General features: G+C 54.7%; 3 protein-coding genes across 10 annotated transcripts in view; 2 read left to right on the top strand and 1 right to left on the bottom strand.

Annotated features, from left to right (window-relative positions):
* The window catches only part of BEST1 (bestrophin 1), an 11,335-nt gene extending 7,810 nt beyond the window's left edge, over nt 1-3,525 (bottom strand). The window contains exons 1-3 of the mRNA XM_047692750.1: nt 3,012-3,525; nt 1,792-1,979; nt 429-523 (exon numbers count right to left, since the gene is read on the bottom strand). Coding sequence (XP_047548706.1) covers nt 429-523; nt 1,792-1,943 — 247 coding nt within the window. The 5' untranslated portion in view covers nt 1,944-1,979; nt 3,012-3,525. The remainder of the gene's footprint in view (nt 1-428; nt 524-1,791; nt 1,980-3,011) is intronic.
* A 20,930-nt stretch (nt 3,526-24,455) lies between these two features.
* Nucleotides 24,456-48,701, top strand: RAB3IL1 (RAB3A interacting protein like 1). Of its 6 annotated transcripts, none has more exons than XM_047692236.1 (11): nt 24,456-24,556; nt 39,070-39,322; nt 39,709-39,804; nt 39,901-39,978; nt 40,228-40,446; nt 41,368-41,514; nt 42,018-42,146; nt 42,242-42,354; nt 43,894-43,993; nt 46,744-46,810; nt 47,631-48,701. In XM_047692236.1, the coding sequence occupies exons 2-11, from the start codon at nt 39,263-39,265 to the stop codon at nt 47,711-47,713; spliced, it is 1,092 nt and encodes a 363-aa protein (XP_047548192.1). In that variant the 5' UTR covers nt 24,456-24,556; nt 39,070-39,262; the 3' UTR covers nt 47,714-48,701. The 6 variants fall into 6 exon arrangements, with proteins under 6 accessions (XP_047548192.1, XP_047548186.1, XP_047548188.1 ...); XM_047692230.1 differs by lacking the exon at nt 24,456-24,556 and adding an exon at nt 27,702-27,945; XM_047692231.1 differs by lacking the exon at nt 24,456-24,556 and adding an exon at nt 30,464-30,518.
* A 5,048-nt stretch (nt 48,702-53,749) lies between these two features.
* On the top strand, nt 53,750-67,374 carry FADS3 (fatty acid desaturase 3). 3 transcript variants are annotated; one of them, XM_047692646.1, is made up of 12 exons: nt 53,750-54,132; nt 61,785-61,895; nt 62,417-62,614; nt 62,964-63,065; nt 63,200-63,322; nt 63,591-63,651; nt 64,168-64,244; nt 64,631-64,728; nt 65,131-65,227; nt 65,336-65,415; nt 65,621-65,746; nt 67,036-67,374. In XM_047692646.1, exons 1-12 carry the CDS (start codon nt 53,926-53,928, stop codon nt 67,085-67,087), a joined length of 1,332 nt encoding a protein of 443 aa, XP_047548602.1. In that variant the 5' UTR covers nt 53,750-53,925; the 3' UTR covers nt 67,088-67,374. The 3 variants fall into 3 exon arrangements, with proteins under 3 accessions (XP_047548602.1, XP_047548604.1, XP_047548603.1); XM_047692648.1 differs by lacking the exon at nt 62,417-62,614; XM_047692647.1 differs by lacking the exon at nt 67,036-67,374 and having other exon boundaries at nt 65,336-65,450.
* Nucleotides 67,375-67,981: the final 607 nt, after the last annotated feature.

The raw sequence follows: 67,981 nt of genomic DNA, 5'->3' as shown, positions 1-67,981 counted from the left end.
AGCCAAGCGAGGGCGATGCCTCGGTTTCTCCATCTTTCTGATGGGAGCGGGCCCAGCCCCGATCCTCCTGAAAGACGCTCAGGAGGGGAAGACCATCGGAGCCCCGCATGAAGGCGCAGGAGCCTCCAGTTCTCTCTCCTAGGGGCTCCCTGCCAATCCCAAGAACCTGCCAGATCCCCTCCTCCCCCCACTCCTGCTCAGAGGCTCCAGGGACTATGTCAGCAGTGCCCTCAGAAACTGGGATCTTGAGGGCTAACGTCCTTCCTAATGTCTAACTTAAGTCCGTCTGGCTGCAGTCTCCTCATTTCCCTGAACAGCCGAAAGGCACTGTCGCGCCCCTGGCCTTCCCCCTGCTAGTTCCTTGTAGTCCAGCTGTGTGGAGCCTGGAGCAGCCACTGGGATCCCGACACGCCAGAGGGGGAGCTCACCCAGCACGAAGGAAATGGGGATGAGCTGGATGTAGCTGTCGCAATACAGGGTCAGTTTCTCAAACATCACCTGCTGTTCCTCCGTGAGGGCCATCCTGGGGCGGGGCGGAGGGGGTGGTGTGGGATGTGTAGACCCTGGGAAGACACGCTGAGACCCGTACTGGCTCCAGCCAGGCCAAGGTAGGAGTGTGGCTGCCTCTTTTCTACCCCACCACTTCCCAGTCCCTTTCACAGGCCCTGCCTGGGGCCCCTCCTCTGGCCTGAGCCAGGTCCCACTCCTCTGGTGTCCCAAACCCCAAGGAGACCTGGGCTCCATGGCTGGAAGAGGCACCCTCAGGAGGTTTTCTGTGATCTATAGGAAGGAAGGTCCTGCCGAAGGAGTCACTTTTAGGCACCACTGACCCTTTTAAGGGATCCAAAGGATAGCTTGAAAGCAGGTTCAAACAAAGAGGGTATGGTCTTTTAAAAAACACAATGAGGTGAGATGAATGAGTAGGTAAGCGCAGAGGGTTTTTAGGACCGTGAACCTACTCTGGATGACACTGTCATGATAGATAAATGTCATTTGTCCAAACCCATAGAATGTACAACAAGAGTGGACCCTAATGTAAACTGTGGGCTTTGGGTGATGATGGAGTGTCCATGTGGGTTCATCTAGTGTAACAAATGTGCCACTTGGCTGTGGCATGTTGGTAGTGGGGGCGACTGTGTGTGCTTGAGGGGATATACGGACACTCTCTACCTTCTGCTTAATTCTGCTATCAACTTAAAACTCTAAAAAATAAAGTCTATTTTTTTTTTTAAATCAACATATGTTGGTGCCTGCACAACAACCAAAGAAAACCAATGTGCTTTGTTACTGGTATTGTAATTATGAAATTAAGAATTTTCTGTATTTGATAGTTTTTCAGTCCATTTCAGTCATTAATGCTTTTTCCATTCAGAATGCTTTCATATATTCTGTGATCATATCTGCCCTCTATTTTATTTAAGTAAACATTTTTATGGCAGAGGGGGAATACAGTTTGGGCCTGTGAGCTTGTGGAACTCAGGAAAATAGGCTGGCTGGCTGGGACCAGCTAAGGCCTGGGTTTCAGAAGCCTCTCCCTGGGTTGGAGGAAAGACACTCCCAGCCTGCACAGAGCTGCCTCCCAGGCTGCCTCCTTTTACCTCCTCTCCAGACCCCAACCCTCAGCCCCCAATCCCCTTACCCCCTACCCAGGCTTGGCCAGGAGCTCAGGTCAGCCTTCAAGGTCTCTGGTATATTAGCCCACTGACTGGCTGGCTGGTTGTCCCAAGCCCCACTGTGGCCCTCCTGGGCCTCAGCCCTCCCAGGTCCCGGCCCCAGCCTGTCCCTCTGCACCTGTAAATGAAACGAATGGCGTAGTAGCTGAGCAGGAAGATGAGGAACTCGCCATAGAGCAGCTTGTAGATGCTGCCTCGCCAGCACAGAAGCAGGCGGGAGAAGGAGCCTAAGCGGGCATTAGCCACTTGGCTTGAGTAGGTGACGGTCATGGCCGGGCACTGGGCTGCAGCAAGTGGGTTTGGATCCTAGTAGGCAGACAGGGAGGGACACTGACTGGGGTGGGGTGGTGGCTTGGATGGGGCTTGTCTTAGCCTAGACTCTTCCCTGCTCTGGGCCTCACTTTTCCTGTCTGCACACTGGGAGGGGAATGAGGTGGCCTCAAAGGCCCGTTTGGCTCTTCCTGCCTGTGGGACATGGGAAACCAGGGAAGTAAGCCCAGAGCTGCCCACAGACTTGGCAGGGAAGACAGCTCTGTGCCCTCAAGTTGTATCACAGATGCAATGACAGCAGCAATAGCAAAGTCCACATACTGGCCTTGGTCCCCTGAGCCAGGTGGCGTCCTGACCCCACCTTGTTCCTCAGTTCCCCCAAGCACCCGCAATCACCAATCAGAGCAAGACTGGTAAGGGGCCTGGTCGGTCTTGTCCACTGCCCTGTCCCCAGTGCCCAGGACACTGGCTGGTAGGGATGCTCAAATAACGTTTATTGAACAGTGACCCCAAGGCCTTTCCACTTGCTACTCCTTCTGTCTGGAGGATGCTCTTTCTCATCTAACTGTAGGGCTCATCCCCACCTTAGGTCACCTGCCCAGAAAGGGTGTTCCCAACCACTGTCCCCGTAAATAGCATCCCAGTGCCCCTGGTACTCTCTGTCCCCTCATCTTGTCGATTTCTCTACACAGTGTTTATCTTGTCCTACTTGAAATTCTATTTTGCAGGATGTCTGCTTGTTTACTGACCATTCCCTGCTGAGAATGGAGGCTCCTGCTGTGCTCTCATAGGAAGTGCTCAAGTAAAACTTCTGGAAGCAATGTACTGACACTGCTTGTCAATTGCATTGACACCCAGCCTCTCTCCGCTTGCTCTGGCTGTCTGTGTGCCCCCGGCACACCAAGCTCACGCCCACCTCAGAGACTTGGCACACACGCACAGGTGCCCCCACACATGCACACATGCGGCCCATGGGTGTACATCTTACGCACCAGTGCAGGGACTGCCGTTCACCCCATAGGCCCTCCAAGCCCCCCAGCCAGCCTGACTGAGCAGACCCCTACTCACGGGAGGGGGTCCAGTCTTCTCAGACTATCTCACAACAGTTCTGGCCACTGTACCGGTGGGACTCCTGGGGGTCTTATGGCCAGTGCCCCAGCCCACACCTCGGGGCTGGCTCTGCCCATGCGTGAATTAAGCGGTCACTTGACTCCCTAAGGCAGGGCTTCCACAAAGGAGCCTTGTTTGGGTCCCTTTCCATAATCCACACATTAGCCGGATCCCGTACGGCCTGGCCGGGGCCCCTCTAATTCCTGCCAGGGCAGGGGGCTGGGCACTGAGACAAGGGCTAGAATTTGGGGCAGCTCCCCTCTACCATGGGCCCAATCCTGCCATTTTCTCCAGGCCCTTAAATACAGAGATCGAAGGATCTCCTCTGACCACTGAGGTCTTGCAGGGAGAGCTGTGGGGAGACTGGGGTCGCCTCCTGTGCCGGGAAGCTACACGGAGAGAGGAAGCCAAGGGCCAGGCCCTATGGGGCGTTGGTAGCACGAGGGCAGTGGGAAGAACACTGGGAGTCCTGGCTTCTAATCTTGGCTCTGTCACCTGTGTGCGGTGACCCTAGTGGGCCTCTGCTCCTTCCTAGGCCTCAGCGTCCCTTTTCCTAAAGGATGGTATTGCTTTACACCTCATCACCTTTCTAAGAGTGAAGGCGGTCCGCCTATGCTGCCTATGCTGGTGAGGAGCTCTGATTGGCTGATGATGACATCATAAGTGATTCAGGCTGTGATTGGCTGGCAGAATCCAGTTAGTAGGTTGGTTCACTGCGATGGAAGAAGGGGGTGGGGTGCGGGGGCAGGAGGCTGCGGTGTGGGGGCTGGGCCTGGTGCGGGATGACACAGCAACCCGGGTGTTGATGCTGCTGGCGTGTAGCCAGCCCATGCAAAATGGGAGTATGTACCCAGGTCCCCAAGGGCAGCCGGGATCCAAATATTTTAAGACATCAGTCTACACACGAGGGCCTCCTAAGCCACTGGAAGCGATGGGTGTCTAGGACGGGCTCCTCTTGGGGAAGCTCGAAGCCGCAGTGGCTGTTGGTCTTCAGTGAGTGGCCATGAGAATGGTCTGGAATATATATGAAGCGTGCAGCTTGGGATCTTTCTCCAGAGTCTGATTCTGCCACCCGGGGGGAGGGTGAGGGAGGGGTAGTGCATGTCTAATGAGCAGGGCGGGCATTGGGATGCCAGTGGTCTTCAGATCCGACATTCTGAAGCCCTGGTTTACAATATGACCTCGAGCCTTAAAATAAATCCCTTCCTCCTCCTCCCTCCTCTCTCCAATTCCTCCTCCCTTCCTCTTTCTTCCTCTCCCTGGCATACTCTGAAGTGTTAACAATGCTGAGATTGCAGGTGACTATTTTTTTTAAAGATTTTTCACCTATTTATTTGACAGAGAGAGAGAGCACAAGGAGGGGGAGCTGCAGGCTGAGGGAGAGGGAGAAGCAAGCCGCCGGCTGAGCAGGGAACCCAATGAGGGGCTCCATCGCAGGACCCTGGGATCATGACCCGGGTCAAAGGCAGACTCCTGACCTGCTGAGCCACTCAGGCACCCCTGCAGGTGACTTTTGTGCACTCCACTTCTGCCGTTATAATTCACTGCCTGGGGGAAAAGATTATTTCACAACAACCTTGACTACTTTTCTAATCACAGCTAAAATAATGCCATCCCAGTTATGGGGGAATCTTTTCAGAGATCAGCAACAGCCTTTTAGGAGTGTTTGCTACACCCTTGCTGCCTGTGCTGTGGGAAACATCTTTCCCATCGCTTGTCCTTACCTTGAGCCTCAGTCTCCTCATCCAGAGAATGGGACAATAACAAGTACCTCAGTAATGAGGATGGTGGGTAACAATTTAGTCAACTTTCCATACCAGTGGTTCTCATGCCTGGCTGTCTGCCCCTGGCGCCTCTGCCCCACCCCTCCAGATTCCGTTGGGCTAGCCGGTCCCAGAAGTAGATGTTTTCTCAAATTCCCCAGGGAAAGGACAGCCAGCGTGGGTGGATTATCACTGTTGTGAGGGATAATTCCCAACCTTGTATTCCCTTGCCCGCCCCCACCAAATCATAGCAACACTCAAGAGAGAGATTCCCACTTAGCAGATGATCAATATGTTTTTTTTTTAAAGATTTTATTTATTTATTTGAGAGAGAGACAGTGAGAGAGAGCATGAGTGAGGAGAAGGTCAGAGAGAGAAGCAGACTCCCCATGGAGCTGGGAGCCCGATGCGGGACTCGATCCCAGGACTCCGGAATCATGACCTGAGCCGAAGGCAGTCGTCCAACCAACTGAGCCACCCAGGCGTCCCGATCAATATGTTTTTAATTAAAAATGTAACATGTGCCTGGCACCACGCCTGGCACGGGGATGCTGACTCCATGTTAGTTGAAGGAATAGATGAGACGCCCCTTTTGCGCGATCAGGTTCCTGCCTCCCCGATGGTGACCACTGGAGGGCGCCCTTGACTAGCCGGCTCTGGACCTGGAAGTCCTGTTAGCTGGTCCGAATCTGTAGGGACCCCGGAGCGGACACTGGATGTCTCCTTCATCTCCTTGACCCTGACCAGCAGCTGTAGAACCATGAGAGGGAGTTGGAAGACACAGTGGCAACTGAAGTCCTCCCTCTCTTTCCTGAACTGCAGGTTTCTTGTCAATATCCCTAAAGTCCCAGCTGATGGTGCTGTACCAGCCCCCTTCCCCTCCCAGATGCCCCAGGGCACCCCATAAGCAGCTGTTCCTGGCCGCACCCAAGTGCTAAGACTGGTAGACCCCAGGTATAAGCCAGGGTCTCTTCCATTTGGTCCCGGCCATGCACATGTCCCCAGCCAGCCAGGTGCGTCTCAGGCACACAGAAGGGCCGCAGCAGGCACTGACTGACCCGAGCCATGCTTGGACAAAGAGCCCCAGGATTGATCCCTGCAAGGATGGGGTCCAACCCTCCAACCCAGTCAGGGTCACCCTCTTCTGCTTTCCGTTCCACGAAGCAGTCATCCAATAAACCATTTCTGATGCCAGAACTAAGCCTAATCTGATTCCTGTGTCCAAAAATTCCTAGTCAAATAAAAATGAAGGAAACAAACAACTTTAACACAAAATGGCAAGTGTGTGTCAAGGCCACAGAACTCAGAGAAACATTTATAGAGGAGGGAGCATTTGAGCTGGGTCTTGAGGCATGTGTAGGAGTTTGCCTGTGCTGAGAAGGATGGAAGGGTGTTACTTAGAAGGGAAAGCCCACGCAAAGTCACAGAGGCATTCCTGAGGCTCAGCTGAGTAGGGTTTTCTCATCTATATTTCACAGAGGAGGACGCTGAAGCTCAAGGCCTCTCTTGTCCAAGGTCACAGAGCTCTAAAAGGCCAGGCTGGGACTAAAACCTGGGTCTTCTCATTTTAATTCCTGTGACTTTTCCACAACTCACACTATTACCTCTCCGGTGAAGGTCAGTTTCTGGGGGCTGGAGGCTTACCAGTCAGGACAGTGGTTTCTGTTGGGGTTAAAGGGAGGTCCAAGGAATAGGGGGTGCACAGAAGACACATTGCTCTTGAGGCCACCAGTGGAGAGCCATCTCTAGAGACAGGGAAAACAGAGCCGGGAAGACGGGTGGAGGTTCCAGGGACAGAATGCTACGGCCTTCTCATCTGGGATCACCGTGGAAACAGGAGCATCACAGAGGGTGCTACTGTGCCCTTCCAGGTCCTGCCTCAGCTGGGCAGAAAGAAGAGGAGCTGGCTTGGCTGGGGAAGGTGGGCAGGGAGCCCTCTGGTGGGACAACGAGCCCTGGATGTTGTCTCCAGGCTCTGTGTAGGGTACCTGCCAGCCTACAGCCCCCTCTTGGGCCAATCACAGAAAGAACAGGGCAGAAGCCAAGAGAGAAAAGGCAGGGGCTTGGCATATCTGGTCAAGGGAGGGGACACTGCCAGCCGGGGACCTGGAAGCCACACAGACAACAGCACCTCTCCACTGGGGCCAGCGGCCCTGATCCCTAAAAGGCTGGATAGACTCAACATCCCAAGAGATGAACGCATAAACTTTGGCTCCTGCAGAAAGACAACAGGGACTGGGAGGGGCTGGGACACACCGGGTCCAGCTTCACCACGCCCAGTCCTGCCGCTGACAATGGAATAGCATGGACTAAGCCAGAGCCAGCCCAACCAGAGACAGTAGGCAAGAAGATTCACCATAGCCTTGGGGAGGACACTGGCATCTCCGAGCTGCCCTGTCCCCATGGACTCTGCCCTCCCGAGCCCAGCCAGGTGAGGCGCAGACCCTGTCCACAAGCCCCCTACCCCACCAGCTCAGAACTGGGGCTAACGGGCAGGCAAGGAGGGGGAGGAGCTGATCACAGGCCAGACTTCTCCAGGAGAATTGCATTGGGTTTAAGAAGGCCTAAGTGCTGACATACCTTCACTACAAGTTAGAAGCCTAGGGCTTCCTCATCTATGGAATGGGTAGGTTAACAGCCTGACACACTGTGATAGACGATCCAGATGGTTGTTCTCCTCGATGCTTATCTTGCAGACAAAGATATCAGGGCCTAGAGAAAGAAACGGACTTAACCTCAAGTCACAAAGAATTAAGAGCCAGAGGTGGAAGGTGTAAGTAGGTCCCCTATCTCGGTCAGAGCATGTGAGTCTTCACTATTCCAGAATGTTCCTGCTGTTCAACTCCACAAGCACGTGCAGATGTCAGTTGTGCTTAGCACCATGGGAGGGAAAGATAAGGAGCAATGGTTTCCCCAATATCCTGAGCATTTCCTGGGTGCCAAGCAGGGCTCTGAGCACTTTCTTGATAGGATTTCATCTCATCATCAGAACTGAGGAATAGGGGGGCACCTGGGTGGTTCAGTGGGTTAAAGCCTCTGCCTTTGGCTCAGGTCATGATCCCAGCGTCCTGGGATCGAGCCCCGCATCCGGCTCTCTGCTCAGCGGGGAGCCTGCTTCCTCCTCTCTCTCTCTGCCTGCCTCTCTGCCTACTTGTGATCTCTGTCAAATAAATGAATAAAACCTTCAAAAAAGAAAAGAAAAAAAAAAAAGAACTGGGGAATAGGAAGGGTTAGCTACCTGTGACAAGTAGGTTTCTGGGCCCGGAAAGAAGCTAAGTAAACTCACCCAAGCCTCCACTCAAATCTACATCTGCCTGGTGTAAATTCCTTGCAGTCGAGACTTTGCACACTGGCCCCTGGCCCTTAGTTCCTGACCATGGATTGGTCGGCTGGGAAGGCTGCCCGGCAGCCATGTCCTGGAGGGGATTTTTCTGCTCGGTGGGTGAGAGTCACCTTCCCCAGGAGGTGGCCAGGTCAGCGACACAGACCCAAGGGCATTGGGGGAAGCCAGCTGAGGAGTAGGCTGTGTTGGTGACTCTCCTTTAGGTCCACAGGACCACCAAGCCAGCTGCCCTGAGTTGAACCCCTTGGGCACAGGTTGCCGGAACAACCACAGTTCCAACCCTTCCCCACGCCAGGCTGGGGTTTCAGAGTTAGCAAACAGAAATAGAGGGCAGCTTTAAAAAAAAAGGGGGGGGGCTGCCTGGGGGGCTCAGTTGGTTAAAAGACTGCCTTTGGCTCAGGTCATGATCCCGGACTCCTGGGATCGAGTCCCGCATCGGGCTCCCAGCTCCATAGGGAGTCTGCTTCTCCCTCTCTCATGCTCTCTCTCTCTCTCTCTCAAATAAATAAAATCTTTAAAAAAAAAAAATAGCGGGCAGTTAGGGAAATCTGAATTTCAGATAATAAATACTTATTCTAGGGTAAGTCTGCCCTACACTACATAGGTCCCCGGAGGGGGGCAAGGAGAAGCACGTGTCTTCTGTGTTGACCCCACAGATTTGGCGAACTTCATCTGTCCACCACCCTGGGCTGCTAGCTTTCAGAGTTTGGCTGCTCCAAGGGAGATCTGGGGAGGCTTGTAGGCAATGCAGCCTTTCAGGTCCCACCCGGTATCACTCAATCAGAATCGGCGCTTGCACAAGCCCCCGGGGAGATCTGTGTGCACTCGGAGCTTTGAGAGGCTGGCTTCACACGGTGACAAGAGAACTTTCAGTGCATTGTAGATAGGTGGGGAAATACAGAGCCTTGAAAAAATAGCATCACCGGAGGTTATCATTTTGATGTATTTCCTTCCTGTTTTTTATTTTAAATATTAAGGCAAAATTCACATACCGTAAATTTTAACCATTTTGAGTGTACAACTCAGTGACTTTTACTTCATTCAACTATCATCACTCATTCCAGAACTTTCTTGTCTCCCGAGTGGAAACTCAGTACCCACCATGCAGTCGCTCCCTGTTCAACGCTGTCTTCCAGCCCTGGTCATCGTCAGTCTGTTCTTCTATCCCTATGGATCTGCCTTCTCTTGACATTTCTTATAAATGGAATCGTATGATACTGGTCCTTTTACGTCTGGCTGCTTTCACTTGGCATAATCTCGTTTTCAAGGGTCATCCACGTCGTAGCAAGGTGACAGTGCTGCTTTCCTTTCTGGGTTGAATGATATTCCGTTATATGGATAGGCCACAGTTTGTTTATTCATTTCTCCGTTGATGGACATCTGGATTGTTCCCATTTTTAAAAAATCTACTATGTACATATATGGGCAAGGTTATCTTTGAACGGGTCTTCTGTTCTTTCGGGTATATACCTAGCAGTGGAGTTCCTGGGTCATAGGATCATTCTGTGGTTAACTTTTCGGGGACCTACCTGTTTTCCACAGGGGCTGTACAATTTATACTCCCACCAATCTGCATGAGGGATTTGCTCCTCCACTTCCTCTCCAATGCTTGCTATACCCCCACCCCGCAAAAAACCATCCTAGTGTGTGTGTGGTGGTATCCCATGGTGGTTTTGATTTGCATTTCCTCAATGACAAATGATGTTGAACCTGTCATATGCCTGTTGGTTATTTGCATGTCTTCATTGGAGCAATGTCTATCCAAGTCTTTTGCCCATGATCCTTTGCCCATATATTCTTTTTCTTGAGTTATAAGAGTTCTTTATATATTCTGGACCCTAGATGTATTAGAAAGATAGGACTTAAAAATATTTTTTCTCAATCTTTGAGTCATCTTTTCACCTTGAGAATGTCCTTGATGCACAAAAGTTTTTTTTTTCATTTTGATGAAGTTCAGTTTATTTTTTTCTTTTGTTGTTTGTTCTTTGACGTCCTATCTAAGAAATCATTACCACATCCAAGGTCATAAAGATTTACTGTTAAGTATTCTATAGTTTTATAGCTCCAGGTCTTACAGGTAGGTCTTTGACCTATTTTGAATTAATTTTTGTATGTGGTGTGAAGTAAAGGTCCAACTTCGTTCTTTTGCATGAAGATACCTAGTTTTCCAAGCACTATTACTTGAAAAGATGATTCTTTCCCCATTGAATGGTCTTGGCGCTATTGTTGAAAATCAATTGACAATAGATGTATGGGGTTTATTTCTGGACTTTAAATTTTAGTCCCTTAATCTTTATGTCTATACTTGCGCCAGTACCACAGTTTGGATTATGTAGCTTTTTCCAAGTTTTGAAATCAGAAAGTGTTCTCCAATTTTGCTCTTCCCTTTCAAGATTGTTTTGGTTATGTATGCTCCATTACAATTCCATATGAATATGAGGATCAGCTTGCTCCTTTCTGCAGACAAGGCAGTGGGAATTTTGATGGAGATTGCATTGACTCTGTAGATCACTTTGCTTTCTTTACAGTCCATGAACATAGAATGTCTTTTCATTTACTTCGGTCTGTTTAAATTGCTTTCAACAATGTTTTGTAGTTTTCACTGTACAAGTCTTATACATACTGCTCATGCTTGTGATCTCTCTCTCTCTCTCTCTGTTAAATAAATAAATAAATAAATAAATAAAATCTTAAAAAAAAACAAAGGTGACAAGACCAGACATTCTTATGTTGTTTCTGATCTTAGGAGGAAAGCTTTCAGTATTTTGCCATTGACTATGATATCAACAGTGGATTTTCTTTTTCTTTTTTTGAAGATTTTATTTATTTTTCTTTGAAAGAGAGTGAGAGAGCTTGAGCAGGGAGCGGGCAGAAGGAGAGAGGGAAGCAGGTTCCCCACTGAGCAGGGGCCCAACATGAGGCTTGATCTCAGGACTCTGGGATCATGGCAGATGCTTAATCAACTGAGCCACCAGGCGCCCCAACTGTGGACTTTCACAGATCTCCTTTATCAAGCTAAGGAATCTTTAATCATGCAAGGGTGTTAGGTGGGTTTTTTTTTTTTAAAGATTTTCTTTATATGACACAGAGAGAGATATATAACAAGCAGGCAGAGAGGCAGGCAGAGGTGGAGGGGGAAGCAGGCTCCTTGCTGAGCAGAGAGCGCAATGTGGGGCTCGATCCCAGGACGCTGAGATCATGACCTGAGCTTAAGGCAGAAGCTTAACCCACTGAACCACCCAAGCACCCCAGGGTGTTAGGTGGGTTTTTTCCCTAACTTTTTTTACTAGGATAAAATATACATAACATAAAGTTGACCGTTTTGACCATTTCTGAGTAAGTTCAGTGGTATGAAATGTATTCATGATGTACAACTATCACCACCTTCTATCCCCATAACACTTTCATCTTATAAAGTTGAAGCTCTATATACATCAAACAATAACTCTCATCTCCACCTCCTCCAAAATCTTTTTTTTTAAACAGTTCAGTAGTTTCCTTTTCTTTTCTTTCTTTCTTTTTTTTTCTTTTTAAGATTTTACTTCTTTATTTGATAAATAAACAGCAAGAGAGGGAACACAAGCAGGGGCAGTGAGAGAGGGAGAAGCAGGAGGAAGCCTGATACGGGGCTCAATCCCAAGACCCTGGGATCATGACCTGAGCCAAAGGCAAACGCTGAGCCACCTAGGTGCCCCAACAAATAAAATATTTTTAAATAATAAATAAATAAATAAATAAATAAATAAATAAATAAACAAACATTTGAGAGAATTTACCAGTGAAGCAATCTGGTCCTAGCCTTTACTGGAAATTTTTTAGTTATTTAATTTCTTGTTATGGGTCTATTCAGGTTTCTGTTTCTTCTTGACTCACTCTTGGTAATTTGTGTGTTTCTAGGAAATTTTCTTTTCATCTAGGTTGTCTGGTTTGTTGATCTACAATTATTCACCATATTCTCCTATAATTCTCTTTTGTATCTATAAGGTTGGTAGTTATGTCCTTACTTTCATCCTGATTTTAGTAAATTGAGTCTTTTATCTCTTTCTCTCTCTCTTTTGTCATTCTAACTAAAAATTCACCAATTTTGTTACTTTTTTCAAAGAAGCAACTTTTGTTTTCATTGATTCTTTGTTGTTTTTTAATTCTGTATGTCATTTATTTCCACTCTAATCTTTATTAATTTCCTTCCTTCTCACTTTCAGTTTAATTTGTTCTTCTTTTTCTAAGTTCTGTATGTTGAAGTTTAGGGCTGGTCTTGAATGACAGTATGAGGTTGGAGACTGTAACTATCTTGCTACCAAAAGGGAGCGTCAGTCCAAGAATACAGTCAAACCAGGAAGAGAACAAAAGAAACATTGGATCTTGAGGACCGTGCTCAAGCCCCTGAAATAATCCATGTCTACAGCAAGTCCTGCTTCTGGGCATTCAGTTACATGATTCAGTACATTTTCTTTGGGCCCATTAAAAAAAAATTGGAAGTTCAATTATTGATTTGAAATCCTTTTTCTATTTAATACAGGTGTTTACAGCTATAAATTTCCCTCTGTTAATTGCTTTTACTGCATTCTGTAAGTTTTGGTATGCTGAGTTTCTATTTTCATTCATCTCAGCTAATTTTTTAAAGATTTTTTAAAAAGATTTTATTTATTTATCACAAGTAGGCAGAGAGGCAGGCAGAGAGAGAAGGAAGAAGGCTCCCCACTGAGCAGAGAGCCTGATGCGGGGCTGGATCCCAAGACCCTGGGATCATGACCTGAGCCAAAGGCAGAGGCTTTACCCACTGAGCCACCCAGGTGCCCCAAGATTTTTTTTTTTTTAATTTGACAGAGAGAGAGACAGTGAGAGCAGGAACACAAGGAGGGGGACTGGAAGAGGGAGAAGTTGGCTTCCCACCAAGCAGGGAGCCCAAAGTGGGACTCAATCCCAGGACCCTGGGATCATAACCCAGCCAAAGGCAGACGCTTAATGACTCAGCCACCCAGGCGTCCCAACTCACCCAATTTCCCTTGTGAATTCTTTTTAATCCACTGGGCACGTAAAAATCTGTTGTTCAGTTTTCACATATATGCAGAATTTTCAGTTTTCCATCTTTTATTAATTTCTAGTTTCATGTCATTGTGGTCAGAGAAAAGACCTCATATGCATTCAGTATTTTTAAATGTATTGGGACTGGTTTTGCAGTATAAACATGGTCTATCCTGAGGAATATTCCATGCTCCCTTGAGAAGAATGTGTATTCTGTTGTTGAGTGGAGTTAGGGCTAGTTGGTTCATAGTGTCCTTCAGTGCTTCTATTTCTTTGTTTATCTTTTGTGCAGTAATTATCTCCATTACTGAAAGTGAAGGATTAAAGTCCTTATTATTGGGGCACCTGGGTGGCTCAGTGGGTTGAGCCTCTACCTTCAGCTCAGGTCATGATCTCAGGGTCCTGGGATTGAGCCCACATTGGGCTCTCTGCTCGGCAGGAAGCCTGCTTCTCCCTCTCTCTCTGCTTGCCTCTCTGTCTACTTGTGATCTCAATCTCTGTAAAATAAATAAATAAAATCTTTTTTAAAAAGGTCCTTATTATTGTTGAACTGTTTATTTCTCCCTTCAATATATGTTTACTATTGTTATAGCTTCTTGACAAATTGAGCCTTTTATCATTATATAATGTCTTACTTTTTTTTTTTAAATGATTTTTTGCCTTAAAGTCTAATTTTTAAATATTAGTATGGCCACTTTGATCTCTTTTTTATGTTGATTTTTGGCATGGATTATCTTTTCCATCCTTTCATGTTAAACTATTTAACTATTATACTATTTGAGTTTTTGAGCCAAAGAAAGACTCATGTGGACAGCATTGGAATCCTTCTAATGCATTAGGCATCCTTCTTAATCCATTCTATCAATCTCTGTCGTTTTTTTTTTTTTAAAGATTTTATTTATTTATTTATTTGAGAGAGAGATCACAAGTAGGCAGAGAGGCAGGCGCAGAGAGAGGTGGAAGAAGGCTCCCTGCTGAGCAGAGAGCCCAATGCGGGACTCCATCCCAGGACTCTGGGATCATGACCTGAGCCGAAGACAGAGGCTTTAACCCACTGAGCCACCCAGGCACCCCCAATCTCTGTCTTTAAATTAGAGAATTTAACCTATTTATATTTAATTGCAATTACTAATAAGATCTTACTTCTGCCACATTATTTGTTTGCTATATGTCTTGTATCTTTTGTTGTTGTTGTTTCTCAGTTCTTCCTTCTTTTGTGTTAGGTGTTTTCTAATGTGCCATTTTGATTCCCTTCTTATTTCTATTACTGTATATATTTCATTTTTCTTATTTGTTGTCCTGGGGATTACAATTAGCATCTTAATTTATAACAACCTAGTTCAAATTAATATCCATTTAGTTTCAGTAGTATACAAAAACTCTGTTCTTCTATAGCTCCATTCCCTGCCCTTTATGTTTTTAGCTCATAGATTACATCTTTATACATTAGGTTTCCATTAGGTTTCCAACAGTACAGATTTATAATTATTGTAGTTGTCCTTTAAATCATGTAAGAAAAAAAGAATTATGTTCTAAAAAAACATCATTACTGACTTTTAAATTAACCTATATCCATGTTATCAGTGTTCATTTCTTCATGTGGATTTGATTTACTCTCTAATGTCCTTTCATATCAGCCTGATGCCCTCTCTTTAACATTTCCTCTAAGGAAGGTCTCCTAGTGACAAACTTTCTCAGTTTTTGCTAATCTGAAGATGTCTTGATTTCTCCTTAATTCCTGAAGAATAGTTTTACCAGATATACAGCTCCTGGTTGCCTTTTTTTTTTTTTTTAATCTTTCTGAACTTCCATTATATCATCCCACTGCCTTCTGACCCCCAAGGTTTCTGATGAGAAATCAGCTGTTAATCTTATTGAGGTTCTCTTGTACGTGATTAGTCACTTTTCTCTTCCTGCTTTAAGGATTCTTTTTGTTTTTGGCCTACTGCAGTTTGATCATGTTTGAGATGGATCTCTTTGACTTTTCCTTACCTGCTTCCTGGATGTGTAGATTAGTCTTGCATCAAATTTAGAAGTTTTCAGCCATTATATTCAACTATTCTTTTTTTTTTTTAAAGATTTTATTTATTTATTTGACAGACAGAGACCACAAGTAGGCAGAGAGGCAGGCAGAGAGAGAGGAAGGGAAGCAGGCTCCCTGCTGAGCAGAGAGCCCGATGCAGGACTCGATCCCAGGACCCTGAGATCATGACCTGAGCCGAAGGCAGCGGCTTAACCCACTGAGCCACCCAGGCGCCCTCAACTATTCTTTCTTATTTCTCTCCCACCTCTCCTGCTGGGACTTCTACTATACATGTTAGTATTCATGATGGTGTCTTATAAATCCCTTAGGTTCTGTTTATTTTCCTTCATCCTTTTTTTCTTTCTGCTCCATAGACTGGGTAATCTCCATAGACTTATCTTCAGGTGTGCTGATTCTTTCTGTCTCCTCAAACCTGCTGTTGAACTCCTCTAGTGGATTTTTCATTTCATTAAATTCTCTTCAAATCCAGAATTTCTATCTGTTTCTGTGTTATAGCTTCTGCCTCCTAACTGATAGCTTCTGTCTAGTGAGACACGATTATCATGTTTTCCTCTAGTATTTTGTGCATGGTTTCCTTTTGGTCTTTGAGTATATTTTAAATTATGGATTTAAAGTCTTGTCTACTATATCCTATATCTGTGCTTCCTCAAAGACAGTTTTTTCCCCATGTATAAGCCATGCTCCCTTTGTATGCATCATAATTTTTTTCTTTTCTTTTTTTTTAAGATTTTATTTAATTATTTGACAGATAGAGATCACAAGCAGGCAGAGAGGCAGGCAGAAAGAGAGAGGGGAAAGCAGGCTCCCTGCTGAGCAAAGAGCCCGATATACGGCTTGATCCTGGGACCCTGGCATCATGACCCAAGCCAAAGGCAGAGGCTTTAACCCAGTCAGCCACCCAGTGCCCCATAATGTTTTTTTCTAAACTGGACATTTTGGGTATTATAACAACTCTGGAAATAGTATTTTCTACCACGTTTTGACTTGTTGCTGCGTGTAGTAGAAATCGTTTGTCAGTTTAGTGACTTTTCTGGAACTAATCTTATAGTCTATCTTTTTGTAGTCTGTGGTCACTCAAGTCTCTGTTTCCATTTGCTTGGTGGTCAGCTAGTCATTTGACAGAGATTTCATTAAATGCTTAAAACAACAACAACAAAAACCTCCCATTCTTTGCAGATGAGCTCTGTACGTGTGTTGGGAAATTCCTTAAACACTCAGTCACGTAATTGACAACTCTGCTTTAGCCCTCATTTCCTGCTCCCACAGAGCCTGGTGATTAGTAGAGGTAAGATCTTAGCACCTTCTCAGATCTTTTCTGAGCATGTATCCAGCTCTGGGCATGCATGTGGACCTCTATTCCAGGAATATGTGGGAACTTTTCAAAGTCCTTGTTTTCTAAACTGTTTCATTTCCCAGCTTTCCTTCCTAAGCTTTTTTTGTTTGTTGTTTTCTTCAAATGTGATCCCTTGTCCTAGATGGCAGCAGCTAATATAATTGCTTTTATGTGTTTTCAACAAATGTCCCCTAGGTAGCCACCTCATCCTTGGGAGGGTTCTGAATTAGGCAAAATAAAGGCTAGCCCATTGAGCCAGACATTCAGAGAGCCACCAGACAGGTCAAAACAAACAACCACAATGCTTTCAGTAGCAGATGTGTTCTGCTCCCTCCAGTGCTAGGAACTTATACTAAGAACATTGTCTTCAAGGCGGCCACAGAGCTGGACAGTGGGGAATGGCCAAGATAAGGGAGATTATCATGAAGTTTTATTACTGAGATTCAGTGGTTTATTTCTTGATTAAGTGTTCACCTGGTTGATGTAAACTTTGAGTTGTTTCCAGAGTTCTGATATAACTGATTCTGACAGTTTTGCCAGTTTACAAGCTGATTTTGGGATGAGATAGACTCTTGGAGTTCCCTACTCCATTTTCATCTCCAGTGCTTTTTTTTTTTTTTTTTTGGCATAGAATTTTTAATGTAAAAATTATTATTTGATACTTAAATTATTTATTAAAAATTTTTTTAAAGGAGGCTCCACACCCAGCATGGAGCCCAGTGTGGGGCTTGAACCCATAACTCTGAGATCAACACCTGAGCTGAAATCAAGAGTTAGATGCTTAATCGACTGAGCCACCCAGGCTCCCCCATAATGATTTGATATTAAAAATTTATACACTCTTTTTCTTATTTGATGTTATACCATAAAATGTTCTATTTACTGGTGTTATTCTTCTTATAAATATCCATTTTGGTAGTTCATTCAACAAATATTTATTACCTGGTGGTCACTCTTCCACAGACTGAGTATACAATAATGAGTGAAACAAGGCCCTATCCTCATGGAGATTATATTGGAGTGGGGAGAGAAATAAGGAACATATAAATATTCATTCATTGTCACTGCTGTTTAATGTTCCATCATAAGGACATCACTATGATAGGATGAAAAATGGCCCCCCAGAGATATCAGATCCTAATCATGGAAAACTGTAGATGTTACAGTTATGTGACAATAGGTTGCATGCAGCTGTAATTAAGTTAAGGATCTTGAGATGTGTCGATATTATCCTGGATTATCAGGGTGGGCCCCAGGTTCAATCACATGACTCCATATAAGAGAGAAGAGGAAGGAGATTTGACACAGACAGAAGAGAAAAAGGCAACCTGACAATGGAAGCAGAAATTGGAGAGGAGCTAAGGAATGCTAGGAGCTGCCCAAAGCTGGAAGAAGCAAGGAATAGAGTCTCCCCTAGAGCCTCCGGGAGAACATGGACCTGTGAACATCTTTTTTTTTTTTCTTTTTTTAAGATTTTATTTATTTATTTGAGAGAGAGAGCACAAGCTGCAGGGAGGGGAAGAAGGAGAGGGAGAAACAGGGTCCCTGCTGAGCAGGGAACCCGACAACATGGGGCTTGATCCCAGGACCCTAAGATCATGACGTGAGCCAAAGGCAGATGCTAACGGACTGAGCCACCCAGGTGCCCCAGACCTCCCCACATCTTGATTTGGGCACAATGGTAGCAATTTTGGACTTTCAGCATCCAGAATGGCATGAAATAAGTTGCTGTTGCTTAAAACCATCTAGATTATGGTAATTCATTACAGTTACCATAGCAAACTAACACAAATTTTGGAACCAAGAGTGGTGTACGGCTGTAACAAATACCTAAAAATGTGAAATTGGGTAGATGCTGGAAGAATTTTGAGCAGCCCAATAGAAGCACTTGTATGTGATGAACTTGGATTTTCGCTGAGGTCTTTTCCTAGCACAATGGTAAAGATGTGCCCTGGTTTCTTCTCCTTCTTCTTCTTCTTCTTCTTCTTCTTCTTCTTCTTCTTCTTCTTCTTCTTCTTCTTCTTCTTTTTTTTTTCTTTTTAAAGATTTTATTTATTTATTTGACAGACAGATCACAAGCAGGCAGAGAGGCAGGCAGAGAGAGAGGGGGAAGCAGGCTCCCCGCTGAGCAGAGAGCCTGATGCGGGGCTTGATCCCAGGACCCTGGGATCATGACCTGAGCCAAAGGCAGAGGCTTTAACCCACTGAGCCATCCAAGCGCCCTGCCCTGGTTTCTTCTTGCTGATTATTGTAACATGGGAGAGGAAAAAGATATACCAGGGAAAGAACTGTTACACCAAAGGGAACGAACACATGATAAGGGGGGAAATTTGCAGCCTATCCAGATTGTGAAATATACTAAAATATTTAGGCGATTTACTGTTAGAAAAATGTGTTCTGGAGAGAAGGCCATGGGTGTGGTTGAATAGCCTTTTGCTAGTGTTGAGAATATTAGGTGTGTGACTCATGAACCCACTCAACCATCTCAGCAGAAACCAGCAAGAGACACAATTATCCGGGAAAGATCTGTGGAGGACGGTGTGAATCTCTGTGTCATACACAGGAGACCCACAAGACTTTCCAGAGTTACCAGCAGAAGCACTGCCATCTTGAATAGAAAGAGACAGAGACAGAATGGAATGAAGGAAGGCTGTTGGACCCCCACCATCCAAGAGGCAGGATATAGGCTTATAAAGTGACTCAACTTCAACCATGTGCGTACTGTTAAGAAAAAGGAAGCATAACAAAAGGGAATAGCCTTAGGCCAGAGGGCAGAGCCTTGGACCTGGAAGTCAAAATCACAGATGTGGAGGCTGAAACCGTGGGTGACAGAGGATTAGCCCCAGACCTTGAAAAGTAGAGGAATCTGTCCTGCCGGATTTTGAAATTACTTGGGACCCATGACAGCTTTCTCTCTTCCATTTTCTCCCTTTTGGAGTGGGAACGTCTATAAATGTTACACTATTCCTATCCCTCCACTGTATTTGGGGAACAGATAACTTGTTAGCTGCATATTTCCAGAGACAGAGTAGAATTTTTCCCCAAGAATGGATCATATCCTGAGTCTTACCAAGCCTGGTTTAGATGATGAGATTTGGAGTTTTGAGCTGATTATATTAAATGAGATTTTTGGGCTTGAGTTCATATTACAATGGGTTAAGACTTTTGGAGATGTTGAGATGGGATGAATGTATTTTGTGTGTGTAACAGACTGATGGCAGAAGGTAGAAAAGTGGAAAAAAAAAATACCCTTTCCCCCCACACCAAAATATCAAATTCTGATCCCTGATCTTATACAAACCCTATAAATCTTGCCTTATATAAAAACAGGGTATTTGCAAATGTGATTAAGTTAAGCATCTTGACGTGATCATCCTGGATTTTCAGGGTGGGCTGTAAATGCAGTCACAAGTGTTCTTATAAGAGGGAGCTAGAGGAGAAGGCAATGTGAACATAATGGAGAAGTGGTATGGCTACAAGCCAAGGGATACCAGCTACCACCAGACACCAGAAGAGGCAAGGAACAAACTCTCCCCTAGCGCATGGACCAACAGACATCTTCATTTAGGTCCTCATTTTGGACTTCCAGCCTCCAGAATGATGGGAAAATAAATTTCCGTTGTTTTAAGCCTCCTAGTTTATGATAATTTGACACCGGCTCCATAGGAAACTAATACAATAACACGATGCATTTATCCAGTCCCTGCTCATTAGACATCTGGCTATTATGAAAAATCTTGTACATGTTTCCTGCTGCAAAAGTGCTAGACTTGCTCTAGCCCAGAGACCTGGGAGTGCCATTGGCTTGGTCATAGCATATGCAAATGTTTGTTTCTACAAGGTAATGCCAAATTGTTTGCCAAAGTGATTACCAATTTACACTTCTGCCAACACTATAGTTCCTGTGGGTACACTTTCTGTTCGTCACTTGGTATTATCAGATTTCTTAACTTTTGCCAATCCTGGCAAATGTAAGATGGAATCTCATTGTGATTTTGTTTGAATTTCCTGATAACCAGTGTGATAAGTTTGAGCATCTTTTCCAACTCTTATTGGTCATTTGTAATGTTTATTCCATGAAATGCATGTTCATGTCTTTTGCCCATTTTTCTAAGTATTTTATATATTTGTATTGACGTATAGGAGTCCCTTTTATGTTCTAGACCCTAAAACTTTGTTGGTTATGACTCATCTTTTGACTTGGTTTTATGGTGTCAGCTGATGAGAAGTCCTTAATTGGAATATAGTTGGATTCATCAGTCCTTTCTCTTATGGTTAGCACTTTTTGTGTCTTTTCTTCTTTAATCCTTCCTTTCATGGGGCATCTGGCTGGTTCAGTCAGTAGAACATGTGACTCTTGATCTCTGGGTTGTGGGTTTGAGCCTCACATTGGGTGTATGGGTTACTTAAAAATCCTTTCTTTCGGGGCACTTGGGTGGCTCAGCTGGTTAGTCAACTGCCTTCAGCTCAGGTCATGATCCCGGAGTCCCGGGATCAAGTCCCAGGATCAAGTCCCGCATTGGGCTCCCAGCTCCATGGGGAGTCTGCTTCTCCCTCTGACCTTCTCCCCTCTCATACTCTCCCTCACTCTCTCTCTCTCTCAAATAAATAAAATCTTTTAAAAAAATCCTTCCTTTCTCTGAAGTAAAAAAGGTATTCTACCATTTCTTCTAAGACTTTTGCCTTCCATATTTAAATTGTTAATCTATCTGGGATTAATTTTTCTGCATAGGTTTGAGATAGGATTCTAATTATTTTATCCACATAGGTTTGATCACTTGTTCCTACACAATATATTAATTGGTCCCTTCCTTTCTCCACTGATCAGCAAGACTCTATCTGAACATCAGAGCAACAGATATGTGTGGGTCTTTTCCTGATTTCTCTATTTGATTTCATTGGTCTATATATGCTCATTCTTTAGCTAACATCAGGCTGTTTGTATTACTAGAGTTTTGTAAGTCCTGATAGCTAGGGAGTAAGCAACTGTCTCATTCTTCCTCTTCAGAGGAAATCTGTATGTCATAGTTAAGAAAATCCCTGTTAGAATTTTGATTGCAACTGCATTGAATCCATAGATCAAATGGGAGAAAATGGACATTTTTGAGAAAGATTTAGTCTTATCATTTGTATCATTTTGGTATTTTTATTATTAAAATAATTTTGTTTATATAATCATTCATACTATAATGATTATGATTTTTAGATTTGTATCCAAAATAAAAACTTTATAATAAATCTTATACATATTTTGTTGGACTTATTACAGATGCTTGTCATTATTGCTATAATAAATAATGTATTTTTCAAACACATTATTCTATTTAAATACATAAATTCTATTTTTCTAATTTTTACCAGTGTACAGAACTACAAATAATTTTTATATTGATATTATAGCCAACCTTCTTTCCAAGCCTTATTATAATAACTTATCTATAGAATCCTTTGGATTTGAGGGATGCCTGGGTGGCTCAGTCAGTTAAGCCGCCGCCTTCGGCTTGGGTTATGATCCCGGGGTCCTGGGATCGAGTCCTGTGTCGGGCTCCTTGCTCGGCAGGGTGCCGGCTTCTCTGTCTGCCTCTGCCTGCCACTCTGCCTGCTTGTGCTCGCTCTCTCGCTCTCTCTCTGATAAATAAATAAAAAGAGTCCTTTGGATTTGAAATGTAGATCATCATCTGTGAAAAATGACAGTTCTTGTTTTTCTTTTCCAATCTTTATGTCTTAAATTTCTTTTTTTTTTTTTAAGATTTTATTTGAGAGAGGGAGAGGGAGAAGCAGAATCCCCACTGAGCAGAGAGCCCAATGTGGGGCTCAATCCCAGGATCCCGGGACCATAACCTGAGCTGAAGGTCATGATACTTAACCGACTGAGCAACGCAGGGGCCCCTATATCTTAAATTTCTTTTTCTAGTCTTACTGCCCTGGCTACAATCACCAATACAGTATAGAAACAATGATAGCAGCCACGCCTGTCTCATTCCTGATTTTTAAATAATGTTTCTAGCATTTCGCCATTAAGAATGACATTTACTGGGGTGCTGGGTGGCTCAGTGGGTTAAAGCCACTGCTTTCAGCTCAGGTCATGATCCCAGGGTCCTGGAATCGAGCTGTATATCGGGCTCTTTGCTCAGCAGGGAGCCTTCTTCTCTTCCTCTCTCTGCCTGCTTCTCTGCCTACTTGTGATCTCTGTCTGTCAAATAAATAAAATCTTTAACAAAAAAAAAAAGAATGACATTTGCTTGCTGCATGGTGTTGGTGGATACTCTTTATCAGTTTAATGAAATTCCCTTTCATTCTCAGATTCCTAAGTATTTTTCAAAATAAATTATGTCTTGTCCACAAATACCTTCTTAGAACCTGGCACAGGTGCTCATTACATGTTGCTTGAATAAATGAATGAGGGAAGGAACAAACATGATTATTGGGCTCCTGGTTTGTGTGTTTTTTTTTTTTTTGGTCCATATTGATTTTTGTGAATTCTTTCTATATAAAAGATGTCAACACTTTGCCATTTGCTGGGAACATCTTCCCTAGGCTATTTGCCTTTTAATCTTGGTTATTTTTTGGTGGAAGGAAGAAGATGGAGAAGTTTTAAATTTTAGTGTAAACAGATCTATTGATTTTTTTTCTTTTGAGGTCTCTTCAAATGCATCTAAGTTTAGAAAGCCCTTTACCTCTCTGGATATTTGATAAGTGCTCATTTCTATTTTCTATGCACATTACTGTTGGTTTCATCTTCCCATAGCAGAGTTCTGGTCACGTCACTCTCCTACTCAAAAATGTTTAACTATCTCCTTGAAGCCTTCAGAATAAAGTCCAAACTCTTGAACTTGGCCTCTAATGCTCTTCATAATTCATCCCAAGCCTGCCTGTCTAGTCTTTTCTCTAGTGTCTCCCTGAATCAGCTTTATGCTCCCGCCGAAGTGAAAAGTTTGCTTCTCTCTGTATGCCCTGCTCTGTCCCACCTCCAAGGCTTTGGTCCTGGTGTCCCTTGGCATAAAATGCCCATCCTCTATTCTATCTCACTTTACCCTTTGAGAGGGTGAATGGTGAAGGGATAATAACATGAGCTTTCAGAGTCAGACAGTGTGGATTAAAATCCTAATTCCTTCAATTGTTCCCTGTTGCCAAAGCCTTTCACCTTTTCCTAGTCTCCATTCTTTCATCATCAAATGGGAACAGAGGGGCGCCTGGGTGGCTCAGTGGGTTAAGCCTCTGCTTTCAGCTCAGGTCATGATCCCAGGGTCCTGGGATCGAGCCCCACATCGGGCTCTCTGCTCAGCGGGGAGCCTGCTTCCCCCTCTCTCTCTCTGCCTGCCTCTCTGCCTACTTGTGATCTCTGTCTGTCAAATAAATAAATAAATAATCTTTAAAAAAAAATGGGAAAAGAAAGCAATGAAGGGACCACATTGGGTGGTTTGAGGGTGAATTAAATCAACCAAATGTAAAAATCCTAGCACAAGGGCACCTGGCTGGCTCAGTGAGAGGAGAATGTGACTCTTGGTTTGTGAGTTTGAGCCCCATGATGGGTGTAGAGATTACTAAAAAAATAAATAAATAAAAATTTAAAAAAGATCCTGTCATGGTCCGTGTCTCACCCTGCCATTTTGGAAGGGAGTCACCACCAGCTGTGGGGGGGGGGTGTGGGGGGGGAACACCCACTCCCCCTCTAGTCATATCTGCCTCTGAAGGTTTGGCTGGTTCTCAAATTCCCTTAGGTTTCTGCACTTTCCTCCTCAGGAGCTGGGAGTGGTCAAACAGGTTCCACCTCAAGGAATCCAGGCCCCCAGTCACCTTGATGGGACTCCTACACCGATCTGGGCTCAAAGGAATCCCCTCCCTCCTTTCTTCACAAGTGAGCTCCAATGGTTTTATTGCTGGGAAATAGTTAAGTCTCCAAAGGCATCCACTGGAACCTTCCACTCCCTGCCTTCAGCACCCACAATATGGTGGTGAGTCAAGTAGAGCAAAGACAATCCTCTCAATTTTAAGGTGGGTAAACTGAGGCTCAAAGTATCTTCCATATAGTTGGGTCTAGAACATGTGTGTCTTCTCAGCCTTATTCAAGGGGCTCTGGGATGCCTGAGCAGCTGTGTTGGGGAATCTGGGCGAGCTCTGGCCCCAGAGTCAGAGAGAAGTGGTGCCCAAAGCCTGGCGACTGGGGCCTCCACCCCGTCCACAAGTGGGTTAGTGCTCCCAGAGGCTGGCAGCGAGTTTAGCATCTGTGCCTTCTCTTTGTGAAGCTGGAGTACCACACTTAGGTAGATTATTTTGTCTATGTCCTCTGAGGAAGACCAAGGGTGTTGGCTCATTGGCTAGTGTATGTGTGTCTGGGGCTGGGGGTGAGGGGGAAGGAGCCTGAATAATGAGAAGAACGAGCTTAGGATCTGGAGCCCTGGGCTCTAGCCCAGCACGTTCTAGTGTTCTAGCCCCCAGCACACTGTGTCACCTGGGGTGATCTCCTACTCCCTCTGGACCCCAGCTGTTCTATCTGTAAAATGGAGATGGTAGTGAACGGATCGATCTCTGTTGTGGAATCTTAGCTAGGAATCTTAATGTTCTCAGAGTGCTGTCCTGGGCCCTGCCCCTCCAGGAGCCCAGACTGTCTCCAGGGCCTGACTTCACCAGGTTGGCCCCACCAAGTCTCTGACACCATCTGGCTGTTTCCATCTGCTGTCCTGTCCTCCCAGGGGCCAGAGCCTGATTCCAGCTCCCCACTACCCTGGGGCTGGGCAACCGGTGGTCTTGCTCAGGCCTGGGCAGAGAGTTGTGGGGGGTGGGGTGGGGTGGGGTGGAAGGGGGAAGTTGGCTCCAGACACATACTTGACCTCCTGAGTCTCTTGCCCTCTCCCTGGAGCCAGCATCCTTGCCCCGCCCCTCTTGAAATCTGAGCTCCGGGATCCAGGGAGGACTGTAGCTGCAAAACATTCCAACCCCTTGTCCAAACACTCTGCACAGCTGGCGGAGGGAGGGGCAGCCAGAGCCCAGCTCTCCGGGGAGCCCTTGCGCTGTTGTTTTCATGGGAATGGGGGAATGGTGGAGTCCTCCCAAGGAGGGCCAGCCCTGGATCCCTAAGAGGTTCATGGGGCTGAGGACTAAGGCCCACTCCTGGGCTCGCACCAGGCCTCCCTTCCGGTGCCTGCCCCTGATGGGGAAGATCCATGTCTGCCTGGCCAGGTGTTGCCAGTGGCCTTGTGAGCATCCTCGTGATGGACTTGGGCCCAGCGCTCTGGCGGCGGGGGAGGGGCTGCGGGAATGCCGCCCGGGAAGTGACTTGGGGAGCCGCTGTTACAGGCTACAGGCGAGCAGTCCCAGGCTGGGCTGCCTCTTGGCTCTGACTCACCGGGCAATCCCAGACTGAGCCTCCAAGGCTTAGTTTCTTCATTTGCAGCAGGAGGGACTTGGGCCTCTTCTGGCTCTGATTTTTCTAAGTCCCAGCCAAGGACAAGGCCCTTATAAGCTCCCCGTGAAGTCCTAGCTCTGCCTAAATGTCCAGAAAGAAGCAGTTTTTTTCTATGCCCTCCCCAGAGCAACTCTGACTTCATTTCCTCCCTTAGGGGACAGGCTGGTGCCTGGCAGCAGGCGGCGGAGGGGTTGGGGAGTTGGTGGGGGGGGGGACTCGCTCTCATACACTCTGTCATCAGCCCCGCTGAGGTCCTTCCCCTCCTGCCATGTCGGGGTGATGGGGAGACCCTGCCCCCTTTTCATACTTCCTGTTTTCCATTAATTGTTTCCAGGTGGGCCCAGAGGTTGCCCCGCAGAGGAAGGTAGGGGCAAGGGAGAATTTAGCAGGGTATCAGTGAGGAGCAAAAACAGGAAGGGGGTGGGAGCAGGCCATGGAAAATTCACTGCCAGGAAGGGCCAGGCCAGCATCTGGTTTGCATTAGGCTGAGAGCTTCGGAGCCCAAAGCCTGAGTGGGAGATATTGTTATCCGCGGGGTAGAGCTGGTGGGGTGTGACTTCAAGTCAGGAACTGGCAGCTTCTCCCCGACGGGAAGTCAGAGGCAGACAGGAAAGAAGAGGGAAGCCGAGGGAGAAAGGCAGAGGACACTCTCATTTTGAGTGTGGCAGACCCTTTACCAATGTCACCTGCTGTGACGTTCCCAACTTCACTAGGACAACTGTTCCCATTTTGCAGATGAGGGAACTGAGTCCCAGAGAGGCGAAGTGACTTGCCTAAGGTCACACAACCAGGGAACAGCAGAACTAGGATTAGATTTCAAGCCAAATGAGACGGGGTGGAATCTTCAAACCATCCTGGTGGGCTGAGGCTAACCATGGCCCAGACAAGGGGGTACTGAGGATTTGGGAGTGCGTGCGGGCCAGCCTCTGCCCACACAGTCACTCGGTTATTGTGGGGGTGTCCCACAGTTCCACTCGTCATGACACAAGGTGGTCACATGCCTGAAGGCTTCACCCTCAGGAAAGAAATCTACAGGGGAAGGTTTCCTGGTGGAGGGTTATAAGCAAAGGAGAAATTTATCAGCAGGGGGTAGGATGTGCTGCAGAGGGCATTGTGGGAGGAAAGAGGTGGTATCCGGCATGTCTGGGCAGTAGCAGCTGGCCTGGGGGGGCCTTAGAGGGTGAGATTCCATATTACGGTCAGGGCAACTGAGGCACAGAGAGACTAACGTGCCCAAAGCCTCATTCCATTCAGTCTGGAATGGGGCTGTAGCCAGCTTGTCTGACATCGGGCCTTTGTGCTTAACTGCTACACCGAATTGTGTCTTTTTGTTAGTGGTTACAAGTTTTAAGGGGATATTGAGGCCAAGCTTGGGATGGGGAGGCGGCAGGCGGGGGGCCTTGCCCAAAGCCACACAACCAGTTGGTGACAGAGCCTGGGCTGGACGGGGCTTTCCACCTTGCTGACCTGGGCTGGGAGGGGACAGGCAGCTCCTCCTTTGGGCCTAGTGGAAGCTGGGGCCTTGGGCATGCAGAGGAAATGTCCCAGGACCCTTCAGCGAGTCTTACCTTTCCCCGGCTTGGAGCCCAGGAAGGAGGGCCCCTGGTGTCTCCTGCTGCCCGCTGAGCCACAGGAGTTAATAATTACGGGGTTTCAGGAGATAGAGGCCTGCTGGGAGGAGCCTTTCTCCCAGGCCACTGCTCCTCAGAGATAGCAAAGGTTAGCGTGAGGCTCAGCCTGGGGCAGGGCTGGGGGTGGGACGGGGAGAAGGCTCTTGCCACCACCTTCCTGGCAGTCTCCAGAGGGACCCTCAAGCTGGCCCTGGCATGGATGACTCCAAGGAGCACACCAGGTGTCCTGCCCGAGGAACATGCCCCGTGTTCCTGGCACTGAGCTCGGGGGCTGTCCGCTACGCCCCATCAGTTCTGGGCCCTGCACTTGACGGGAACTTGGGAGAGGAGACCTGGGACACAGACAGGTGAGCCAGTGACCTCGGTCATGGTCAGGGAGGGGAGGGGGTGATAGCTTGCCATTTTGTAGGGGCCCTGGGGGAGGAAGGAGGAAGAACCCAGGCTCCTGACAGGGGGCTGGCATGGAACTCGGAGGAATTTCATGAGCCTCCTACAAGGTCAGCGCCACGGGGTGACTCTGATTGTCTATCTTGGTGGTTGGACAGACACAGAGTCTGAGGTTCAGAGAGGGCAAGACAAACATCCTGGGTTACATGGTGAGTGGAGGAGAGAGTGAAGTCAGAATTGGGGCCTGGGTCATCCGGGCTTGCAATTTCCTGTTCCTCATCTGCTTTCAGCCAAGACTCTGTGGTCTGGGCTGCCAGGTGGGGACGGGGATGGTGTGGAGAGGGGTGAAGGGCATTCGTTTGAGTCCCTCCTCACCTGCTGGCCAGGCCCCAGCAGGCTCCTCTTTTTGCCTGACTGCACACAGCTGCAGTTTCTAGTGAGTTCTCTAGTTTCCGGGCTGTCTTTTCAGAAAACTGGTGTAAGAGGTCACAGTCCCACCACCCCTGGCTGTGTGACATCAAGTAGGTTCCTGAACTTCTCTGAGACCAATCCTTTCAGCTGGGAAGCAGAGCGTTCTGGGCTGTGGAAGGAGCTAGTGAGGCCTGGCTGTCGAAGGTCATCGGATGTATTGATGATGTATTTTTAGGTAGTAATTTGGGTGTCAGTGCTCCCAGAATGGTAACCCCACATTTATCCTTGGAGGCCTCGCTTAAATCCACTGGCCCTCCCCTGTCCTGCTAAGAACTCTTTCTCTGGGGCCTTAGCCTGGGCTGATACCACCTTTGTGCCTTATCTCCCACCAGTCTGGGTTACCACGACTTGGACCAGTCTTATCTCCTACCCAGGCTTGTGAAGTCTTGGAGGGTAAGAGCCCTTTCCTGAGCTCCTTTTGTGTCTTCTCCCCCTACTCCTAAATAATGAACAGAGCAAGGGCCAGGAAGACAGCAGTTGCTCTTGACTTATTTGGTGTAGGACTCAAGTCAACAAACATGGTGGGGACATCTGCTTTGGGCCAGACCCTGGACTAGACTGGGGCAGGCAGAGAAACACTGCATGGAGAAGGAGATGGTTTCTGCCCTTGGGAAACCACAGTCTTAGAAACAGTTGCCCTGCAGAGTGAAGGGCACTGGAGGACTGGGCAGAATGATTCTGGTAAGTCAGAAGGGACGTCACAGTGGGCTGCCTAGGTTGTTCACTGCACAACATGCCAGTCAAGGGAGTGAGTGAGCAGGCATGAAATCCAGCCTGTTCTCCACACACCAAGTTCCATACCTTGGCATGGGCTGCGCCCCTCTAGGAAGGCAGTGCCATTTTCTATTTGTGACAAAGACACTGTGCACTTAGTAGAGTGTACTCTGAGTACTGGCTCTAGAAGTGGAGGTCCTTATGAGTATGTCTCCCATCCTGCTGTCTCTCTACCATATTGGTCCCCTGGGATGACGGAGCATGTGTCTGCGCAGTTTGGATCCCCAGCCCTTATATGATCCATGGTTTGTGCTCAGACGGGATGGAAGGATGAATGGATAGATGAATGGAAGAAATGTGTGTCCCCAGTGAAGACCTGACAAATTCAAGCCTGGGGTCCCAGCTCTGTGGGTCTGGAAGAGTAGTATCCTGAGTTCTGGTACCATCTGGAAGGGAAACACCTCCTTCCTCTCGGCCTCTTAGGCCTCTCTAGAGACAGAGGGTGGGAGCCCCCGTCTTTGGCAAGAGAGAAGAGCTATCCTGTCACTGGATCCGGCTGCAGGCTGAAGTCAAGGCCAGCAGTCAGGGCTGAGGAACAGTGACAAAGGGGCGGAGGGATGGAGGGACAGGAAGACCAGTAGTCTGGGATTAGGTTTTACAGAGGACCTAAATCTGGACAGCTGTGCTGGCCGGGGTGCATCCCCCCACACCCCCACCGCCAGTAGATGCTGGGCCAAGGCAGGGAAGGGATGCGCAGGGAGTGTTCCCAACAAGAGGGGAAGGCCCTTTGCCAGGTGGGACTGGGCTGCGGGTGGGGGAGGGCTGGGGTTGAAGACTCGGACCAAAAGTGGGTCTTCCTTTGGGATGAGCGCTCAAGAGTAAACCCAAGAAAACTTGTTTGGGGGTCTGGCCCCTTTCCCACCCTCCAGGAACCGGCACAGAGCCCGGGGAGCCCAGGGCAGGGGGGTGCGGGCCAGCGGCCGGCTGTGGGGCGCCGGGGGCTGCCGGCGGGCTCCGAGCGCTGGGCCGCCAAGGTTCCTGAGCAGTCGTGGCCGAGGGTTCGGGAGGCGCCGCGCCGGGGCGCCAGGGGCCCAGAGAGGAGTCAGCCGCAGGGCGCGCGGGCCGAGGGCTCCTCCCCCGCTCCCGCCGCCGCACCATCCCGGGGCGGAGGGGCGGGGCCGGGCACGTGTCCTCGGGCCACCCCCTCGGCCACGTGACCCGCCGGGAAGGGAGGGGGCCGGGGCGGGCTGGGGCCGGTGGGGGCTGCGGGCGGGCCTGACAGGCGGCGGGCGGGGACGCGGCGCGGGGCGGCGCAGGGAGCTCGCGGCGGCGCCGGGATGTGGAGCGGGTAGGTCCGCGCGCGGTCCCCTCACCGCGGCTGCCTCCGGGGCGGGGGGGGTGGTGGGTGTCCCCGCCGCATGTGCACCCGGCCGGCGGCGGAGGGGCGCCCTGCGGCACCGGGACGCGCGAGCTAACTCGCTGCGGAGGTGGAAGGACGCCCCGCGGGGAGGGGTCGGGGGTGCTCTCTTGGGTGCGGAGTGTGAAGGGTGGGCGGGGGACCTTCCCGGCGTGCGGGCGCCAACTCCTGGCTCATCTGGAGCGCGAGTGAGAAGGGGGCGGGCGGAGTGGGGGTGGCTTGCAAGCCGGAGTAAGTGTGGGGTACGCACCGGGAGGAGTACCCCCCCCCCAGCCCAAGCCTGGATGAACCCTTGGAAAGCAGTGCAATTGGAAAAGGGGGCTGGGTCTCTGCCAGGGTCGCTAGTTAGTTGATGAACCTCCATCTGGGGCTTGTGGATCAGCCGGCTCAGAGGTGTGCGGTACGGACCTCCCTGCAATCTGAAGGAGGGCAGCATCGCCCCAGGTCCTGGTTTAGTGGCCTCAGTACCTATTACCGATTATTGGCTCTCAGGGGTGATCCCCGTTCCTTGGCCAACGTGGTGTGGGTCCCCTGCCCTGTTCGTGCAGGAAGGCTGTGGTCTTCTCAGGGACTTGGGCAAACACTTCCTCTTCCCCATGGCCTGGAAAGGCCAGGTCCTGGAAGAGCTGTGGCCAGAGTGGGGTGGGTTGTGTTCCTGTAAAGAACTGGGCCAGCTGGGGGGTGGGGAGAGTCCCAGGACGGGGCCCTTTCCCAGCCAGAGCTGGGGAGTGAGGGCAGGCCTGCTGGAGGGAGGAGGTGGTGCCGGCTGGCTGGAGAGGTTCCTGATGCCTGCTGGATCCTCTTGACTCCATGACCCCTAGCAAAGCTTGGGCTGAGATGCTAGCGAGTAGTGGGGCTTTGTCCCCAGCAGGGGGTGCTGAGAGAAAGGGCTCCAGGTAGGGGTGAGGTGTGGAGAGGCATGCCACTTAAAGGGTGAAAGGTGAAGCAGAACGTGTTCTTTGAAAAAGTCCTCCCCCACCCCTGAAGAAGACAGTTCAGGGAGAAAGTGGTTGTGTGGGACCTGATGGGGTTAACACAGTCTTGCGTGGGGTTAACTGTGTAACGGGCAGCCCAGTCTGGAAGAAGCTTGTGACCCCGTGTGTTGGGGGTCACCCAGGTGAAATAGTCATTGAGTTGCTGTGTGATCTTGAGAGTATGTCCTCACTTCTCTGGGTCTCTGGGTGAAATGAGTAGGTTGGGGTGGGAGGGGTTGGGGGCTGATCCATGCCCTGAGTGCCCTTCCCCAGAGGCATCCAGGTTGGGGCCAAACAGGGCTGGGAGCCCAGTAGGTCCTCTTTAAGAACAGGGTAAAAAAGACTCAGGGTCCTGGAGAAGACCCCCCTCCCCGCACCCCAGTCCAGCCTCCCGGCCATATTCCCAAGAGCCTTCTGGATGAACCAGGCTGCCAAGTTGACCCCCACATGATCCTCAGTATGACTCATTTCTTTTTTTTTTTTTTTTAGGATTTTATTTTTTTATTTGAGAGAAAGAGAGAGCTAGCATAAACAGCGGGGAGGGGCAGAGGGAGAGAGAGAGAAGCAGACTTCCTGCTGGGCAGGGAGCTGGATGCGAGGAACCCATGATGATCCCAGGGGACTCTGGGACCATGACCTGAGCCAACGGCAGACACTTAACCGACTAACCCACCCAGGCGCCCCTATAACTCACTTCCTGTATGTACATTTAGATCCCTAGGCCCTAACCTAACCCCAGGGCCTAGCCAGGTATAGAGCACCTAGTAGGCGCTTTATAAATGCAGATGGAACACATGAGGGGCAGAAGGAGGAGCTGGACACCTGGGAGTGAGAGGCCGACTTTTGGGGTTACCTTGAGCACTGCATTTTTGTGGATATTCCCCAATCGGATATTAGAGGCAGGGATTGAAGGCTCAGGGGCCAAGCTGCCAACATCTACTGGGCGCCTCAAATCCTAGGAGCTCACCCAGACTCCAGCAGGAGCCAGAAGGGACCCTGCTTGGGGTCCTACTTGTCCATGTAAGTCTAACTGAGTTGCTTAGGCTTCTGGCCCCCAGGGACTCAGACAGTCTGGGTAGGTGCATATTTGGTCCTTCATTCTAGAGTATGAGGAGTCTGGGATCAGGGGTCAGTGGCCCTGGCTAAGCTGTCAGTGTCTCTGGGGCTTCCTTCCTCACCTTCCTTATCTGTAGGTGAGGGATGGTTGCCGCTAATGGTTAGGCCCTGGTGCCGGTTCACCCCACCTTGGCCGTGGACCCAAGGCTGCTCCCCTGGGGTGGGTGGCAGTGGCAGGATTCTGCAGGAGCTCAGGTGGGCCCTCTTCCTTGGGACTTCTTGCGCAGGAGCGCTGAATGCTGAACTCAGAGGCAGTTCCCCCCAAATTGGGATGCTCCCCTCCCCATCACCCAGAGCTTCTCATGTCCATAGTCTTGGATGCCAGGCCTGCTCTGAGAGGGGGTGAGGGCCACTTCTTGGGTCTCTGCAGCTAACACAGTGCTAGGTACTTGGGACTTGGTCAGCAAAAGCCAGAAATTGAGTTCTGGGCTAGTTTTCTCCCCTGGTCTCCATTTCCCTCTCTGATAGTCGGGGCTAATCATTACCTATCTCTAGAGAGAGCCAGGCTGGATGGACTGCTCAGGAATGAAATGAGATTCCCCTACCCTCCCAGGGATGGAGGACTGCATCTTTGGAATGAGCGGGATGCTGGGGAGCCCTGGGCTGCAGACGGGCTGCGTGATCTTGAGCAGATCACTTAACTGCTCTGAGTTCTGAGGGACTTGGATTTTCAAGCTCCTGCCTGTCGGGCCGAAGTCACAGGGGTTCATAGGCTCAGACTTCATCTGGAGTATGGAAGGAAGGTGGGCCTCCTGCCTGGGAAACATTTGCGCACCTCTCCCAGCATTTGCGCACCTCTCTTCCTGGAAGCCCTCCTTGATCTAACTATCTATCCTACCCTAACTATCTATCAGACCCTCATGAGAATCCTGCTTGTCCTAGACTCTCCCCACTCTGCCCCAGATTTGTGCCCAACAGGGTGGTGGTCGGCAGGGGGCTCAGGGACGGTGCGGCTCAAATCTGTGTGGTCATGCAGATTGGGTGGGTCGGGGCTGATGGGGTGCCCAGCACATGAGAGATGCTTGGTCTGTATGTGCTGGATTTTCGAGAGGTCGGGCCCTTCTAGGACTGAGCAGGTGGCTGTGAGGCAGGTGCTGTATGTGCAGAGTGAGCTCCTACATTCCCAGGCCTGGTGCTGGCTCTCCGTGGAGACCCAGGGCTGGGCTGGGCTTGGCTGGGGCTCCCACAAGTAGCAGCTTGCTCAGCCCTGTCCACCTGATTCAGGTGTTCTAGCCTCCCTGCCTTCCATCCTGCAGCCAGGTCCCCCTTGCTGGAGTGGTCCAGATTTACCTGCTGCCACCGCACCGCCCCAACCCCAGGGTCCTACTCTGCCCGCTAGCCTGATGTTCTGTTCCCATGTGTGACATATAGGACACCGTTGTCCCATTCTAGAACTCTCCTTCCCAGCCCTGGGGTGGCTGCTCCTCGGCCCTCCAGCTGGCTCTGTGGTCCTAGGCTCCTCTGTTACTCCTCCCCCAGTGCTCCCTCAGACTGCAGCTGCTCCCTCTGGCCCCCGGTACCTCCCCTCAGCCACCTAGAGACCTGTATAGGACATGCCACTTCCCAGACACTTCAGCTACCCCCTCTCCCTTCCCCGACAGACCCCCTCTCAGTTCCCTGTTCCCATGGCAGGCACCATTTCATTATGTTAGTTAATTACTGTAGTTTTGTTGCTTTTTTTTTTTTCCCCTATCACCCTCTCCAGCCCCCAGTTCCTGCCATGATTCCCCCGATTCCCCCGTCAGAGTCTTTTGTGTGTCTCTCACTTCCACACATCCCTCCCGAGCCCAGGATCTGCCTGGCTTATGCAACAGCCTTGGATGGAACCCCCACCATCCCCACCCCGCCCCCCCGCTCAGGCACTGGCTCAAACTTCCTCAAACCCCATCTGCGTCTTGCCTCACTTCTCCAAAACCACCATTCATCCCTTTTCTCCCGTCTGGATTTCTCCAGATGACAGGTCACATGATGCAGTAGTGCCAGGACTCTGGGTTCTGTTCCCACCCTGCCTCTTCTTTGCTGCGTGTTCCGGTCAGGTCACCATCCCTCTCTGAACACCAGGCGCCTCATTGTCTGGACCTGCTCGGGGGAGCATATCCCTGCAGCGACATTGTGAGGGTTCAGAGGTGAAGTCGTAGCCCCTCTCTGTCCTCTTCGCCTGGCTGGGCTTGCATCCCGGCTTGCGGGAGCCGATGCGTGAAACCTTTGCTGGGACTCCTTGGGGCCCCTGGACAGGAGGAGTCCCTTGGCTGTCAGCCTCAGGGCTTCGGAATGCCTGTGCGCGCGTGCAGGGCCGTAAGTCTGAACGGGGCTCCTGTGCCGTGGCACTGCCCCATAGACCAGATCAGTGACAGCCACCCTGTTGGCCCCGGGCAGAGGGTGAGTGCTCCCAGTATGCCCTCCCAGCCTCTCCCCACTCCATCCCATTTCAGAGCTTCCCTAACTAGTTCCTTCCGTCTTCTCTAATGAACCCATCATGCCCATTAACACAGGGATCTTTAGTTCAAAGAGGTGACCTGGGTGCTGGCCACCGGACCAGTGGAGAGAGATTGAAGGGCAGAGAGACTCATGGCAGGTGGGTGGGCTGGAGATGGAAAGAGTATGCCGGAGCCTGGTCAGGCCCTTCTGGCCCAGTGGGGATTACTGGGACCATTGGATCCAGGGGTCCTCATTCTCAGCTTGCCTTTTTTTGTGGATGGGGACAAAAGCCCTGCTGGCCCTTCTAGGGCAGGATTGGGGGGTGAGCATTGTGGTTGCTGCTCCCCGCCCCCCATGTGTGTTTCCTGGGGAAGTGACCCAGTGGGCCCTTTCCTGTCTAAACTGTCGTGGGCTCTAGACAGCAGAGCCTGCTTCAGGATGGGGGATGTTGGGTGCTCCCACTTTCCTCTGACCTTGACTCTTACTGTCTCCTGCCTCTAATCTCTTCCCAGTGGCCGTGGGTCCTGTAACGGGCCCTCCCTGGAGCATATTCTGGACTCTGGACTCTGGACTCTGTTTCTGTAGGGAATGGGGGCTGAAAAGGCTTGGGCTGAGGGCCGTGCTGGACTGAGGGGTGGGGAGGGGTGCGGGGCAGAAGAACTGAAGTAGTAGCCCATGCTCATCCAAGGAGGGAGTCCCCAGCCCCGCGGGCATTCACATCGAGGTTTTCCAGCCCCTGATCTGGGATGCTGAGTATGTGGAAATAGAGGGTTCTGGCTTGGGCTGGACCTATGGGGCCGGGGGTCCCTCCTTTCTCTGAAATTTCTGAGTTGCCTCACAGCTCTGAAGCGTGAGGGGAGGGCCTACAGATTCAAGCTTCCCTCCCAGTACAGGGAGACCCCATCTTTCCTGAACCCCTGGCCCAGGCGTTGGGCAGTTGGTAATGTCCGTGCAGTCCTTCTCTTCCCACGCTTTCTGCCATCAGGATTTTCAAGTTGGGATTTTACACTGGGGAGGAGATGTGGGGAGGCCATCATTTCCTCTGGCTGCAAAATTGGGCTCATCCTTCCCAGCAGTGCGGTGAAGTGAGAGCCTGTTGGGAAAATGATGGAGGACGGTCTGGCCGTAACCCCAGCCATGACCTTGGGACCAACAGGAGAGTTAGTGACCACTCTGGTGGTCTTCATGGGAGGGGCTGGAGGTCTTTTTCTCCTCAGCGGGGGCACGGGTGATGTCTGGGGTGGTGCTTACAGAGGAAAAGACACCAGGGCTGGGTGTCTAAAACCTGGGATCCTGCCCTATGTCCCGTGCCATCCCTGCTGGTCGCTCCCCTCCTTGGCCCACAGTTCTTGTTTGTCCTGTTGAAGTAGGCAGTCCCTGAGTTGGGGTCCGCTGCCCCTGGCTAGCCCAAGCGACAAGGGCCATCCTCTCTCACCCGAGGAAATGGCCCTGGGCCCCAGGCCTCCAGATTCTCAGCCAGAAGACCTCCCTGGGCCTGTGGTTTGGGCTGCAGGACCCAGAGCCTGGGCAGGCACGGCAGTGTGGCTGTAGACGGCCCCGTCTTTCCCAGGTGCTGGATCCGGTGACTTCTTCACCTGGTTCTTAGTCCACCTCCTCCAGGCTTTACTCCTGTCCCACAGGTGGTTTCAGAGAATTGCAGTGACGTTCCCTGGGTCTGGTGTGGACCCCAGCTCAGAGCCTGGTGTGGACCCTTGCCCGGCCCGACTCTGGCCTCTGCTCTCAGCCTCAGCTCCCCCCAGCCCCGGCCTGCCCTCCTGGGGGGCAGTCTCTGGGCTGGAGCAGAATCTGAGAAGTCATTCGGGCCAGAATTGGGTCAGATTTCCCTGCTGCCGCCAAGGAGGAGTCTCCTGAGCCCGCCTGAGGCTCACAGCCCTGGGTCCTGAAGCAGATGCCCTGACTGTGCCCTCACACTGCCCCCTACTGGCCAGGGAGGCACTTTGGGCCTGGACTGTAGAAGTCCCTGCTGTCTGGCCAGCAGCGCCTCTGAGCAGCCCTGTGAGCCTGGGCCCGTTCTGCTCTTCTCTGAGACCCCATCCCTTGTCTGTAGGACGGGGACTGTCCCATGAATGCTGCTGAGAGCTGTAAATGAGAAAACAGGCACACAGCAGCCCAGGGGGCTTCTGGCCCAGGGTGAGGCCCCCAGGTGCAGACCCCAGCCCAGGGCTGCCATACCACTGCCACAGCCCCTGCTCACGCCTTGGGGACCCCTTGCCAACGAGGACCACCCCCCCACACACAAAGGTATTAGGAAGGATCCCTGTCCAGCATAGTCACTGTTGATGGAGTGATAGATGTGTTTTCCCACTTTATCTGTCAGAGCCCCGGGTCCCTGCCAGGCAGGACCCAGCCAAGCAACCATGAGGCCACACTCTGTGCCGGTCCCAAAGCAGAAGGCAGGTCGGGCTGGGCGCAGGCATGGGAACACGTGAAGAAGGGTTGGGAATAGGCTTGTTGCTAGGGGTCCCCTGGGTCCCCAGCAACTTTGTGCTACCTGGAAGGAACCGGAGCTCAGGGGCTGCTTGGTGACTGTCTCAGAGTCCAGATGACAGGGAGGAGGGACCGATCCCCAGTCTTGCCTTTCACGCTTGTGCCTGAGTTAGCCTGAGTCCCATGACCCCTTGGCCCTGGATTTCCTCCCTCCTGTGTGGGCCCCGGGAGCCCCCTCCCCTCCACTTCCCCACCCCCTCATCATGGCCCCGAAGCTGCTGGCTCAGGGGCCCGCCAGTTTCTGCTGAGTGAGCGAGTCCGGAGGTGCTGTCTTGGCACAAACCGCTGCTGGGCCCCGAGCCCTCTCCCTTCCTGCCTCCCTCCCTCCGCAGGGTCTCTTGCAGGGTGGAGGGTGTGGATGGATGGGGGGGCACGGAGGCTGCTGGCCACAGCACTACCTCTAGGGTCTTTGACTTCAGGGAGAGAAGGGTCCTGAGGCCCAGAGACGGGTGTTTGCCTGAGGTCGTCACAGGGCAGAGCAGTGGAGAGCCAGGACTGTCCCCCACAAGGCTCAGGGAGCAGGAAGACAGTCTGCCTTGCCTGGGCTGTGTGGCAGAATCTTCCTTCCTCAGCTCTGTGGGTCCTGGCTGGGTCCTTCCTCTCCTGCCCACCCGGAGTGGGATATAATTTGCATAAAATTTGCATTAACAGTAGCCAAGAAGGCTGTTCCCATTTAAGTGCCTCCTGTGTGCAGAGGGTTTTTTTCTTTAAATTTTATTTTTTATTAACATATAATGTATTATTAGCCCCAGGAGTACAGGTCTGTGAATCGTCAGGCTTATACACTTCACAGAACTCACCATAGCACATACTCTCCACAAAGTCCATAACCCAATCACCCATGTACAGAGGTTTTTGTTTTAAGATTTTATTTATTTATTTGAGAAAGAGTCCCCTGCTAAGAGCACAAGTGAGGGGAGGGGCCAAAGGAGAGGGAGAGGCAAGTCACCTCACTGAGCAGGGAGCTAGACTGGGGGCTGGATCCCTAGACCCCAGAATCAGGGTCTGAGCCCACGGCAGACGGTTATGACTGAGCCACCCAGGTGCCCCCTGTGTGCTAAGGTTTTATGCACATCAGATCCACTGGGTGACCCCAGAGGTAGGGCCCAGAGGACTGTCCCCACTTTGTAGAAATGGAGACTCAGATTCTCAGCACTGACGCATTTACAGTCTCCTGCTGGACAAACCCGAACTGAGCGCCTACTGTATACCAGGCCCAGCCCTAGGCTCTAGGCCTGAGAGGGTGGTTGTCAGTGAGGAGGGCGCCCTGACCTGGCCCCCAGGAGACCCCGCGTTTGGTCCCTCTGTCTGCGGGACAGCCCAGTGACAGCCTCGTGGGTAGTGTATATGTTTTACAGATGGGCCCAGACCAAGCCCCGAGTGGCAGGCGTGTGGCTCAGGGTCGGTCCCTCGGCTCAGTTCTGGGTCTCAGGACCCCAACCTTGGACTTGCTGTTTGCCCCGCAGCCAGCCCCACCCAGACGAGGGCCACCCGCCGCCCCTCGAAGCTGTCCCAGTCCCCTGGAAGAGCGTGGGCCCCTGCAGAAGCCACAGGGAGTCCCCAGGAGGCCTGGCGGAGAGCCCTGGAGGGGAGGAGGCCCAAGGTGAGGAGGGCCCCGCGGCCGCCCAGCTGGACGTGTTGCGCCTGCGAAGCTCTTCCATGGAGATCCGGGAGAAGGGCTCCGAGTTCCTGAAGGACGAGCTGCACAAAGCCCAGAAGGTGGGGCTCCGAGGGAGGCGGGGACAAGGGGCCCCCCTGGAGGGGGCCGTGGGCTCTCCCTGAGCACCCGCACGGAGGCCGTGCTGAGCATGAGGGCAGCACAGAGGAGAAACCAGTTCTGGTGACTTCTGAAGGATTTCCAGCCGTTGGACTGCTCTGACGGCCCGTTCTGAGTTCTCAGAGAGGCTGACGGTTGGGGTTTCGACATCGACATCGCGCTGCAGCCAAGTGGGAAACGCATCCTAAGCTGTAGAGTGACAGAGGAAGGGAGGCTGGGGCTCAGAGGCCCGTGGAAGAGGACCCTGGCAGTGGAGCCCGATTGGTGGGCCTGGGTCCCCTCCCACCCCGCATGCCAGGCTGACAGCCGCCCTCCCTGGACCCCGCAGGAGCTGAAGCTGAAGGACGAGGAGTGCGAGCGGCTGTCCAAGGTGCGGGAGCAGCTGGAACGGGAGCTGGAGGAGCTGACGGCCAGCCTGTTCGAGGTACCGTGGCCGGCCCGCCGGGGGCCGGGTGGGGAACGGGCCCGCTGGCGGTGCGCTGGCCCCTCACCGCTCACGCACAGCCTGCCTTCTTCCCAGGAAGCCCACAGGATGGTGCGGGAAGCCAATATGAAGCAGGCGGCATCAGAAAAGCAGCTGAAGGAGGCGCGGGGCAAGGTGAGGCCCGGCCAGCTCCCAGACAGGTGCATCTCACAGACCCCTGGCATATGGCGAGCTTCAGTTTCCCCATCTGTAAGATGGGTGTCTCAGTCCCCACCTCAAAGGCTGTTCCAGGGGTAATGGGGCAGAGGGGTTAGGTCCTAGTCACCACTGGGACAGGCCATCCTGAGCTGGGGTGGCCGGCAGCTGGCAGCCGCAGTGACATTAGCCCTGGACTGGGCTTGACGGCCACCTCTTCCCGGCCAGATCGACATGCTGCAGGCGGAGGTGACCGCCTTGAAGACGCTGGTCCTCACGTCCACACCAGCCTCCCCCAACCGCGAGCTCCACCCGCAGCTGCTCAGCCCCAGCAAGGCCGGACCCCGCAAGGGCCACTTACGTCATAAGAGCACCAGCAGCACTCTCTGCCCTGCTGTGTGCCCCGCGGCTGGACACACCCTCACCCCGGACAAGGAGGGCAAAGAGGTGAGGGGTCACAGGCGGCCAGCAGACACAGGCGACAGGCGGTGTCCGGCATCAGCACGCCATGGGGCCCCATAGGGAGACCTGACGCCTTGCAGTGTGACCTGGAGCCTGTCCTGCCATCTCTGGGCCTCGGTGTCCTCTGTCTGGGAGGGCTGGGCAGCCTTTTTGTGAGACAAGGTTTGGCCCTCAGGCTCTGGGTGCAGTGCGGGTACCCCTCACATCTCCCATGAGGGCCTGCTAGCCCGTCCACACCCCGCCAAGCTGTAGGTGGTATTCTGGGCACCTGAGGCTGGCCTGGGGCCTGAGGGCCTTGCCTGGGCTGGGGGAAGATGGGGGAGTTCTTCGGGAAGACTCCTTCCCTGGACCTAGGGAGGCCACTGCTGGGCCTCTGGGGACAGGCTACTCGGGCCCTACATGTCCGCAGCCCTGAGGTCCCGTTTGTGACATCCCTGGACTCGAGGGTCCTCAGCACCTTCTGGTGAGGGTACCTAGACAGGCAGAGCCTTTGGGAGCTGTCCCTGCGCCCCCCAGCCTCAGCTGGGGTCTTTGGTCCAGGCTGGGCAGTGGTGTCCTTGGCCATGGGTTTCTGGACACGTGAAGGCCCCTGCCAGAGCCTCACCTTCCTCACATAAGTAGGGCCTCCTGGGGCCATGGGAACTGACAAGCCCAGGTGTCAGGAGCTCAGCTCCGGGCCGCACCCAGCATGCCCTACAAGGGCCACGTGGGGCTTGGGGTCCTGTGGTCTCTGACACCAAGACATCCCCCAGCTCCATCCTGCCCCCTGTCTCTGGGGTTTCCAGGGAGGGGATGCCAAGCAGGCCTTGCCCCCACTTCCGAGTTCTCAGCTTCTGACCGTAACACTAACATCTCCTTCCTCCCGTCTGTCTCTGTGCACCTGTCTGTCTGCCCCGCCCCTCCCAGCCCGGGCTGCCCCCCCTCCTCTCCCTGCTCCTCTGCGTGGTCCCCAGCAAAGCTGTTCACCTCACCTACGAGCCGGCCTGGCAGCTCCTGCCTGGGGAGCCGCCTGCGGCCCCCACCTCCACTACCTCTCTCTCCTTTTCCCGACAGGTAATGGCTGGGGAGGGGCCGCCCCTCTGCCCCTACCACGCCCAGCCTCACTCACACCGCATGCGCCCAGGGAGACCAGTCCGTCATCTCCACCCCCTCCCCCGCAGTTGGTGGCCCCATGTGTGTTCTCTCTGTGTGCATGTGTCTGTGTGCGGCGGGGGAACCTGAGGGGCCCATCTTCAGCTTTTCCTCCTCCAGGAGGCAGAGGGTCTTCGGGACGAGGCCCTGGACCCAAGTGTGTGACCCTGTAGAGCCAGGAAGCTAAAAGCACACCTAGCTATGGAAGTTTGGGTTCTGAGCCCCTGGGGGCAAAGGGAAGGAGGCACTTCTTCCTTAGAGCTCTGCTGCCCTGCTTGGGCCCCTGGGGACAGACCCGCTGGCAGGCCTGCCCTTAAACCTCCCTAGTCCCCATCTCCTTCGGCTCCACCTGTCCCTGCCACGGGGGACGGGGGGCCCCCCTCCAGCGCCTTGACTGGCCCCCTCTGGCTCACCCTCCCCCACAGGTGGACACCACCCTGTTCGCAGAGTTCCAGGCCTGGCGGGAATCACCCACCCTGGACAAGACCTGCCCCTTCCTCGAAAGGGTGTACCAGGAGGACGTGGGCCCCTGTCTGGACTTCACCATGCAGGAGGTGCGGTGGGGCGGAGGGCGGCCGGCCCTGGGGCCCAGCCCTGTAGCCCAAGGCCTGCCGCTCATGGCCTGGCCTGCCGCCCTGCTTTGTTGCAGCTCTCGGCGCTGGTCCGGGCCGCCGTGGAGGACAACACGCTCACCATTGAGCCCGTGGCTGCGCAGACACCGCCCACGGTGAAGGTGGCCACGGTTGAGTGTGGCAGCACCAAGTAAGCTTAGCGCCCTTCACCCTCTGCTGCCTGCTTGAGAAGGCCACGCCTAGCCTCGTGCTCTGCCCAGGGGTAACCAGGGACCGAGCCTCAGCCTGTCTCCGGGGGTCCTGGGGTGGGACCCAGGGCGGGAGTGTGGCGCACAGGCTCAGCTGGGGAGGAGCGCGGAGGCACGCTGGCTGACCTCAGGCAGGGCAAGGAGGCAAGGTTGGCACAAATTCCTGCCTCTGGTCATAGATTCCCGTCCCCCACCTCCAGGCCCTCCTGGGAGTCTCCCTCTTCCTGGCTGGCCTGCAAGGCATCCCTCTCCCACCCCCACCCTCTCTCCCACAGTGGGTTCTGGGCCCCAACTGCCATGTAAATGATGTCGGCTCTTCACTCTCCTTGTGCTGATAAATAACCAGGCTGCCCTTGGCTTCTCGTCCTTCCTGCAGCTCAGCTGCCATCGAGCAGGGCTCGCAGCAGAACCAGATAGCCAGGGTAGAGCAGGGGGCAGAGGCGGGGAGCCCTTGCCCTTGGCAGCCCAGGGTTCGACTTGCCAGGGAAGCCCCACAGGGCGAGCCTTGTCACACAGGGGCACCTTTAAGCCAGGTTTTGAAGGACGAACAGCAGTTTGCCAAGTAGGGAAGGGCCCTTCAGGCAGAGGGAATAAAAGGAGTGAAGATATGAGAAGCCAGGGTGTTAATGGAAACATCACAGGGTTTCTGAGCAGAGCGATGGGGTGGGGAGGGAGATAGGGCTGAGACTGCAAAGTATTCGAGGTCAGAGTGTAAAGGGTCTTGGATGAAGTTTGGGCTTTGACTCACTAGGCCAGCATTTCATAGTCATCAATAGATGTTTCCTAAAAAGAGGGCTGCCAGGTCCAATCAGAGTCACAGTAAACATGGAGGCAACAAAGGCACTGATAAGTCCCGTAGCCCAGGTGCCTACTTGACCTTCCTCTGCTCCAGAGTCTCCATAATGGTTTCCTGGGCAGTAGGAAAGGAGTGGGGAAAGATGATGGGCTAGATGTGGGCTTTGGAGGAGACCCTGGCTGTAAGGTGGAGAAGGGGAGAGGGGAGGCAAGGGGCTGGTTGGAGGAGCTGAGGGGATTCAAGCCAAAAGCCCTGCTGGCACGACCTAGCCTGAGGACCTGGTGACCAAGTGGAGGAGGCAGTGGACTCCTGTTTAGTTGGGGAGGATGGGACTGAGTCTGAGGGCCCCAGTAAAGTAGGGGGTGTTTTGAGGGGCTGCAGTGAGTGGAGCTTTGGTATACCTTACATGAAGTGCACTGAGCTCTCCTGCCCGCTAGGGGCAAGGTGAGGGGTTCAGGGGTGAGATCCAACATAGGTCAAAGGTCTCTCCCAGGGACTTCTGAGGCTCCTGCCTCCTTCCCTGGCTCCTGGGAAAGCTGGGGTTCAGGGAGAGGATGCCAGACCCCACCCCCAGGTCCGTTTGCCTCTCCCTTCCTTGGTGCATCCTTCTGCCTGCCATCCTCCCTGCATGAGCTGGGTGGGTGAGCCCCCGCCAGCCACCACAGCCCTCTCTGCTTTCCCCTAGTACCTGTGCCCTGAGCGGGCTGGCTCGTGCCTGTCGCCACCGAATCCGGCTTGGGGACTCTGAGAGCCACTACTACATCTCACCATCCTCCCGGGCCAGGGTGAGTCATCCAGTGGGAGGGTCTTGGGCTTCCTAGGGGCACCCTGGGCTGGGACTCAGGGCCCCAGGCCTAGGAGCCCAACCTTGATCTGCAGAACAGGGCACAGGCTCAGAGAGGTGCAGAGACTGACTAAGGCCACACAGCCAAGACTGGTGAATTAGTTTGTCATTACTACAGAACCAATTACCATAAACTTAGTGGCTTAAAACCACCTCCTTTTATTATTATGGTCTCCCTGCGGCAAGAGTCAGCACAGCTTAGCTGGGTGTCCAGCTCAGGGGCTGCAGTCAAGGAATAGGCTGGCTGCCTCCTTTCTGGAAATAGTGGTCCTCTTCTGAGGTCCCATGGCTGTTGGCAGGACCCAGTCCCTCAGGCTGGGGGCAGGGAGGACTGAGGTGCCTCTTTGTTTGCCAAAACCTAATCATGGGAGTGACATTAGGATTCAGGTTTAAATGCCAGGCTCCTACCTCCCAGCTCAGGCTCTGGCCCCAGACTTTTGAGAAGGTGCTGAGGTCTCTCTGTTACTCGAGCCTGCCCGTAGTGGAGGGTGCCATGAGGCCTCCAGGAATCCCAGCTCCCATCCTCACCTGCCAAGTGGCCCAGGCTGGGTCAGGGGACCTCACCAAGCTGGGGGATAAAGGAGAGAACCATCTCTTGTCCTTGACCTATTAGAGGCTGTTCAAGGGGATCGAAGTGGGCAGATGGCCCCGTTGCTGGGCAGCTTGTCTGGGCCCAACGAGCTTCCACAGGGTGCCCAGCGTGTCATCCGAGTGCATCCCACAGCAGCGAGCTGAGCTCCGTTTGCTGATGGGAGTCTGTGCCGTAGAAAGGAGGGGCATGACCTGGACCTGGGGCCTCCCCATTCTGAGCCCGGTCCGCCTTCCCTGCAGCCTCCGCCCTGCATCTCTGTGCCCAGAGCCCTTTCCAGCGGCCTTTTTTTGGATCCCCACCAGGACTCCATAGAAGGAGCCTCGCCAGCCATTCTGTGCCTGGCAAAACCATATCCATAGATGTAAAAACTAAAAAAACGCTATAGAACTTTGTTTCTTCCAGGCCTATGTGTCTTTGCCTTGGGCAGAATTGGGATGGGAGATGAAACAGTGTGAAATCTTAGGAAGGAGTCCCCACCTCGGAGAGACCAAGGCATATGGCATCCGTAGGGAAAAGAGGTTTCCATCCCCGAAGCATAGCCCTGGGGAGAGAACCCCACTGCTCCCGGCCCCTCCTTGCTCACCAGCCTGCGGTGGGGACCCACTGGCTGCTGGGAAACTCCGTGGCCAGGCACACAGGCCTCTCCAGTACCAATCTCTGCCCCACCTCCTCATAGCCCCTCCTGAGCCACATGGGCTAGGTCCCCTGACTGGGGCGCCCCTCTCTCACGCTGGCCTGGGCCACCAAGCTTCTCCACATGCTTTGTCCTCCTGGCAAGGATTTCTGTGTGTTTGAGGGTCCCCTCCCTGTAACTCTGGACCCCCTGGGCCCCCACACACTTGGCATCCCTCCCCTGGAACCCTGGGCATTGAGTAGGTACAGTTTTGGCCACAGCTGCTGGCCACCTTCTGTCCTGTCTCCGGTTGGGTTCCCTAAAAGCTGAGCCTGAGATGAGGATTTTACACCATTCTTAGGAGGAGTGAGGGAAGTAGAATGCGGGGATGAGGAAGCGGAAGAGGGCATAGCCTCGGCTGGAGTCTGGCTGCAGCCTGATCCTTGGGACCTCTGCAGCCCAGGGGGAGTTCTGCCCAGAGGCAAGGGAGCTGGCCTTTTTTACACCAGTCATTGGCTGTGGTGTGCCAGGTTAGGGGGTACAGAGGGGCACCCATGAGCTCTTAGTGGCCGACACTCTCAGCCGTGGGGAGAAGGGCGCCAGCAGCACCCTTTCTTACAGTAGGAGAGTCTTTGTGGAAGGGCCCTCATCTGAGCCAACTTAGGGTCTGCGGTGCCCAGTACAGGGCCTGGCATGGAGCAGGCCTCAGGCCAGGTGAGGGGCTTCAGGCCTGGGGATGCAGGGCAGCCCCGGTGAGCAGCTTCTGATCCCCCTGCCTATCCTGGCATTACCAGGAGCACCAGGCCAAGGCCTGGCGGCCAGGTCCTTGAGCCCCTGGAGCAGGCAGGTCCCTCAGGATGAGCGTGGATTCTACCACAGGCCTCCTGGTTTCACCTTCCAGTTCAGCCACTTACTGTCTTCGTGGCCTCTATAATTGTGGTCCAGTAGCTTTGTTCTTAGTCTCTCTGTTTTCCCCGTGTGTAAAATGGGGACGATAAGCATGTCTGCCTCACGGGATGCTTGTGCTAGGCGAAATGTTAGTTGCTGCTGTGTTTTTTTTTTTTTTTTTATTGGGAGGAGTACTAATACCACTGTTTGTAATTAAATTTTATTTATGTATTTTTTAAAAGACTTGATTGACTTACTTGAAAGAGGGCGAGAGAGAAAGAGAGCACAGGAGCGGGGGGAGGGGCAGACGGAAGGGAAGAAGCAGACTCTCCCGCTGAGCAGGGAGCCCGATTCTGGGCACGATCCTGGGACCCCGAGGCTATGAGTGAGCTGAAGGCAGACGCTTAACCAACCGAGCCACCCAGGCACCCGAGTAGTAAAATTTTAGAGCCCAGCCCTGTTCAGCTCAGAGAGCATTATCTGGCTCTGATGGGATGTGGGGTTTCCCGCTCTGGTCTCTGGTCTGCCCTGGCTTTGCGGGGGGGGGACCCCTTTTGTGAAGGCTGGCGGGTCACAGCCTCCCTGCTTCTGCCCCCAGATCACCGCCGTGTGCAACTTCTTCACTTATATCCGCTATATCCAGCAAGGCCTGGTGCGGCAGGAAGGTGAGCGCCCCCTGGTGGCCGGCGGTGCTAGCCCATGGGAGGGAGCGGGCGGGCCTGCAGCGGTGTTGGGGGTGGACCTAGGTGCTTTGTGGCCCAGAGGACAGAGGGGAGGACTCTGCCAGCCTCTGCCAGGTCCCGCTGCCTTCTCCCACCCAGAAACTTCTCCCAGGCCCCGGGGCTCGAGGGGACTGCTCCCTGTTACCGGCCTGGCATTGGAAGCCCTCCACGATGGGGTGGGTGTCCCTTGTAGATCTCCTCCTCCCCGCTGGGGGTACACCTCATAGTCATTTGACACCAGCTGCTGTCCCCCACTTCACCCTTGCCCGCCCGGCAGGTCCTCCATCCACCTGTTGTCCCCTCTGCCCCTGTTCTGCAAGGCCTAGCGTCCTGCTTCTCCACCAGACTTGCCCGTTTGGAGTCTGAGCCTCTCTTCCCCAGCTCAGGCGTCAAGGCCTTGGAGGGGACCTCGGACTGACCCCGTGGCTCTGCTGACCACTCAGGGTCTCCAAGCCCCTGGGGAGACAGGGTTGGGAAGCGTATGGAGCCCAGCAAATGCATGGTGGTGTGTTTGTGCACGTTGGTGTCGGGCCGTGGCCGTGGCCCTCAGCGTGGCGGGGTAGGGTGTGTTCAGCACTCAAGTGTGCAAGGCTTCCGTGTGGAGCCTTAGAGAGGTCAGGGCACCACTGAGGTCATCTCTGCTGGGGGACTGGGGAGCCCTGGGTGCCTGCCAGCTGCCCTGCCCAAAGCCAGGGGAGAGGGGCCAGGCCATCTGCTCGAGGGGACCCTGACCCTGAGCTGTCCATCTTCTTTCCACCTGCAGCCGAACCGATGTTTTGGGAGATCATGAGGCTGAGGAAGGAGATGTCGCTGGCCAAGCTCGGCTTCTTCCCCCAGGAGGCCTAGGGCATGGTCTGGGGCCTAGAGGGGGGCTCTGAGCAACAGCCTACACCTGCCTGGGAAGACAGGGTGCTGGAGCCGGCCCTGAGCCAGAAGCTGAACCAGATGGACGAATGGCCAGGCCGTGGACGCCTTGCTGAGCTAGTCCCAGACCTTCATCCCGGGACAGACAGGACCTCGTGAGTGGACCCTTGTCTTCACAGACACCAGGAGACTTTCAAGAAAGCACCAAAGACCAAGGAGCTTGGACCTATACTTGGGCTCAGCCCTTGGGCGGGGGCTTCTGGGGCAGGCCTGGGAGCTGCTGCTTGCAGGAGCCTTGTTGCTGCCACATCCTCAGAAAGGGGCCTGACACCCACCTGGGTGGCCTGACCTCCAGGGTATTCCTGCCCAACCCCCCACCCCCACCCCACAAACCACCTCTGGTCCCAAGCCCTGGGCCACCAGCACCCCCTGGTAGCCACCCCTCACCTATTCCGGGGCAGCCTCCCTGGACTGGCCCCAGAGGGCCCCCTGCCTCCAGCATCTGTGGGGGTGGTGGGGTCCCAAGGGGCTGTCAGGGACTTGCACACCAACCTGTATCTGCTTGAGAACTGTCCCCAAACTGTTCTTAAGATGGATCAGGGTCCCTCCTCCTTGCACTTGACCTCCCCCCTCCCCTCATCTGAGCCCCGTGCTCCAGGAGGCCCTGCCCCCACCACCACTGGAAGGATTAGGATATTTTTCTCCCAAAGTTAAACACAGACAGGGCCTCAGGATACCCGTGTCTGTGTTCGGCCGTGGGTGGCCATCTAGATGACAGGGGCCGCGGCCACCAAGCCCTGTACACAGGACCAGGGTAGGGTGGGCAGGACCCAGGCCCCCTTCCTCACCCCTCAAAGCCTACTGGGGATGGGGATCCAACCTGGACACATCCCTCACCACAACTGATTTCCTCCTTTGAATGGAATGTAACACGATCTCTATTTAATAAAGGAAGGCTTTGTTGGTCGAGGCTGGGCAGCCACGCGCCTTCACTCCTGCGCCCTGGGGTTCGGGCCAAGGCTTGGGCAGCTGAAGGAATGAAACCAAATCCTTCCCCAGCCAGCCCTCGTGCTTGGGATTAGGCCCAAATCCTGCAGGGATTGCTGTGGGGAGCACCCCTCGAGGCCTTTCCGGCGGTCCTCGGGGATGTGGGTTAGCAGGGCCGAGCCTGGCTTCCTCTCCCCTGCGGAGGGGCCCTCTGAGGGTGGAGCAGCGGTGCTGAGCCTGCCTCTCACACTGTTTTGGGGGCACCTTGGGCAGATCCCCTTCCGGTCTCCCTGTGTCCATCTAACGGGAGGTTGGAGTTCAGAGTCAAAACCAGGAGGCCTCCTGGCGAGTGCCGGACAGTGGCAGGATTTACTGGCGATGTCTGCCAGCGGCACGGGCAGGGACAGATGTGGTGGCTCTGGCCTTTCCGGGCCTGCTCAGGATTCTTAGTAAGGGCCAGGAGTCCTGTGGTGGACCTGGGGTGGTATCTTGTGGTGCCAGATCCCTTCCCCACCTGTAGGGCTGTGGGTCAAAGCCCGTGGGGGTCTCGGGGAGGAGGGGAGCATAGCAACTTCTGAGTCAATGTGTCCTGGGGCTGGTGAGGGGGTCCCTACTGGCCTGAGGCCTCAGGCTGACTGTGGACCGGCCAGGCCTCTGTCAAGGCCACCCAACCCTATCCCTCTCTCCAGCCAGTAGCCTTTTTGCTCTTGGTCTACTGCCTCACAGATTCCCCTTCTCTTCCCCCACTGCCTCTCCTCCCCCTCCCCCTCCCATCCGTGACTTGAATTCCCTCCCTCTCCCGCCTCTCAGATACCCACCGGTCAGGTCTCTGACGGACGTCCACCCTCGTCCCCCGGGTGCTGTGTGGAGCACAGAAATCAGTGAGGGGGGGTCAGGGGAGGACGTGTGTGGCCACGTTACACAGGGTTACCCCAACATCCTCTCCTACATACCTGCCTCTTTCTGCCCTTCCCTTTGTCAGTCCTGGGTCAGCTGGGGGAGAAAGCATGAAGGCCTGGGCCTTGAAGCTTCCCTGCCTCTGGATGAGCCACCCCCAGGGCTGAGGAGACAGCAGGCCATGTTTCAGGAGCCAGGACAGAGCGTCCCACAGCCCAGACTTGTTCGTGCTGACCCCGGGAAAGGATTGCTCGTCAGGCCTGTGAGGCTATGGTGGGCACACAACAGTGGAGATACTTGGTTGGGTGAGGTGTTTGTCGGGGACCCAGGGACACATGATCTGGCTTCAGGACCTCCCAAAGGTGGCTGATAATCTGAGCACCGCCATTGGCCCCAGGGCCTTTAAACAAGCCATGCCCTTGAAGTGAACCAATGCACTTAAACCTCAGAGCCATTCTGTTTCCACATTGTGCAGCTCTATGCCCTGAGGCACTGAGAGGTCACTTGGGCTAGGATGGGAATGCAGGATCCCAGCTCCAGAGCCCGCATCTAGGACCCCTTCTACTGAACACCGGCCTTGGGCCTGACATGGGATTAGGCCCTTCCCTGTTTTTCAGAGATGTAGAAACGGAGTCTCAGGTGGAGGCCAAGCTGGATTTTCCTTATGTCTGTTCCCCACATTTTTACCCACTTCTATCTGCCCTCACTGCCATTCTTCAGGCTTCTGGGGGTAGCGGGCTGGGGGGCTCTCTGGAGGGAAGGGCTCAGGGCTTTGGCTCTCGGAGTTGGGAGAGCAGGGTTAACTGACATCAGCAAGACAGGGGTTGGTCCTCTTAAGTGAATTTCCTAGATGACTAAGTGCTGCGGGCATATGTGGTCACCTCTTAAAGGCTGGCAACAACCACGGCCACGAGCCCAAGCCCTCGAGGGGGCTTTCCACTATGCCCTGCCATGTCGTGTTTTCCCATCTGCAAAGTGCATCCTGATGGGATGTTGCTGGGACTGGGTACCTGGGCAACAGCTAGGCTCCTGTCGGGGCCTCAGTTTGCCCCTCTGTGAGTTGGGAAGATTAGACCACATGCCCTTTGCAGCCCCTCCCCCACCCCTTTTCCATTTATCTTATTGGGGTAAAAAGCACAATTTAGCATCTGAACTTCCTGCCATGGTCTGTATGAGCCACGCTTTCTTTACCCACCCATCCCCTGCTGGACACGCATGCTGCTTCCACCTGTGGCCTAGCGTGGACGATGCCACGACGGACACGGGAGTGCGGTGATTTCTTTGAGGCCCTGCTCTCAATCCCTTCGGATATTCACCGAGAGGTGGGTTTGCCGGGTGACAGGCCACCGTTCTGTCTTCAGTTTTCTGAGGAAAACTCCAGACCGTCTTCCGTGGAGGGTGTGCCATCTTACGGTCCTGCCAGCAGCGCACTCTGGTTCCTGTTTCACCACATCCTCGCCCACACGTGTCACGTGGGTGTTTCTGGATCACTGCCATCCTAATGGCCGTGGAGTGATCGCTCACCGTGGTTTCGAGGTGCATTTTTCCAATGCCTGATGCCCTTGAGCATCCTTTCATTTGCTTCTTGGCCACTTCCAAGCAGCTGCCTTGTACCAAGGGGCACTTCGGGGAGCCCCGCCATGCGCTGCAGTGATGCCTCTGGGGAGGGACTGTCATGGCTGGTCAGGCCACCGCTCTTCTGTCATTCTGTGGCCCCGGGCCCCTCACACGGTGAAGAGCTGTGTCCAGGGCCTAATAACCAAGCCCATCGTGTGGTGAGCTTTAACTCAAAGCCAAGTCATAAAACTCGCAGAACCCAGGCCTGGGCTTTAGGGGTGCTCCTTCTGGTAGGCCCAGAACTTTCCCCTCAACCTCCCCCAAACTGGTCTATTTCTTGCTGCACCTCTGCCTCTTGCCCGAGCCTTGCTGGCCTGCACAAGCATCACTCGGCTCCACGACCTTGGCTAGTGGTTCCACAGAGGGTGGAGACTTGAGTGGGTCCCACGAGAGGCCTGCATGTCAGCTCACAGTCCCGGGAGAAGCTCTGGGCCAGGGGCCAGATGCGGGTTGGAGGGGCTCAACCCCAAGCAGGCACCCTCCCCGCAAAATGCTCCAGCTGCCCAGACCACCCTCTCCTGCCTTTTGGTTAGCTCTCCCCTCCCCCTGCCTAAGGCTGAAGCCTGGCGGGGACCCAATGGCAGCTCAGGAATGTCAAGTGGAGCCTCTCCCTTTCCAAGTGGTCCCAGTGCCCTGACCAGGAGGGGGCGGGGAGGGGGATAATAGAGTCTCCGGTTCTCCCAGGGCTCCTGATTTTAGGAGAGTTGCAAGGTCCACTGGGTTGAAGCCTGGAGGGGTAAAGCCACCTATGGAAGGCCCCAAGGCCTGCAGAGAAATCGTGTGAGCAGCTGTTGGTTTCACTCCAAGAAAGAGACACACAGTTCAGGCCTTACAGGAACATAACAACAGACGGCAGGAGAACTCAGCCATCGCTCTCTCCTTGCCAGGGTTGAGTGCCTGGAGTCATGGCTCTGTGGCCCCAAGCCCTGTCCTTGCTTTACCTCCTGGGGGGCCCTGTGCAGGCCTTCATCAGCTGGGGCAGGTGGAGGTTCCGACCCACTCCACTCCCCCAGCCACCTTGCACGTGGTTGAGAACCAGGTCAGGGCCCAGGAAGGTGGCAGGGGTGAGCATCTGAACACTGAGGGCTACTGAAGCTGGGGTGGAGGCCATGCCCATTGTGCAGGGGCTGGAGATGGGGGCAGGAGGTTCAGTTCCTGAAAGAGCCTACCCTCTCTATCTTTGTGCTCACCTGCGGACATGGTGGCAGCTGGGGTATCTGCAGTCACCGCCCACCTCAGCCACTAGCCACACACACCTGTACTGCCCCCCTCCAACATGCTCAGGGAGGGGGTTCAAGGGCACCTCAATGATCAGGCAGCCCAGGGCCATGGTGACAGCAAGGCCTTACCGGTTGTCCTGGCAACCGAATAGAAGTCTCTCCATACCAAGGAGAATCCAGAGGCCACTTCAACCTTTCTTGGCACCCCAGCCCTCCTGCCCCACAAACACTGGCTTTAATGATTTCCTACAAATTGTTAAACCAAGATAAAAGGTTAGCACATCAGAGAAACATACTCAGTGTTCTCCAAGTGCATTCCCAGAACCAGCCCAGCGGCAATCTCCTCTGCGAACCTGTTCCAAGCACAGTTCTCCGCCCCCAAACCAGCCCAGCTGAATCCCACCCTGGGGGTGAGGGCAGAGCTCCTGCCTCAACAGGCTCCCCGGCCATGCTGCTGGGCTCACCTGCAGCCCCGCAGCAGAACCTTGGCCTGACTGCACTCCACATCATTTGTGAGCGCTTCGCTTCTAGGAACAGGTGTCTTTATCTCAAAACACACAAAAAGTAGTTTGGGGAGCACCTTATACTCTCAAAAGGACTTGAATTTATTTAGGTAAAAGTGGGGGAGGGTGCTGTACCAGGCAAGCCACCCACCCGGGCAGCCAGAGGACGACAGCTGCCCGCTACGGATTCCGGTGCCCCTGCTCCCCTTCCACATCCCCACCCTGCAGCCCCATCCGCAGAAAGACCACGGCCCCCGCAGACGGCCCCGCGCCGGGCGGGTTGGCGCGGCCGGTCGCTCAGCCCCGACGGCGGCCTCGCTGCGCAGAGCTGGGGGGCCGATCGTTTGAAAGCTGTTTACAGTCACCCCGAGGCGACGTTCCCACCTCCGAGCGCTCGGGACTGAACGTTCCAGGACGCGTGGCTGGAAGCCCCGTGTGCGCAGACTGTGGCTCCAAGCCCCGCCGGCGCAGACCTGGGCCCCGAGGGCACGGCCGCACAGGTCAAGGGTGTATAAAGTCCCCGTCCCTCTCCGGTGCACCCCGCCCCGCCCGCCGGGAGCCGGGAGCCCGCCGCGGCCGGCGCCCCCGGGCAGCGCCGGGCGTGGTGGCCACGGCCCCCGCGGTCGCGGTGGGCCCGCCTGGACACCGCCCTCGCCGGCCCGGAGCGCGGCGCAGCCAATGGAGGCCGAGGCGCCGCGCGGGGATTGGAGCGGGCTCGGGGCGGGCCGGCGGGGCCGGGCGAGGGGAGGAGGCGAGGCGGGCGCTGTCAGCGCGGTTATAAGGGAGGGAAAAGTTCCCTGCGCCGGGAGTCGGGCAGGCGCACGCTCGTACGGCGGCCGCAGCGGCAGGGCGGGGCCGCGGAGGAGCCGGTGGCGGCGGAGGACGCCCCCGGGGCCGCGACGCGCTCCCCTCGGGGTCTCTGGCAGACGTCGCCAAGGTACCGGGGGCCCGAGGGCATTCGCACGCAGCCATGGGCGGCGTCGGGGAGCAGGGCGAGGGGCCCGCGCCTCTGGGGGCGCCGCTGCCCACCTTCCGCTGGGAGCAGATCCGCCAGCACAACCTGCCGGGCGACAAGTGGCTGGTCATCGAGCGTCGCGTCTACGACATCAGCCGCTGGGCACAGCGGCACCCCGGGGGCAGCCGCCTCATTGGCCACTACGGTGCTGAGGACGCCACGGTAAGGAAGCCCACCGCTGGCCGGGTGGAGCCTGCTGCTCGCTGGGGCCTGGTCGTGGGCACTGGGACCCTCTCCACTTGGCGGGGTCTGGCATCCTTTCTGCTCTTCGCTGACCTTTGATCTCCCGTTCTGGGACCCAGAATTGGGATGGACAAGCCAGGGCCCGATGTGGAATAAGGAGGCCACGTCCCCGCATGTAGGACCTGCACACCGGGCCATGGAACAGGGCTGGGCTGGGTGCAGCGGGTATGTGCAGGAGTGAGGGGCTCTCAGAGGTGGGTGTGTCGTGGCCAAGGAGCCCTCCCTGGGCTCTGAGCTTCTCCTCTCGGATCTGGGTCCCCCAGGCCAGGTTCCTTTTGCTGAGTGCCAGGTGTAGGGTGGGGTTCCCCCCCCCCCAGACTGCAAGGATGTGCCATCAGAGGCTGGGGGCTGGGCAGCAAAGCCTGAGCAGGGCCCAGAGGTCTGTGGCTTTCCTGAGAGCCGCTGTAAACTGCTCTGAGGGGCAGTGACTCACCTCTCCTGGGCTGGCACTGCACGTGGGAGAACTTTGCCAGCCAGGCTGGGTGGGCCTCCTCGGGAAGCACGGTCATCCCAGGAATAGGCTGGTCCTGGGGGACCCTGACTTCCCCTTCCCAGCCCATGTCTAGACATGTCTTGCCAAGGAGGGATGTGGCCCAGTCCACTCGGACTGCCTGGCCAGAGTCCAGTGGTAGAACAGCCTGTTGTGGGGAGCCCTCTTTCTCACAAGCCCCTTCCTGGAGTCCAGCAGGCCCCATCCCAAGACAAGGAGTCGAGGCCATGATGCTCTGCCTTGACCATCTAAAATTCTAGGCTGGCCACTCAGGGTACCAGGAATCTTCCAGATATCAGGAGATGAATCCCTAACTGGCAGAACTCTTAAGCAGCAGAAGAAACTGTTCTCTCCCAGGAGGTCAGTGTCCCTGTTTACCAGGGCTGCTGGTTTGGACAATCCCCATGGACTCTGTAAGGGAGAAGGTCTCTTTTCCCTACGTCCACCCCAGAACCTGAGGGTTTAGAGTCAGAAGCCTCCCGGAAGTTGAGAACCTGACAGAAAGCCTTGTCCGTGGGCCAGGTGGTGGCCATGGCATTGAAGGTGACTGGGGGGTGACAAGTGCGTGACCATGCACGGGCCTATATGCGTGTGAGCACTGTACGTGTTTGTGTGCGTGGTCGTACGCGTGTGTGTTTCTGCCGGGGGAGGGGTTGGGATGTTGGCCCCCCCTCAAGTCCACCCCAACCTTGGAGCTGAGGGTCTGGATGGAGGCAGCTGAGAGGAAGGGTGACACAGAGCATTTCTCAATTACTTGTTCCTGCTTGGTGCCCAGGCCGGTGCTGGGGGCCTTCCTCATGGGAACCCCACCAGACAGTTAGCACTTGACCCGGAAACCTCCCTCTGACAGTTTTCGCGTTGGTTTAATCACCAGTAAGTTCCGTTTCCCATTTCCAAAAAGCAATCTCCCATCGGAGACTCAGATTGACCTTGAACCAGGTGTTATTCCTCTGAGTCTCAGTTTCTTCATCTGTAAAGTGGGGAGAGCTGGGCCAGCCAGTGAGCCAGCTGCAGGCAGGACTGTGCCTTCTCAACTTTGTGGCCCTAGGGCTGCCACGTAGTCGCTCCTGGTCAGTATGTGTGGCCGGTAAATGCGAGCACGCCTTGCAGAGCACAGGGCAGGGGACTAGCCGTGGCATAGCCGCCCCTCGGCCACTAGGCCTTGTCTGGCTCTGTCCACGCCTGCGACAGGAAGGAGTGGCATTGAGGCCATCTTAGCTTTCTCAGGGCTCCAAACACCAGGCCGGAGTTGCCAGAAATAACCTGGGCTGTTCGGGCCAAAGAGGTTCTGAGGTGCCTGTTGGGGGGACCCCAACCTTGGTCTCTGCAGGGCCTACAGCACAGATAACAGATGTGAGCAGCCCAGTGCTGTGTGTGGTCAAGTCCAGGCCCTGGGCACCCCATTCCAGGCCCTGGAGCACAGGTAGGGGTGGGATAGCTGTCCTTCTAGGGCTGTGTTCCCCCGGGCCACCTCTCAGTAGCCCCAGCCGCCCCATCAGCTGTTCTCATGTCCAGGCAACAGAAGCCTTCCTGCCAGGAAATTCCCAGAGTTCCTGTGCCATGAAGTCAGCCTGTGGCCATCCTGGGATACAAAGCTGGGTACCCTGGGGAGAGTGATCTGGGCCCCCAGCCAGGTTTGCCTAAGAGTCAGAGGCAGCTTGAGACTAGTGGAACCAGCCACGGAGGGGCAAGACCCGGCTGCTGCTGGTCAGAAGTATACCAGGGCTGGGCACCGAGTACCTGCTGTGTGCTGGGCTCCAAGTTCAGCATCTGCTTTATAGATACTCTTTTAACCCTCAGGATTCCCATGTGAGGCAGGTACTCTTAGTGATTTTTCCCACTTTACAGATGGGAAAACTGAGGTTCAAAAAAGGAAAGTGACTTGACATTCAGTGGCAGGGTCTGAGATGTGAGTCTGTAGCCCATCCTCTTAACCACATGCTGCCCTGTGACTTAACTGTTTTTTTCCCATTCATTCATTCTTCACTTACTGACTCATTAAACCCACCCGCAGATCCTCAGTGAGCATATCGCAGCCACCAAACTGTGCTCCAACCTCTAAAAATACAGCCATGAACGAAACATCGCAAGGATAAAGTTCCTTGGCAGAGGGTCGAGCTAGAGCAGAGGCTCAGAGGTGGGAAGGTGCTCAAGGAGATCAGCAAGGAAGTCAGCGGGGCTGGAGTGGAGCAGAGGAGAGAGGGGCAGGCAGTGAGGTCCAGAGGTGGTGGGAGCTGGCTCCTACTGGGCGTCTGTGTCCCTGAAAGCAGAACTTTGCTGTATTCTAAGGGGATCTTGGAGGCCAGAGTGGGGAAGCCAGGGCAATCTGAGATACATTTAAAAGGATCCCTAATGGGGACGGGAAGGCAGAGCCCTCCAGGAGAAGGGCAGCAGGCTAAGGGAAGAGATAGTGGGGACCTACCTTCTCCCAGCTGAGGTCACTCAGAAGAGGTGGCCAGTCACCTGGGCTCAGAAGGGCAGGCATGGCCAGGGCAGAAGGCAGGAGCTGCTGGGGGCCCGGGAGCACCAGAGTGGGGTGGGTGGTGTGGTATAGGAGTTAGCTTTAGGGGTGTTTGGACAACAACCCATCCAAGGCACGTATGCATGTTGACCCATTTCACGGATGAGGAGACAGGCTGGATGTGGGTGACGTGCAGGGACCTTTTTTGCAACCCTCAAAGAGCAGGGCCTGGGTCCTTGGGCTTGGAGAGTGGGGCTTGTGTCTGGGTTGGAACTGGGGGGAGGTGGGCAGAGGGGAGGCTCTGGGGGGTGGGTTTAGAGGGGGCTGGCCAGGAACGCAGAGGACCTGGCTCCAGAGTCCACACTGCTCCCACCCAGCACGCTGGCCGCCTGCGGGGACTCCGCATGAAGGGTGACCTTCCTGGGCACAGCCTTGGTCATTCTGCAGGGTCCCCACCCACTCAGGCTCCTTCCCAGGGTAGTTGCAGTGCCTGGCTCCTGCCCTGGGGGCGTGCTGGGCAGGAACACAATGCCAATGGAGCGACGTCTCGTGGTCCCACCCGCCTGGTGGCCCTCCGCATTTCTTCCCGAGGGCACGCAAGCATCGTGCTTTCCCATGAAGCGGCTAGGGAGAGCCAGAGCTCCCGGAGGGAGCTGGGGGGCGGTGGCTGAGAAAGGACCACGTGTCAGAGGGCCTGGCCCCTTTGGGGCGCTGGGCACTTGTGAAGCCAAGGGTGCTGGGCGGAGCCCTAACGTGGGTGCCGGCCAGTCACTGGGGGCACCAGGAGTGGCTCTCTGGGAGGGTTGGTCCTTGTGCCTGGCTGGCCTGCACGGGTGGGGGTTGCACGGGCCATGTTCAGAGCTGTGTGCCCTTTGGCCTCTGTCTCTATGTGTCCTCGTCTATGAAACAGGGACCCTGGTACTACTTGCCCACTGGCCCCGATGAGGCAGTGGGGGGGCATGGGAAGGAGCACGCAGCCTGGGCATGAGGGCCTCCTTTATGTTCCCACCAGGGAGAGGAGGGACGGAAGGATTCCTGGGGTATCCCGTCAGGCTTACTCCCCTACCCACCATTGTCACAATTCAACAGAGGCTTAAGGAGGCTGCATGGTCAGACTCAGACCCCCAGCAGCCCTGCTCCATTCCTTCCTGATCTGGAACATTCCCAACCCTTTGGGGAGTGACCAGAAATGCTTGCCTATCCCCACTATGTGTCCATGTTCTCCAGCTTCAGGCTGGCCAGGATTTGAATGTTGGGGTGCACACCACTCCCCTGCCTCACTCCCACAGGCCCGCCCTGGGAGGCTACTAAATCCCAGTGGGCTCAGGAGAAGGGCACATCGGACCAGTGGGGGGCTCTGCCGGAGCTGGAAGCCAGGCCCTTCTCAGTGCACTTCTACCTGCCCAGATCCGTCCTCCCGGCAACCCCATGAGATGGGCACTGGTGGTTTCTGCTGTACTGTTGAGGAAATACAAAATGGGGAGGGGGGCATGTGATCTTGTTTGTGGCTTCACAGCTTAGCTCATGACGGCTGGTCCCCAGCAGCCTGGCACGGAACCCCCCACTCCCGCCCGTTGGCCGACTGCTACCAGGGGCTCACAAGGAGCTGTGGGGGCAGGGCAGGAGCTCGGAGAGCATGGATATCCCAGATCTACTTGGGCTGGAATCCCCACTGGGCCATGATGGACTCTGGCCTGGGCAGGGGTCCCTACCACTCCGAGCCTCTGTTCCAGTAAAATGGTTCTTATCCCTGCCTTGTGGACTCTTGTCCACTTACTCACACCTGCTCTCCACACCTGCTCTGCCAGTGGGGGGAGGATCCTAGGATGTTTTCCCAGGGCACAGGGGTGGAGGAGGGTGGGGCCCCCCACAGTGCCCTGAAACTCAGGCAATACAGCCCAAGAAGTGCCAGGAGCCCCCTCCTGTGCCCCACAGTCCAGCCTCCAAGCAGCCAGGTCCTTGGCTCTGTGGGATGGTGGCCAGCTTCGTGGTGAGAGCCACTGTCCACCTCACTGCCCCGCCCAGGAGACCCCTGCCTCCCCCCACCCCCACCCAGGAGTGGCCACCCTGGGGCTACTGGTGAGTGGCCCCAAGCACAGGTTTGCATTCTGATCCAATCAGAATCCAATCTCCATCAGATGGAGCTGTGTGACCTTTGTAAGTGGCTTGACCTCTCTGAGTCTTCTGCCCAGCCCCTGGGTCCTTAAGCAGTGGCCCAGAGAGGGTCTGCTCACATGGCCCCCCCGCATGTGTTCCAGCAAAAGCTGTCTGCTGGTGCATCAGGCTTTGGCCCAAGGCCAGCGACCCACCTTGTTGGGACTGAGCACAAGAGCAGCTCAGGGCACCTGGGCGGCTCAGTCTGTTGGGTGTCCGACTCTTGGTTTCAGCTCAGGCTGTGATCTGATATTTGTGGGATCGAGCCCCGCATTGCGCTGCACACTGTGTGGCGTCGGCTTCAGATTCTTTCTCCTCACCCCATCTCAAATAAATAAATAAAATCTTAGGAAAAAAAAAAAAAAAAGGACAGGCTCAGTGGTGCCCACCTGCTTCCCACGGACCGGCCACCACCCTGCCCATTCTGTCGCCCGTCAGCCGGACCCTTGTCTGTGGGCTGTGGGATTTTCTCACCGGCTCTTCGGGGCCTAACCAGCCCCTGTCATGCCAGGGAATAGATCAGGCTGGAAGTCCCTCTGGTGGCCCTTGCCCCCAGTGCATCCCCAAGCCTGGCCTGGGTGAATCAGGACCCAGGGACGGCATCAGGAGGGAGCTCCTATGGCTCCTCAGGAGGTCTAGGGGTCTGGTGGGCACCAGGGTGACCCCAGAACACAGGATGGGGGAGAAGAAGGGGCTGGAAGAGGAGTGAAGAAATCCTGGGGCCGCAGCCATGTGCAGCCGGGGGAGTTTCAGAGGAAGCAAGAGGGACTCAGAGTCCGTGCTCATCAGCCTAGGAAAGGAAGGGAATTCCACCACCTGCTCCAACAGGGATGAAACTGGAGGACCTGATGCTGAGTGACAGGTCAGCCACAAGAGGACAGATAAATATGTTTGATCCCTCTTATCAGAGGTCCCTCGAGTAGTCGAATTCATAGGCCGCAGAGTGGTGGCTGCCGGGGTCTGGGGGGCGGGGGGCGTCCGCGTTTCATGGGGAAGGAGATGAGAAGGTGGTGGAAGTAGACGCTGGCGGTGGTGGCTCAGCCGGGTGAGTGCGCCTCATGCCACTGAAACACACACTTAGAAAGGGTTGAAAGAGTAAATTAAGAAAACAAGTTAATGCTCTGAGTCCAGAGCCTGAAAGGCGCTGGAGTCTTGCCCTCTTTTGCCTGGTCCCCGCAGGAGGGTAGACTTGCTCAAGGTCACAGTGAGTGGGGTCAGCTGAACCCCAGAGCTGTCTACTCCCCCCAGCTCCCCCAGAGGCCCGGGGGCCAGGCAGCTTCCTGTGGGGCCAGTCTCCCCTCTACCTCCTCCCTCCGAAGTCAAGATCATCCCGGAGAGCGGGGAGGTCTACACTGTACAGCTCTCTCCCTGCTCAGGAGCTCAGGGAAGGGCCCCAAGTCATATTCCCCAGGACCTAGGTTATTCCAGAAGCTGGACCCTCCTGGGCCCCACCCCCATCCCCCAGAGGTCTCTAGGTTGCCCTGGGCCAGCAAGCAAGCATTCAACAGGAAAAGGGACTCTGGGGTGGATCCCGCAGGTGTGGCTTCTAAGTGGGAGCTGGAGGGGCCTGAAGTGTTTCCTCCCCGCAGGACCGCGCGCACGCGCGCGCGCGGGATGTCCAGTAGCAAGTAGAGGGGCCCAGCCTTCCGTTTGAATGTCCCCCAGAACCTGGAAGGCTTGTTAGCAAGAGAACAATGGGAGGCCCCGTTCTCAGCCCTCTTCAGAGCTGTTTCCTTTGGCAGCCAGCAGGCCCCTGTCCCAGGCCCCGCGGGGACAGCCCCTCACCCCGGGTCGGGCAAGCAGGTGTCGAGGGCTAGTTCCTTCAGAGATAGCCTCTGCGAGTTCAAGGGTGAAAATCCAGTGAAGAGCTGGGAGCAAGGACAAGCCCGTTGCACCAGGACTCGATCGGCAAGACTAAGGGAGCCCAGTTGTACAGTCTGGTTTGCTCACGGTTCAGAAGTCCCTGGGCCAGCTTCCCCACTGGTCCCAGTCCCTAGCGCTTTGTTGCTCTGGCCTCTGACCCTTGTTGGATTGCCCCCTGCCCCATCCCCATCCCCAGCGGCTTCAGAGAGCCATGGGAATATGTGATATTTATTTAATTTGCTTTAAAAAAAATGATATTTTTTCCTTCTGCTTTTAAAATCAAATGAGCTTAACCATTTGAGTGTCTTCCTTGCAAACCTAAGAACTCAGTCTGTGTGGCCCTTGCCTGATTTTTGGTGAGCTCATTTCCCCATGCCGGGGAAAGCAGCTACGGCCTGGCTTCCAGCAGGACACCCAGGTTCTGGGGAGGACTCGGCCAGGCCAGTGGGCAAGGCTGACCCATTTGGCCCTGTTTATGTGACCGCCAGCTGCCTCTCCATCCTCAGAGCCCTGCCTTTCCATCCCAGGTCCTCCCACCCTATGCCGCCCCTGGGGGCCGCTGCAGCCGGCTGGCTGTCCCCCTGACTGTTGGCTCTCCTTCAGGATGCCTTCCGCGCCTTCCACCAGGACCTCAGTTTTGTGCGCAAGTTCCTGCAGCCCCTGTTGATTGGAGAGCTGGCCCCAGAGGAGCCCAGCCAGGATGGACCCCAGGACGTGAGCGGGGCCCTGGTGGAGGCCAAGCCGCCAACAGGGAGCTAAGGGGGTGGGGGCATCACCAGTAGCAGCTCCGTCCACATTCCTCCCAGGGGCCCCGGGGGTGCCAAGGCTGGGTTGGCCATCCCTTCCTGGGCAGGTAGCTGGAGGTGGAGGTGGAGGGACGCCTGTAGGAGCCTGGGGTTGTGGGGCTGGCTGGGCTGCAGCATCTGCTGTGTTTCCTGCTCTGGGCCCAGTGTCCACATCTACACTGAGGGTTTGGATGCACTGGGCTTTAAGGGTCTTCCCTGCTCTGGCTTTCTCTGCTTCTCATGTGCCCCACACCTTTTGTGGGGCCAGCCTTTGCCACCAGCTGCCTCCCCAGCTCAGACCCCGGGCTGGTGCTATCTCCCCTCCGTCTCTTCGGCTGCACCCCATGGGCCTGGCCCCGGGACTGGCTGTGGCATGGGTCGCTGTGGGGGGACTCCCGGAGATCACTGGGGCCTCGCTTCTGTAGCCCACCAGCCCTCCCACCGTGGCAGGCCCAGCTGGTGGAGGACTTCCGCGCCCTACGCCAGGCAGCTGAGGACATGGAGCTGTTTGAGGCCAAGCCCGCCTTCTTCGCTCTCCTGCTGGGCCACATCCTGGCCATGGAGGTGCTCGCTTGGCTTGTCGTCTACCTCTTCGGCCCGGGCTGGGTGCCCAGCACCCTTGCCGCCCTTGTCCTGGCCACCTCCCAGGTGACTCCAGCGCTGTCTTGCCGCCGCCCAAGCTATCTAGTAGATACAGGGCCTGGCACCCAAGGGCACTCTGGATGTATTTGCTGAGTGAATACATGAATGAATGAACCGCAGAGTCCCCAAGAGGCATGTATCTCTAGGTCAAGCTGCGTGTTAAACGAGCTCGGTGAGAGACTTCCAAGTCCCCAGGCCTCCTGACACTCAGCTGTCCTCATCTGTCAAAAAGAGGAAGATGGCCCACAGGGTCTTAAAATGCAGCAATAACTGTGGGGGTGCCCTGGGAGCTGGGAGGGAACCCTGGGGTGTCCGATCCTGGGTCACCGGCTCCTGACCCCGCCTTGGTCCCCAGGCTCAGTGCTGGTGTCTGCAGCATGACCTGGGCCATACCTCGGTCTTCAGGAAGTCCCAGTGGAACCACGTGGCCCAGCAGTTTGTGATGGGGCAGCTGAAGGTGAGGGTGGGGGTAGACGGTGGGGAGCCAGGGGCAGAGCTGGGGGTGTCTCCCCTGGTCTGCCCGAGTGTGCAGGCGGGGGGTGGTGCGCCTGGCCTCGCCCCGGCCCTGAGCGCTCCCCTCATCCCCTATAGGGCTTCTCGGCCCACTGGTGGAACTTCCGCCACTTCCAGCACCATGCCAAGCCCAACATCTTCCACAAAGACCCAGATGTGACCGTGGCGCCCGTCTTCCTCCTGGGGGAGTCGTCCGTTGAGGTGCGTGGGGAGAATATGGACTCACCCTGCTGGCCCTGCAGCTTGGTGGTGGTGGGTGGAGGCGGAGGGACTATGGCCACTGAGTCCCTCGTTGTGGCCCAGGCCTGGCCCCTGACCAAACCCCCCCCCCAAATCCAGGCTGAGCCACTGCTCAAGGGGCCCCCCTTCCCCACTTGCCAGCCTGCCAGGGATGGGAGGATGGGCCCAATGGCTGGAACCTAGGGCTGCCTTGGCCCCAGCCAGCCCCCAGCCTGTGCTGTCTCCGCAGTACGGCAAGAAGAAGCTCCGATACCTGCCCTACCATCGCCAGCACCTGTACTTCTTCCTGAGTGAGTGAGCGTGCATTGGCCCTGAGATTGGGGGCACATCGGGGCCGGGCCTGCCGACCCTCTCGACAGCTTCCGCCACCTCCCAGGGCAGGGGCCCACTTGTTAAAGCCACCCTCCTACTGGGGCCTCTCCTGCCCCAGTCCTCCCTCTCCCTTCAACTCCCCCATCCCCTCAACCACCCCCCCCCCCCACCACCTGCAGCCAGGGCTGACTCTCCCCTCACCAGCAGCAGCCTCGGCCTGGGTGTTCAGAGTTCCTTCCTGCACTCGCAGCACAGGGCTCCGGAGCCCTAGAGCACGGGGCAGTCGGTGCGGAGGCCCGCTTGAGGCTGGGAACCTGGCCCTGGCTTGCAGAAGACTCGTGGGTGACCTGGGGTTGGGTACCCACCTGGAGGGGACCGGCACTCGGTAGCATAGGCGTTCCCGGGGTAATAGCACTTCGCTCCCCCACTCCCTCGGCCTCTCCTGCTTGGCAGCCCAGCCCTGTTCCTCCTGACCCCCCTGTTCCCCCTTGCAGTCGGCCCACCGCTGCTCACCCTGGTGAACTTCGAGGTGGAAAATCTGGCCTACATGCTGGTGTGCATGCAGTGGACGGTGAGCGGGGGCGGTGGGGGGGCAGAGGGGGCTCGGCGCGGGTCTCCCAGGGAAGCCGACGGCGGTGGTGGCAGGAGGCGGGGCACGAGGTGTGCACATGCAAGTGTGCACAGGACGTGCTGGGGGTCTGTCCGGATCAGGGTGCCCTACCTGGAAGCGGGGACCCCCTGGGCCAACTCTGCCAGGTCTGTGTCTCCCAGGGAGGAGTCCCCCCATGACACCTTCTCCTCCAGAGTTAGCCCCACAAGGCTGGCAGGGCCAGGACCCTGGCCCTCTACTTTGCTGGGAAAACCTTGCTGAGGCACAGCCAGCAGTAGGGGTGGGTGACCCCAGCTCCCACTCCTGGCTGCCTCAGGGCCTCTGTGCTCCTCTCCCCTCTTCTGCAGGACTTGCTGTGGGCCGCCAGCTTCTACTCCCGCTTCTTCCTGTGCTACGCCCCCTTCTATGGCCTCCCTGGGGCCCTGCTCCTCTTCGTTGCTGTCAGGTATGGCCAGACTTGGAAGGGCCGGGAGTTGGAGAGGCCACACGCAGGCGGCAGGGGATGCTGGCCACAGCCCTCCGCGCTCAGAGCCTCCACGTCCCCATCTGCAGTATGGGGACAGTGGGGCTGCCTGCCTGGGGTGGCTGAGGAGCACGAGTGGCAGGGTCCCAGGGGCAGTGGGTCTGGGGCAGTGGCCCGGCTTATAAGCGGCCCCATGGACGGCCATCCTTGTGAGCTGGGCTGCTCCGGGCTCCCCCGAGCCATGGCCCCTGCTTTGCTCAACTTCCTCAGACACCGGTGGGGGAGGGGTTACAGCAGTCCCGGGGCCCAGATGAGGATGCTGAGGCCTAGGCCTGATCTAAGCGGTGAGCTAGACATGGGCAGTGCCTGAGCCTCCCCTCTCAGGGTCCTGGAGAGCCACTGGTTCGTGTGGATCACGCAGATGAACCACATCCCCAAGGAGATTGGCCACGAGAAGCACCGGGACTGGGCCAGCTCTCAGGTGGGCTGCAGGGGTGTGACCTGGCCGGGGCCCCCCTAGCCCCTGGTGGGGCTCCCAGGGCAGGGCCCTGTGCCCACCTCTCACTTGTGCCCCACCTGTTTCTGGCAGCTGGCGGCTACCTGCAACGTGGAGCCCTCGCTCTTCATTGACTGGTTCAGCGGCCACCTCAACTTCCAGATTGAGCACCAGTGAGTGGGGCCCTGGAGGCCCCACGGGGGTGGGAGTGAGTCCTGAGCCCGGGGGGCTGGCCAGGGGCCCCTATGTCCAGTCTTTCCCTGGGGAGACCAAGACATAAGCCCTGGACTCCCTGGGGGCCTGAGAGGGGATGGGTGGGGTAGGGGGCTCTCTCTGGCACCCCCCACTTGAGGTGCCAACCCATGCTCTCCCCACCAGCCTCTTCCCCACTATGCCGAGGCACAACTACCGCAGGGTGGCCCCACTGGTCAAGGCACTGTGTGCCAAGCACGGCCTCAACTACGAGGTGAAGCCCTTCCTGACCGCCCTGGTGGACATCATTGGGTAAGGGCCCCCCATGCACGGCAGCTCCCCTGGGGCGCCTTCCTGGACACCTGGCTCTCAGAGCCCACATGGGTCCCTCTTCAAGAGCTGGCACTTGAGGCTTTTCCGATCAGCCTCTCTGTCCTCAGCCTGTGCCCTCCCTCCCTTCCCAGGGCTCTCTTACACCGCTGGGTTTAGGGGGCACCTGTCGTGGGCCCAGGCCCTGTCCTGCATCCCTGTCTCTGAGCAGAACACGCTGAGATTCCCAGCCTTCCTGGAGCTGACATCCTAGTAGGGGACACAGGAAGCAGTTAAAATAAGTAAAGTACAGAGGACGTGGGAAGAGAAGATACGCTTTGGCAAAACAAAACCATAAAACCTAAGAATGGGGATGGGTGAGGGGACGGGACTGCCAGGTAGGACTTGCGGGTTTCTGATAGGGTGACAGGGAGGGTGGTATTGAGAAGTGGCCATGTGAGCAGGGACCGGGAGGAGCGGGGAGGGCTAGGGCTGGCCGTGGGGACACGTGTGACGGGGGAGACTATCTGGGGCAAAGGAACAGCCGTGCCAAGGCCGTGAGGCAAGAGCGTGCCGATGTGAGTGGAGGAGGGACACATGGGACTGGGGTTCTGGAGAGATGCCCTGACCGGGACTCGATTCGAAGCAGAAAGAGCAGAGGTTCCTGTAGCTGTCCAGGCGAGGGATGGGGTAGTTGGCCCCACAGGTCGCCTTGGCCGTGGGGAACCGTGGTCAGATTCCGCAGCCAGAGCTCTGCCACCTCTGTGCTCCGCCACACGCTGTTCCCCGGACTCCGAGGCCCTTGCTTCCATACTGGGGTTGGACCTCCTGCGGCTTCTCCTGCACGACCCTTCCCGGCTCCCCGGCTCTGAGCGCCTGCCCTGGGCACAGAGTTTCCCTGCGAGTCGTTGCTGCTTCTGGCTGCTCTGGCTGCATCAGGCTCTGGGTGGGGATGGCGGGCTGCAGGCTCCTTGCCTTACAAATGGGTCCCAGGATCGCAGGGCCCAGCAGAAGGTGAGAAAAGAGAGAGTGGGGGGAACGAGGGATGGGCCCGTGCTGACTGCGGTCTGGACTTGGCCTTGGTGCCCCGCCTGCTCCCAGGCAACATCTAGATTCTAGTCCAGGGAATGAGAGTGGAGCTTCCTCTCCCGGTTACCTGGCTGCCCTACCCCCAGCCCAGCGGCCTGTCCCAGAGGAATGGGGACAAGTCCATTCACTCACCCTCACTGTCCTGGGGGCTGGGGGTAGTATCTTGCAGTCAACAGCCCCCCCCCCCCATCTCTGTCTCCTAGGTCACTGAAGAAGTCTGGCGACGTCTGGCTGGAAGCCTACCTCCACCAGTGAGGGCAGCACCCCGGGCCCCGGCTGCCACCAAGCTGGCCCAGGCAGGCTTGACACGTCCGCCCCCCTCCCCACCTGGCCTAGGGGGCCCTGCCCACCCTTCTGGATCTGCTGTCCTCACCTCAGCCCCCTCACTTGTGTGCTTGGCAGCCCTAAGGCCATGGCTCTTGGCCAAACAGGACCAGGGCTAGGGGGATGGTACATAAAGCCACACAGCATGGCATGTTTTCCTAGAGCAAAAATTTAGGGAAAACTGTTATTTTTATATAAAAACAAACCCAGATACATGATGGAGTATTGACTCTATAAGGCTCTTGGGGCTGGAGTTTGCCCCAGACTTCCTAAGAGGCGTCAGGCCCTTGGGCCATCGGGGTGCTGGCAGATGGCAATCTGGGGGTGCCGGTGAATGGTGGCTTTCAGAGGTCCCCTCTGCCAGGGGTTTGGGAGCTGGCAGCTGCCCCAGGCTCAGCTCTCTCTGTGGGCCTGGGTCCTCCCTTCCTGTTCTTTGCCCACTCACCAGCAACCTCCGGCAGTCACGTTGGGCTCCCCTCACTTGACTCCTCTGCACAGTGGGTCTGCACAGTGGGACCGGGGCCTGTCCAGCAGACCAGGGCTCAGGGCGGAAGGCCATGTCCAAGGCGCCCCCTGAGCACAGGAAGGGGGAGCCAGCATGGCCCAGACGTGCACTGGCCTCCTCCCGCAGCCTCCTTGTTGAAGGGTCTCCTAGGACCACCCACTGGCCCCACACTTGGCATCCGGCTGGTGGGGTGCAGCCTGACTGCACTCAGTGGCCCCCAAGGGGGAACACAGGCTTTCTCGCACGCCTGCCTGGGACCAGGTGCCTGCTTGGCATCAGCAGTTTAAAGAAAATGAAATGCGAAGCTAGGATTTCTCTGA

Source organism: Lutra lutra, chromosome 10 (genome assembly GCF_902655055.1).
Source record: "Lutra lutra chromosome 10, mLutLut1.2, whole genome shotgun sequence".
Lineage (NCBI taxonomy): Eukaryota > Metazoa > Chordata > Mammalia > Carnivora > Mustelidae > Lutra > Lutra lutra.
Note: the sequence above shows the minus strand (reverse complement) of the source record. Positions and strands in the feature narration are given on the sequence as shown.

Coding starts and splice junctions, on each gene's coding strand:
- RAB3IL1 (XM_047692230.1), top strand. CDS start 27,794: ATGGATGACTCCAAGGAGCACACCAGGTGTCCTGCCCGAGGAACATGC. Junction 42,355..43,893: donor GTTGAGTGTGGCAGCACCAA/GTAAGCTTAGCG, acceptor GCTTTCCCCTAG/TACCTGTGCCCTGAGCGGGC. Junction 43,994..46,743: donor CACCATCCTCCCGGGCCAGG/GTGAGTCATCCA, acceptor TTCTGCCCCCAG/ATCACCGCCGTGTGCAACTT.
- FADS3 (XM_047692646.1), top strand. CDS start 53,926: ATGGGCGGCGTCGGGGAGCAGGGCGAGGGGCCCGCGCCTCTGGGGGCG. Junction 54,133..61,784: donor ACGGTGCTGAGGACGCCACG/GTAAGGAAGCCC, acceptor GCTCTCCTTCAG/GATGCCTTCCGCGCCTTCCA. Junction 61,896..62,416: donor GCCAGGATGGACCCCAGGAC/GTGAGCGGGGCC, acceptor CCACCGTGGCAG/GCCCAGCTGGTGGAGGACTT.